We start from the raw sequence: 62,247 nt of genomic DNA, 5'->3' as shown, positions 1-62,247 counted from the left end.
CCTCGCCTTCTGAATGATAGCGGGGTGAACAGGCAGTGGCTCGGGTGGTTGTTGTCCTTAATGATCTTTATGGCCTTCCTGTGACATCGGGTGGTGTAGGTGTCCTGGAGGGCAGGTAGTTTGCCCCCAGTGATGCGTTGTGCAGACCTCTCTACCCTCTGGAGAGCCTTACGGTTGTGGGCAGAGCAGTTGCCATACCAGGCTGTGATACAGCCCAACAGGATGCTCTCGATTGTGCATCTGTAAAAGTTTGTGAGTGCTTTTGGTGACAAGCCAAATTTCTTCAGCCTCCTGAGGTTGAAGAGGCGCTGCTGCACCTTCTTCACCACGCTGTCTGTGTGGGTGGACCAATTCAGTTTTTCCGTGATGTGTACGCCGAGGAACTTAAAACTTACTACCCTCTCCACTACTGTGCTGTCGATGTGGATAGGGGTTGCTCCCTCTGCTGTTTCCTGAAGTCCATGATCAGCTCCTTTGTTTTGTTGATGTTGAGTGTGAGGTTATTTTCCTGACACCATACTCCAAGGGCCCTCACCTCCTCCCTGTAAGCCGTCTCGTCATTGTTGGTAATAAAGCCTACCACTGTAGTGTCGTCTGCAAACTTAATGATTGAGTTGGAGGCATGCATGGTCATGCAGTCGTGGGTGAACAGGGAGAACAGGAGAGGGCTCAGAATGCACCCTTGTGGGGCCCCCGTGTTGAGGATCAGCGGGGTGGAGATGTTGTTACCTACCCTCACCCAGATAACAGGGCGGGGTCGAGACCCAGGGTCTCAAGCTTTATGACGAGTTTGGAGGGTACTGTGGTGTTAAATGCTGAGCTGTAGTCGATGAACTGCATTCTCACATGGGTATTCCTCTTGTCCAGATGGGTTAGGGCAGTATGCAGTGTGGTTGCGGTTGCGTCGTCTGTGGACCTATTGGGGCGGTAAGCAAATTGGAGTGGGTCTAGGGTGTCAGGTAGGGTGGAGGTGATATCGTCCTTGACTAGTCTCTAAAAGAACTTCATGATGACGGAAGTGAGTGCTATGGGGCGGTAGTCATTTAGCTCACTTACTTTAGCTTTCTTGGGAACAGGAACAATGGTGGCCCTCTTGAAGCATGTGGGAACAGCAGACTGGGATAAGGATTGATTGAATATATCCGTAAACACAAAAGCCAGCTGGTCTGCACATGCTCCAGGCGTCTGGGGATGCTGTCTGGTCCTGCAGCCTTGCGAGGGTTAACACATTAAAACGTTTTACTCATGTCAGCTGCAGTGAATGAGAGACCGCAGGTTTTGGTAGCGGGCCGTGTCAGTGGCACTGTATTGTCCTCAAAGCGAGCAAAGAAGTTTTTTAGTCTGTCTGGGAGCAAGACACCCTGGTCCGCGACAGGGCTGGTTTTCCTTTTGTAATCCATGATTGACTGCAGACCCTGCCACATACATCTTGTGTCTGAGCCGTTGAATTGCGACTAATTTGTCTCTATACTGACGCTTAGCTTGTTTGATTGCCTTGTGGAGGGAATAGCTACACTGTTTGTATCCGGTCATGTTTCTGGTCACCTTGCCCTGGTTAAAAGCAGTGGTTCAAGCTTTCAGTTTCGTGAGAATGCTGCCATCAATCCACGGTTTCTGGTTTGGGAATGTTTTAATAGTTGCTGTGGGTATGACATCTCCGATCCACTTGCTAATAAACTCGCTCACCCAATCAGTGTATTCGTCAATGTTGTTTAATGCAATGCGGAACATATCCCAATCCATGTGATCGAAGCAATCTTTAAGCGTGGAATCTGATTGGTCGGACCAACATTGAACAGACCTGAGCGCGGGAGCTTCCTGTTTTAATCTCTGTCTATAGGCAGGAGCAACAAAATTGAGTCGTGGTCAGCTTTTCCGAAAGGAGAGCGTCGTTAGAATAAAGCTAGAATAACAATGATCTAGGGTTTTACCAGCCCTGGTTGCACAATCAATATGCTGATAGAATTTAGAGAGTCTTGTTTTCAGATTAGCCTTGTTAAAATCCCCAGCTACAATGAATGCAGCCTCAGGATATGTGGTTCCCAGTTTACATAGAGTCAAATAAAGTTTGTTCAGGGCCATCGATGTGTCTGCTGGGGGGGGGGGATATATGCGGCAGTGATTATAATTGAAGAGAATTCTCTTGGTAGATAATGCCGTCGACATTTGATTGTGAGGAATTCTAAGTCAGGTGAACAGAAGGACTTGAGTTCCTGTATGTTGTTATTGATGTCATTGACGTCTCACTGTCATTGTCACCTCTGTCAAAGATTAAAGTGATGCTGAAGCAAGACACCATGCTCTATAAAAACACATAAGAAGTTAATAAAAATATATATCTTTCTGTAAGTGGATCCCACTCCAAGGAGTGTATACATATTAGTGTACACCTCTACCCCTCCTCATTAGTCTTTAATAAGACATAATGTCTCCCACAGAGAGCGATGGGGATACGAGTAGGGTGGCAGAAGAAATAGGACAGGAGAGTAAATAACTTGGTGAACAGAGTACCTTTTAGAGATTTTCAACAGTCATCTGTAGTTTGTGACAACCTCTTTGAGGCAATGAATAATGAATCAATAAAGTAATTAGAAGCGGGGGGGGGGTCTGGTCTTTGGAGGAAACACATTAAAACTATCTGCTCACTGACTCGGAACACATGATCAAATCCCCAGAGAAGAACATGCATGAGCCTGCTCTTTAATTAGTCCTGTACTCATATAAACATTTTGATACACACATGGGGAAATAACACCTTTACATTATGTAACCCAGAGAGTGCTTCCAGGATGTGTTTAGCAAATTAAATTAAAATGTCACCTTCGCCTTTATCAATGATTCTTCAGTATTGGTTGACTTTCTTCTAAGTTTGACTATTGGTCAAAGGGCTGTGCAGTCAAAATGACACATTATTGGAGCAACACTTAATTACAAATGTACACTGTCTGGATTGCATAGTGCAGAAGAGTATTGGTGGAACAGGATGATTGTTTTGGAAAACTCTAAGTAGAACCATACAGGGTTCTTCGGTTTGTCCCCATAGGTTAACCCTTTTGGTGCTGGGTAGAACCCTTTACAGATGGTTCTATCTAGAACCCTCTGTGTAGGGTTCTTTAAAAAAAACACTGTATATGATTATTTCTAGAACCCACTATGAACGATTCCACCAGCCTTATTTGCCTTTAAAATGTTATTATCTATGGCAATACATGATATACTGTGTATCATAAGGCCTTTCTTTGAGGGCCTAGTTATACCCTAACACAGGTTTACTGGCCACATCAGGCCTGCAAGTCACATTATGCTGGCTTGCAAAGTGATATGTAATTCCTATTGGAATCCAGCCATAGTCAGGATATCCAACAAGTGAAATTGTTAATCACCCTCAACCTGCATTCAGTATGACTGCCAGGTAGGGAATATTGAATACTGAGCCTCATTCACCTAACCTGGAACAACCATCTCAGTAATGGGTGAAATAAATCCAACCGATTGGATTAGTTTAGAAAACTGTATGTTATTTATCTTTGTGCAGCAAAAAATGTATTAACCAATCAATGTAAATGCAAAAACACATATTACACTAAGAATTTTGAAAATCTCACTGCATTAGAACATGCTGGGAAATATTAAATATGCTTTTATGTAGAACCCTTCTTGCCTTCCAAAGAATCCGTATTGCCTTCTAAAGAATCATCAAAGGACCCTTTCTTCCAAAAACGGTTCTTAGGATGTTAAAGGTTCTCTGTAGAACCCTTTGCCTTACAAAGAACCCTTGTCTTCCAAAAAGGGTTCTTCTGATCAAAACGGTTCTTGGTAGAATCTTATCCCTCTGCAAAGAACCCTTTTGGAACCCTTTTTTTCTAAGAGCGTAGGTGAATAACGCAGTATTAAGAATAGAGAATAGAACATCAGAATATAAGGTTACTCTCCCATTGCTCCCAATTAGAACAGACATCTGTTATTGCTGGATAATGACCTCTGCTGCTGTGTGCCAAGGTTACATACTCCCAGGACAGGAGAGAACAGAGGAGAGCAGTGTAAGGGGCCAGCTGTGCATGTTAAAACCTCTAAATGACTTCCTAATAGCTTCATCAAGCTGCTTTTACATCAACAATAACAAAAACCTCTGCTGGGGTATGGGAACACTAAGACTGAATCTTACCCCTTGACTAGTTTTGCCAAACTATTACTTTTTTATTTATTTAATTGAAGTTCCAATAGAATATGGGCATTGATTTCTGCCATCAAAAAAATGTAGAGTTGTTCTTATTCTTGTTTACATATTATAGTGGTTCTTACATCTTTAGGAGGGGTGGGGTGAGTGTTCTAATGTTGTCCCCTAATAATCCCCACAGACTAGAACATGCTATATATTGAAATTACAGGGGCAATTAACCACAATGAATGCTCAATACTGTGTTCATGCTTCTTTATCAATAGTTGCAGGTAAGAATATGCTTCTGCAATCCTAGTCTAATAGAGAGTGCAATAAGTAACATTTGTTCACAGTTGGTGTATTCATAAATCTGTTTAACAAACTTCATTTTCTGTCTCTATTCTTCAGTGTGGTACCCAAGTTAAGTATCATGTTGGATCTCTGTGTCACCATCAAAGGGGTGTCCTTCCTGTTGCAAACAGGGTTAGGGTTCCTGGGGAACACCCTGGTGCTGCTGGCCTACACCCAGGTTGTCTACTCTGAGTACCGACTCCAGCCTGTGGACATAATTCTCTGCCACCTAGCCTTCGTTGACCTGCTGCTGCTCCTCACCCGCTGCGTCCCCCAGACTATGACTGTGTTTGGCCTGCGTGACCTGCTGAATGACCCGGGCTGCAAGGTGGTCATCTACACCTACCGCATCTCCCGGGCTCTGTCAGTGTGCATCACCTGTATGCTCAGTGTGTTCCAGGCAGTGACCATTGCCCCTGCAGGTGGACCCTGTTTGTCCAGGCTTAAGGCCCGGCTTCCCAGGCTCATCGTGCCCACCATCGCAGGGCTGTGGCTCTTCAACATGGCTATATGCTTCGCAGCTCCACTTTTCTCTATTGCCCCTCGCAACGGCACGGTGCCTGCCTTCACCCTCAACCTGGGCTTCTGCCACGTGGACTTCAGGGACAGGCTGTCCTACAAGATCAATGGAGTGGTTGTCTCTACACGGGACTTTGTCTTTGTGGGGCTCATGTTGTGGTCCAGTGGCTACATCCTTCTCCTCCTCCACCGTCACAGCCACCAGGTGAGAAGCATCCGACGATCATCCCAGGGTGGAGGAGCTGAGACTAGGGCTGCCAAGACAGTGATCACCCTGGTGGTGTTGTATGTTGTATTCTTCGGCATAGACAATATCATCTGGATTTACATGCTGACGGTAGATAAGGTGTCTCCAGTGGTAGCTGACATGAAGATCTTCTTCTCCTCCTGTTATGCCTGTCTCAGCCCCTTTTTCATCATCAGCTCCAATAAGAAGGTCAAGAGTAAGTTGGTGTGCGTGGCAGCTGACCAAGAGCAGCCATCAGTTGACACCCAGGACTCTAATGACAAGATGTAAAATGCTCCCAAAATTCTGGGCAGATATATTTTCTTTTTCTGGGGCTATTAATACCTCATGGAGGGTTTTGCTGTGATTAATTTGTGTGACTATGCCTATGTACCCTACTTGTTATAGGCATTTTATTTATTTGTGTAAATAAATTATTTACAGTTTTCAGGATTTTAGATTGAACTAGTCTGACCTGAGGTTTGAAACTATATTATCATTCATTATATTGGACAAGTAGGAGCTGTGAAGATAGACAGCAAATACAGTAGCATACAATACAACAATGTCGTCTAGCTATACTTTAAAAAAAAAATAGCTATATGAAATGCAATGGAAATTAATCAAATCAAATCTAATCAAATTTTATTTGTCACATACACATGGTTAGCAGATGTTAGTGCGAGTGTAGCGAAATGCTTGTGCTTCTAGTTCCGACAATGCAGTAATAACCAACAAGTAATCTAGCTAACAATTCCAAAACTACTACCTTATAGACACAAGTGTAAGGGGATAAAGAATATGTACATAAGATATATGAATGAGTGATGGTACAGAGCGGCATAGGCAAGATACAGTAGATGGTATTGAGTGCAGTATATACATATGAGATGAGTATGTAAACAAAGTGGCATAGTTAAAGTGGCTAGTGATACATGTATTACATAAGGATGCAGTAGATGATATAGAGTACAGTATATACGTATACATATGAAATGAATAATGTAGAGTATGTAAACATTATATTACATAATATTTACAAAATAATAATAATAAAATATGTTCTATTCTGTTCTATGTAGCTATTTATTTTTTTACTGTATTCCATACGCATATATTTTATTGTAGAGTACGCTCTAGCTGTCACAGGTTTTCCATTGGAATGTGGAGTTTCCACAGGCCACACGCGCAGCGGTTGGCTGCACAGATTTGACAGTTCTGACAGAAATGTCAACAAACAAGCAGGCTCCGATCAACCCGGAAAAAGGAAGTGCAAGAGCCTAAAAAGAGTTGTTTCGGTGTGCATTCCTGGGAATTCGACTTCAAATACAACTGATAGCAACGATTGGTGAAATCGTTTTGATAACTGCAGTATAAGATAGTTACTCATAAATCATTGAAATCCCTACAGGTGAGATGCTGCTCACGTTAACTGGATAGTTTACGTCGTCGAGCCGCGCGCCACTCCTGGGCTGAAGAAGAGCTGGCGAGATAACTCTTTGTTTAATGGTAGCTAACTTGCTAACGTTACTTCTTTCTAATCTATATAATGTAAATGTGGCACGAATCTGTTTACCTATTTTGAATGGTGGCAAGTTCAAACGTGTTTTGTACGAGTTGAAAAGTATAGCCGAGGTTACATGAATGATGGCGAAGCAGAGCTAGTTTGCAAATCACACTGCGACATCCCGCTTGATGATACTGCTCCGGGATAATGGTTTTACTGGCTGTTTTTAGAATAAATCACTAGTACAGAGTTTCACCTGAACACAGTTGAACAATTGTATCATCTATCTTCAACCACATTATCATTTGGGCTAAATTGAGATGAGTTGAATTTCTATATAGTTATTTTTTGTAATGGGGGTAACAATTGTACATGCAGCACAATGGAGTGCTACAATTAGCTAGCAGTGGTAATTTCTGGTATTGAGTGAACATGTTGTGGAAAGGCCCATTGTACTCCACAATGTCATTGTTTTTGCTTAATCTCTAATGTTCTCTCCTTTGTTTTTGTTGTTACACAAGCCTGGGTTGCAGCCAGATCTTATCTGTCCCTGTGTCCCCTCTGAAATGACCTGACACTGAGTGTTCACCACAATCATAAGACAATGGCGAGAATAGCATGGTATCAAGAGAAGGTAAGACATGCTGGACTTACTGACAATGTAATGAGGGTCTAAAATCCCTTACATGGTATAATAAAACTGAAGTGTGTCCATGTGTCAACAGATCGGTGCATATGATCAGCAGGTTTGGGAGAAGTCTCTGGAACAGGCTGAACTTAATGTAAGTTCATGATGTTTGGTCTAATATGCTCATATTTCACCAGCAATTAGATTAATGTCATATGTGATCAGTATTTGTTAGAAAGATAACTGTCTCTCACACAGGGCATGGACTGTAAACCAAAGAGGTCCGGTCATGTCAAGCCAGACCTCATTGATGTTGATTTAGTAAGAGGTGAGTATCCATTTATTACAAGGTGTATATGTATGCTCATTTGCACTATTTGCTTATTGGATGCATATGGTGCATGCAACGCTATAGATTGTCTCTCTTCTTTTTCAGGGTCTACATTCGGCAAGGCCAAGCCCAATAGTCCATGGACGGCATTGACCCGTAAGGGCCTGGTCAGGGTGCTCCTCTTCCCCTTCTTCTTCCAGTGGTGGATCCAGGTGACCTCCAGGTCCATTTCTACCTGTATCCTGTTGCTCTACTTCATGCAAGGTAAACTCACCTCTCACCTTAACGTTACTTTAGGAATGATGCAGATGTATGCTGTGGAATCCAATATACTTTTTCATAAACCTAAATGGGTCTGTAACTCTCAGTCCCCTAAATAGTATATTAATGGCTTTCTCTCTGTAGTGGCAGCAGCAATGTTGTACGTGGAGGTTCCTGCAGCCAGTGCTAGTGAGCAGTTGGGGCCTATGTGTCTTATGTTATTGCTGGGGACAGTGCACTGCCAGATAGTGTCCACAGAGTCCAACCGGAGCCCTTCAGTCAGTCCTGTCAGCAGCAGCAGCACCAGCCCTGCACGCAGGAGGAGGTATGGTTCTTATTGCCAGTAACACACACACACTGCTAACACACACACACATGCTGTTCACAAACATGCTGTTCACACACATGCTGTTCACAAACATGGTACACACCCTTTTATACACTTGTGCAAACTGCTCCCACACTGTATAACATGTTCCCTTATTTTCTCACCCTTCATTCAGGCTAAGGAAGGGTAAAGGATTGAAGAGGACAGAGGGACAGGGGAACGATGGTGACACTGAGCTGCAGCTTTGGCAGCTGGAGGAAAACCAAAGGTTGTACAGATCAGAGGAGAGAAGGGTAAGGCCAAACAAACAATCATCAGATCCTTTACCTGATCATAAAACAATGACTGTTTGAGTCAAACAGTCATTAACAGAGTTCCAGTTTTTCCTTTTTTTCAAATGTCAACATTTGTTTCCTTTGTGTTGCCTTAGCAAACTTCTATAGCGGGTTGTAAGGCTGGGTTTTTATCTGTGATTTACATTTTGGGACACTGGATTTGCTGTTTTATCCAGCTAATTCTATTTCTGTTTTTGATGTTGTTCAGACAAATCAGAGAAAGTTAGGCTTTGGGGCCTCTGATGAGCTTTCCAGTGAAGAGGAAGAGGATGATAAGGAAGCAAAACCACCCACTAGTGTAGCTGGACCAACACCTACCACTGTCCTCAGGAATAGACACCTTCACTCCTTCTCAAATCTCTCACCACCTGAGGTAAACCCTAAGACAGAGTGTCTTGCTCTTTGTAGCCTGAGTGAAAGGTGGACATTTAGTTTGACCAGTCCTATTATTTGCACAGGAGGAAAGTAGTGGAGGTGCCAAGGACACTAAGGTGAACCCTCATGAAGTGGAGCAACTGAGGATCGAGGGCTCGCGCCCGGCCTCTGACACAGATGATACAATGTGGGAGGATCTTCTTCAAGGGCCTGACTCCGCTTCCACTGGCAGCAGTGACAGTGAGGGGGAGGGACGGTACTGCCCTGGCCTGACTCTTCCCCCATCCACCACTCTCAGCAGTGATGATGAGAACCTACAGCAGGTGGGTCTACACCACCATACCCTGTCACCTAATATGTAACCTCAAAAAGGCTTAGTATATCAGCACACCAACTTTTTCTCCTCACAGGGCCAACTATCGTGGCTGCAGGCGTGCCACCCATCCAGAGACCGGGTCAGTGCCATCATCTGGGAGCAGGGGGAGTGCAAGAAAGCAGACATGTCAGTACTGGAGATCAGTGGGATCATCCTCACACGGGTACACCTCCTATGACCACTTCATTACACTCACTGATGCCATTTTGGTACAATTAACACACATTCAATACAAAGTTAATGCTGGTGTGTAATGCTTTAGGGCTGGAATGGGTTTCTTAAATAGAAACACCATACTGGCTCTGTACTCTGTGCCCCATAACTCTGTCCTCCTAACAGAGGTGATATCTTCTCTGTAGGTGAAGGTGGTGGAGCAGGGCATGGGTTACCTAGCCCTGGGGGGGTTGGTCACTGCCACACTGGTGCTGCTTCCCTTTGGCTTCCGCCTGGCACAGCGGCTGGACATGACACGCCTGAGCTCCCTGTCTCTGGCTGAGCTGGCTGTCATGGCGGTGGGGCCGCCCGACGCCAAGACCTACGCCTTCCTCTTCATCACCACTGTGGAGAGGCTCTGCCTTACAGGCCTCTTCTTCTTCATGATGTGTGTGGCAGAGAGGACCTACAAACAGGTCAGCATGTTAGTCCCGCTGTTGTAGACTCACTACAACACAATGAATACGCTGTAAATGGTGTGGCTGTTTCTCTTTCAACAGAGGCTTGTTTTCGCCAAACTCTTCAACCACATCACATCAGCACGAAAGGCCAAAAAGTCGGAAATCCCCCACTTCAGGCTGAAGAATGTGCAAAACATTAAGATGTGGCTGTCGCTCCGCTCCTTCCTCAAGGTCTGAGTTCTTCTCACTACTCAGATGCCTTTACTTCAGCGTATGGTTTTGCCACTAGGGGAGGATGAAGCCCCTGCCCTCATTGAAATGTCCCCAAATATTTTTTCCTATTAACCACAGAGACGTGGGCCCCAGCGTTCTGTTGATGTCATCGTCTCCTCCATATTCCTCCTGGCCCTTTCTATCGCCTTCATCTTGTGTACACAGGTCAGACATATCTATAAAAAGAGTATACTTTGTTTGATAAATACACAAGATTCCAGTAAACACACCAAAATTTACCATCCACATAAAAAAATACCTGTTGTAAGACCGAATGTGCATTTGTTAAGCTCCAACCTGTACAAACAGAATAGATTTAAGATAATGAGTACTCATTTCCTATATCTAACTGCCAGCTCCTAAACAGTCACCACACATTCCTGGACTCTGAGACCAACTGGGAGCTCATGGTGTGGGGTTCCTCTCTCATCCTCTTCCTGCTCCGCCTGGCCACCCTGGGCTCCGAGACCAACTGTAAATACAGCAACGTGTCAGTGCTGCTTACCGAACAGGTAAGGACCCCTGCTACACACACACACACACACACACAGGGTTCGCATTAACGTAGGATTCTGCATTTTTTACGCAGAAAGGGAAATATAGAAAAAAAGATATGCTGCATTTTATAAACACAGATTTGAAAATGCTTCTTCTTGTAAATTCTGCTCGGCTTCAGTCAGGGTTCGCTCCAAATCATGAATGGAAAAGGACTAATTTCGTGCATCAGTTGCACTTCTACACTCGGATGAAATATCTTTGGTCTTGTCATTGGATCACCAGACAGCGTTCTGACTGATGTAGGCTACTTTTCTCTGGTAGCAAGTTAAAATGCAAGATTAACTACAGGAAATGTAGGCAGCTACATTCTTTTTGTGATAAACATTAGAAATATGGCCATGCATCGTTTTTACAAAAAATACCTTGCTTTTTCATTGTAAGCTAACTTGTGTGGCTGCTAGCCAAATAGTGTTACCCTTCTGCTGTCATCTGATGAAAACAATTTTCTGCCAAATGTGTTGCACAGCCAGCTACAACTGGGTATTCCACGTGGAGAAGCTTCTAGAAACAATGGGGTAGTTCAATGCAGTAGTGAAATGCATGTGCGTGTCTCTTTGATGTTTGAGAGAACTTGATTGATGTCGTTTGTGGCCAATGAATGCATGATGTCCGTTGAGTGTTCACTACTTTAACATAGATGTGCTATTGATATTAAGCTAGCGATGTTTCAAATGTCCTCTTTGGACACGTTTACCAAAACAGTCTACTCACAACAATGTATGTTAGCTGAGACATGCACCATAGTTCACTGCCTTGGATGGAGAAACACGTTGCTAATACTAGCTACACCAAGCACCTCTGCGACCTTCATTTCTTGATCATGGATATTATATTCAATCTCCTCTGGAGGACGTGTGGGTCACACAGTTACAACGGGTAAAGTAGTTCTCCGATCACAAGAACGCAGCCAAGTAGGATTCACATCAACATCAAAGCTCTTCTCTTTCCCTCTGGACATGCACAGGTACCTTCTGGGAATAATTAAGTGCTTTGCAATAAAAGTCTTAAAGGGGTACTGTCAGTAATAATGACTCAATATAGTTTCAGAATAAAAGTATGATACAAAACTCTATGCTACAACTCTATTGAAACAAAAACTTTATTAATACATCTCCCTCTCAATTATTTTCTTATTTCAGATCAACTTGTATCTTAAGATGGAAAAGAAGCCCAACAAGAAAGAAAATTTGAACATAGTGAACAATGTTCTGAAGCTTGCAACAAAACTAATGAAAGTAAGGATGTCTCTCAACTTCAGCCCATCATGACTTTTTTGACTTTAGTCAAATCTACTGAGCTGAGAGGCCTCCCGAGTAACACAGCGGTCTAAGGAACTGCATCGCAGTGCTAGCTGCATTAATACAGATCCAGGTTTGATACCGGGCTATATCGCAGCCGGCCGCAACCGGGAGATCCATGAGGCGACGCATAATTGGCCCAGCGTCGTCCGGGTTTGGGAGGGTTTGGCCGGCCAGGATGTCCTCCCAGACGCATGCACACTGACACGGTCGCCAGGTGTACGGTCACCAGGTGTTTCCTCCGACACATTGGTGTGGCTGGCTTCCGGGTTAAGCGACATTGTGTCAAGAAGCAGTGCGGCTTGACGGGGTTGTGTTTCGGAGGACGCACGGCTCTCGATCTTCACCTCTCCCAAGTCCATACGGAAGTTTCAGCGATGGGACAAGACTGTAACTACCAATTTGGGAGAAAAAGGGGGTCAAAAAATGTATCATAATAAATAGAAAATAATCTACTGGGCTGGTAGTTGTTTATTCAGCATAACGTGCAGTGAAAGCATCTCTGACTGGGTTTTCATACCAACGCTTTTACAGGAACTTGACACCCCCTTCCGACTGCTGGGGCTGACTGTGAACCCTCTCATCTATAACATCACACGCGTGGTCATCCTGTCTGCAGTCTCCGCTGTGGTCAGCGACCTGCTCGGTTTCAACATCCGAGTGAGTGGAGACACTTCTAATCCTACAATGCTGTTGCTTAACACTAATATTTTTGCCATACAGTGAATCTTCACCTTTGTCAGAGTTGTTTTCCTCCTGGCACATATGCATTAACTTCCAAAAGTGAGTATATATGCTGTGTTTTTAAATATGCCCTCTTTGTTGTCTCTCTTACAGCTGTGGAAGATTAAGCCTTAATGTGAACTTGCTAAACCACGAACTGTTGGATACTGGAGACTCTGCCAACTCCTACCATCCACAGCTGGCAATCTGTGCAAAGTGTGCAAACCTACTGAGTGATCGCCTATGCATCTCTGTGCCTTCCCAGAAACATTGAACTTTAAATTACACAATACCATTGTGGTCATACACAAGCATGAGCTCTTTACAATCAATGATACACACATCCCTGGCTACGGAATCATTGTAGCCTGAACTGATCTGCTGCAGCAGTTCCAGTGCCAAGACCTGGATCTGGCCACTTCCTGGTTCTTACTCTGAGAAACAATAGCCAATGGGTGCCTTCTGAACACTGAGAAATTTGTTGGTCATTTGAATGTGAACCATTTGAAGACGTGGAGACAGGATGGAATAGGAAACAAGAATGAACAAACTGTTATGAAATAATTTGACATTCCAGCGTGGTTTGACATGTACTCGGCTGTTAGACAGCGTAAAATACTTTTAAGATGAAAAATGTTAATATAGATCTTCAAAATTGGTTACTGAGCTAAATTGATTAATTGCTTTGTTTTATAGGAATATTTAACTCTACTCTAAACCAATTTTGTGATATTTTAAGGGCAACGTGCTGTAGCTTTTATTGGGGCTTTATTTATTTGGGGTTTGTCATTATTTCATTTCATTACTGACATAATAGTACACATAGATTGTAACATTTGGACCGCCATCATGACCTTAGTACTGAAGACCATTATGTTCTGCTAAGCAACTATTCACAGATAGTGTAGTTTGATTTTTTTTATGTTAATAGACTATAAATTAGGTTATGTTTTATTTCCTTTGATAATAAATCTTTCACAATTAATTTTATTACTGCTGTCTGGTCAGTGCACAATTTTCTCACTTCCACTGCCTACATAATATACACAGTTATGTAATGTACTTAAGTAAAAAATACTTTAAAGAACTACAGACTTACTAAACATACATGATTCATTTGTAAATTATGTCTGAATGTTGAAGTGTGCCCCTGGCTGTCCATAAATTAACATTTAAAAAAAGTGCAATCCGTTTTAATTAATTCTACGTTTACTTTTGATACTTAAGCATATTTTAGCAATTACATTTACTTTTGAAACTTAATTATATTTAAAACCAAATACTTTTAGACTTTTACTCGAGTAGTATTTTACTGGGTGACTTATACTTGAGTAATTTTCTGTTAAGGTAAATTTACTTGAATGAATATACATTATATGCGCATCATAAATCTTAATATTATGAAGATTACGGTAAAGAAATTGTGACGCAAATGGCACACCTCATGCCTTTCTGGCTTGGAGGACATCAACCGGGCCCGCGCCACCAACCTCAGCACAAGGACAGAGTAGCACACAACAGGACTTAAAACAGTTGCGCCTCCGACTGGAGTGGGACAAAAACCTCATAGAGTCAGAGATGGCAGAACGTGCGGATTGGGCGTCAGATCAATGTTCTAATTCCCTCATCGGCTCTCATATTGCAGGTAAATTGCAATAGTTTTTGAGAGTGTACAGTAAGTAGCCTGTGCTATTTAGGTGTGAAACAACCATAGAGCCAGATAGAGGACTCTAGTGGCCAAAATGCCATTTTAGCATGGGCAGCGCCATTGAGGACATTCACCATTTTGAAGTAGTCAACTGGGTGGGACATCCTATGGGTTAAGGAAGGATCACATAATTCCATCCAGGTCATTAGGTGGGTTATACTCGGGACCAATTAATTATACTTGTGAGCAAACATTGCATAATGGCAGGTGGCAGTACATCGCCAACCTTGGCTTTATACCTGTTCAAACAACACACTCCGGGTGGCAGTATGCACCCTTTCAGTTTGTTTACCAACTAGTAGAAAATGGAGATGGCCTCAATGGTGCTGCCTATGCTCTCATAGACGCAATAATCGGACAAATAAGATGTTGCGCCCTCTAACTATCTCCATGGAAACTACCAATGCGTCTATTATCAGTGTTCCCGGCACAGACAAGTGAAACTGTCTCGAGACTGTCCGATTGGACTGCAGTAGTGTCGTCGCATAATAATATTGCCTACTGAGGTAAATGGCTTTGGCATCATTTTGTCATTCCCGGTTTTTGTGAGTGCTCTTTTGATGAGCGGATATGGCCGCACAATACATGGTGGCTGTGAGGATGAAATGGCAGTCCCTCACTTTGCTGTGTTGCAATATGCTTGAAGGCCTTTGACAGAAAACGAAGCTGTATCCAACCTAATATAAAAGTAGTCTAATTATGTTACAGCAAATGTTAAGTCATGCCATTACTTTCTAATTCATTAGAAAATTCATCAGAATCCTAATACTTAATGAAATGGGATTTTAAGTGCATTTAGTGTGGCCTATATACACAACATGACAAAAAGTATGTGGACACCTGCCCATTGAACATCTCATTGCAAAATCATGGGCATTAATATGGAGTTGGTGCCCCCTTTGCTGCTTTAACAGCCTCCACTCTTCTGGGAAGGCTTTCCACAAGATGTTGGAACATTTCTGCCGGGACTTGCTTCCATTCTACCACAAGAGCATTAGTGAAGTCGGGCACTGATTTGGGAGATTAAGCCTGGCTCGGACAAACCATTTCTGTATGGACCTCGCTTTGTGCACAGGGGCATTGTCATGCTGGAACAGGAAAGGGTCTTCCCCAAACTGTTGCCACAAATTTGGAATCACCGAATCATCTAGAATGTCATTGTATGCTGTAGCATTAAGATTTCCCTTCACTGGAACTTAGGGGCCTAGGCAAACCATGAAAAACAGCCCCAGACCATTAGTCCTCATCCACCAAACTTTACAGTTGGCAGTATGCACTGGGGCAGGTAGTGTTCTCCTGGCATCCGCCAAAACCCAGATGTGTCCGTCGGACTGCCAGATGGTGACGCGTGATTCATCACTCCAGAGAACGCATTTCCGCTGCTCCAGAGTCCAATGGCAGCGAGCTTTACACCACTCCAGCCGACACTTGGCATTGCACGTGGTGATTTCAGGCTTGTGTGTAGCTGATTGGCCATGAAAACCCATTTCATGAAGCTCCCGACTAACCATTCTTGTGCTGATGTTGCTTCCAGAGGCAGTTTGAAACTCGTAGTGAGTGTTGCAACCGAGGACAGATGATTTGTTACGCGCTACGTGCTTCAGTACTCGGCAGTAACATTCTGTGAACTTGTGTGGCCTACCACTTTGTGGCTGAGCCGTTGTTGCTCCTAGACCACTTTCCGCTTCAAATAACAGCACTTACAGTTGACTGGAGAAGCTCTAGCATAGCAGACATTTGACAAACTGACTTGTTGGAAAGATGGCACCCTATGATGTTGCCATGTTGAAAGTCACTGAGTGCTTCACTAAGGCCATTCTACTGTGAATGTTTGTCTATGGAGATTGCATGGCTGTGTGCTCGATGTTATACACCTGTCAGCAACGATTGTGTCTGAAATAGCCAAATGCACTCATTTGAAGGTGTGTCCACATACCATTGTATGTATTTTATATCAACATCAATTTACTTGAATATTTTTCAGATAGTGGATAAATGACTCATTCTTATTCAGGAAATATAAATAAAAATGTAATATTACATAGGCCTAGACCTACTGCTAGAATAAATCAACCTTGTGTTTCAGATTGTCTGGAGCCATGCCCTTCTAGACCCTTTGGGAACCTGGCACAACAAGGACACAACTCCACCATGTCCGCAACTATTCAGAGAGAGGCTAGCTCGGAGAACTCTGCTGAAGCCAAGAAAACAGAGCTCAGAGTAAATGAGAAGAAATGCTGTAAGTAGCCCAATGATAAGCCTCCCAGAGCAACATCTTCAATGCAGGAGAGCTTTGCGCAGGCAGGACCATAGGCAAGACAGCAACAATTCCGCTGCAGTCTGGATGCTTGCTTCAGTCCGTTTTGACTCTACAGGTGTTATTTTGTTTTGGCTTCATCTCCAAAAATGTTGCTAGTTATGATGTAAAGCTTTCCCTATGCATTGAAAGCACTTTTTTTGCTGAAGCACACATTAACAAGAAAATTAGTTTAAAAGAAATACAACTGTGTTTATAATATTTTGAGAGGGATTAGTCTTCTCTGAAAATTATTCCGTTGTGCATATTTTGGGCAAATTATTCATTCTCATTCCACATTATATTTTTATCATGCAGATTATGTTGAAATCTGTTTATAATGAGCCCATATTCCATACAGTATTCAGTTTATCTGCAGTCCTGTTGCGGGTGTAATTTATATGACTTTGACATATCCCTTTTCATCTAAGTATACAGTACATGGGAAATCAAGGATAAGAAATGTATCCAATGATGATTGATCATACCAACCAAAAAATTTGATAGTTAAATTGTTTTGCCTTATCTACTGTATATAATTTTGTCAGGCCTGTGTATCACTTGTAGGTATACAGTATACAGTAGTATATGAGTTAGCCTGATGCTAATGCACTATAGTATGTATGTCTGTCTGTCTTTCTGTTCAGCATGGGCATCCTACATGACAAACTCTCCCACAGTGATTGTAATGATCGGCCTACCTGCTAGGGGAAAGACCTACATGTCTAAGAAACTGACACGATACCTCAACTGGATAGGGGTGCCAACCAAAGGTGAGTGGGGGAAGACAGCCCCTACAACATCACTTATGAAAACATTAAACATGTACCTTTAAGTCTTCCATTATGACAGACTATTGATGGTGGAACACTCTGGTGTTAGAACTTTTAATAAGCATTTCAGTCAAATTTAAATCACCACTGTATTGTGTCCTACAAAGTAAATGCCTTCATTATTAGGTAAATGTCACATTTTTAATAAAAAGTGTAAAGCTCCTGAGAACTGAGATGCCCCGTGTTGAATAGGATCCTACTTTGAACCAGTTCCATTTCTATAACAGGAGACAACCCTAACTTAATAAACTATGTAGACACTAATACAAGCGAGTCATAACTCTGTTGTTGGTGCCATTTTGTTAATTTTGTAGTGTTTAACTTGGGTGTTTATCGCCGAGAGGCTGTCAAAGCTTACAAGTCCTACGACTTCTTCAGACACGACAACAAGGAAGCCATGGAAATAAGGAAGTAAGTTACGTTTGTTTTATTCATGCAGATTCCAAACTGAGAAAACATTCACAATTGCCATGCACACTGTTTTGATGGCACATTTTTCATTTTTATTTGCTTAGAACTTAAGTTCACATATGACAGACAAAGTTTTCTATCAATCGTAACATGCTAGGAAAAAACGGTAATTAAATCAAGTATTGTTTCCATCAACATGGTCAGATCTGAGTCAATCTTATTACTCCAGCAGCACACCAGGTTCTCTCATGCATGATTTCACAGGTGTACTTTGCAGCTCTGGCTGCTGCGTCAATGGCTAGTGAGTTTCTGAACCAACACACTGTCTGCTGTGCAAGCAGATATTCAGTGTACAAAAGACCCATATTATATTAATAGAATGTGTGTGTACACACACACACACACACACCTGTTGTGGGATTCAAATGGACATTTGCTTAGTTTTCATAGTAATTTGTGATGGATTACTATTTTCCAACTAGCTGAAAGTTTTCTAAGCAAGCACTAAACTTGATCCAGAATAATCACTTAATGAGACACATCTGAATTGCCCTTTATGGACCTGCAAATGGCTTTACTGCTCTTGACAACATCACAGAATGCTGATCTAAATATATTTCTGGCACGCACTCACTCTTACAAAATGTTGCATCGGTATGTTCCCTCACTGTTCTGTCAGTGTTACTATTCAGATGTCTATACAGAAGAAAGATAGGTATACAGTAACATTCTGTTCTACTGGACTGCTCACCATAGAATCAAACACAAAATGATACAGGGGCCTTTATGATTGAGTATAAAAACAATATAGATATATTATCTGAGGTTGGAATGCATACCTGCCCCCTTTTCTGCAGATCCACTGTTGAGCCCTTTGATGCAAATTAAGACTACTGTCATTGTATTTCCCTCTCCCACAGACAGTGTGCTCTGGTAGCCCTTGAGGATGTGAAAGGATATCTAACTGAAGAAGCAGGACAAATCGCTGTAAGGCATCTACTCTTTCCTTTAGATTCCTTTTTGTCTGTTCAATATATTTAACCACCCATTTTGGGATGTTTGCTTTGATTAGGTATTTGATGCAACAAACACAACAAGGGAGAGGAGAGACCTCATTCTTGATTTTGGGAAAGAGAATGCATTCAAGGTAAAAATGTGCTAAATTGTCAAGTATATTTTTGTGTTTGTATCTCCATATAACGTTACTCTGTGTAACGACACTGCATCCAGCCCTGTGGTGAGGCAGTATATTTTAGTGGCGCAGTCTGAGCTGCTTTCTTTCCAACAGGTGTTCTTTGTGGAGTCTGTGTGTGATGACCCAGAAGTCATTGCTGCTAATATTCTGGTATGTTCCGATGCCGCCATGTGGGATTGTAGTGCTTTACTATGACCCCAGGCCAGGGTCAAAACTAACCTATTTATACACTGACTATATCCTTGTCATGTCACAACTTTCTTTTTTCTTTGCACACATTCTAATGTGTCATATCTCTAAACAGGAGGTGAAGGTGTCCAGTCCAGACTACCCAGAGAGGCACAGAGAGAGAGTAATGGATGACTTTCTCAAACGCATAGAGTGCTATAAGGTTACATACCAACCTTTGGATCCCGATGAGTATGACAAGTAAGAATGACCAAAGCATATTGTCTGTCTCTGTGTTGCAATTGAATAGGACATTGCTTCAATTAGAGGCAACTGTCCATACCGATCATCATGTGTTATACCTAATAGGCATTAACATTTGTAGTTCTTGAGAATTGCTGTACATTTGCTGCAAGGTCAGATGAATGCCACCAGATGGAGACAGAATACTTACAGACAATTGTGTTACTGTGTCTCCCGTAGGGACCTATCCTTTATCAAGGTGGAGAATGTGGGCCGGCGCTTCCTGGTGAACCGGGTGCAAGACTACATCCAGAGTAGGATAGTGTACTACCTCATGAACATTCAAGTGCACTCTCACTCGCTCTACCTGTGCCGGCATGGAGAGAGCAATCATAACACGGAGGGCCGTATCGGAGGCGACTCGGAGCTCTCCCCAGGGGGAAAACGGGTATGTGTCCTGTCTGCCATGACAGTTAGGCCTAGTGCAGAGAGACCAGTCCATAGAGATAGAGGATTCACCTTTGTACCTGTGCCATTATAGCATCTTTTATAGCATCTGTGATAGCATGGGCAGCACTATTGAGGCCATCTCCATTTTGAAGTAGTCAATTTTCTTCACGATTGGCTGATCCCTTCTAATGACTCAGTTGGACGTGACTCCAACAGGGTAACCAGGAGGGATCAGCCAATGAAGTTGGAAGGCCCACCCTGTTGACTACATTAAAATGATGAAAGCCCTCAGTGTGCTAATGCTAATACGGCCTTTTGGCAAGTAGAAGCCTCTATCAATCTCTATTGAGCAGTCCGGCATAATACTGACCTTTGTCTTTGAGTCAGTGGATCCTACCGATTTCTATTTAGACCTAGTTGAACAGCTAATGGAAAAGACTAATTAAAGCTCCTGTACTTTAAATTTGAGGAAAAACTGGTAATCTGGTCATGTACTCTTAAATAGTTAATAGCATGTTTACCATGATCATGTACAGTAAGAAGTCCCCTGATAGATGGGCCTGTTATTGACACCAATCTCTCTTTGCCCTTTCTGGTCCAGTTTGCCCATGCCTTGCGCGGCTTCATCGAGGAGCACAAACTGTCGGACCTGAAGGTGTGGACAAGCCAGCTGAGACGTACCATTCAGACTGCTGAGGAGCTGATTGTGCCCTATGAACAGTGGAAGATCCTCAACGAGATAGATGCTGTCAGTACTGACTTTCCCTCTGATTTATCACTGGTCTAAAGTAATGAATAACATGATGGTTTAATTTAGGTAGACCCCATTTGTGATTAAAATGAATTTGATCTTTGATAAAGGACTTGTTATATTCATTGTTTGAATAATAAGTAATGATTGATCATTATCTGGCAACTCAACTGCCAAGGCACATTTTCCAGAGTTCTCTCTTTCCCATCTGTTAGGGTGTTTGTGAGGAGATGACGTATGATATGATCCAGAACTCCTTTCCAGAAGAGTTTGCCCTGAGGGACCAAGACAAGTACCACTACCGCTACCTAGGAGGAGAGGTAAAGTCCTACCCCCTTACCACAATATGGAGCCCTTATCTTGTTAGGGATAGCTAAAGCTCAGTGTGTCCCTTCTCCCCACCTGTAGTCCTACCAGGACCTAGTGCAGAGGTTAGAGCCTGTCATCATGGAGCTAGAGAGACAGGGCAATGTGCTGGTCATCTGTCACCAGGCTGTCATGCGCTGCCTGCTAGCCTACTTCCTGGACAAGAGTGCAGGTGGGTGAGCACACACCATACAGTACACACTTGCTGACAGTGTCACAAACACCAGAAGTCATTGATACTTTTTTTAAAACTATGTATTTCGTAGATGACCTACCCTACCTGAAATGTCCACTGCACACGGTGCTCAAGCTCAGCCCTGTTGCCTATGGTAAGACTTTGTGTTCATTAGACTTATGGCAGAATAAATTGACAATTACATTGTGTTATGTTCACATCTGATGGAATTCTTCTATCACCACTAGTAAACTCAGCAAAAAAAGAAACGTCCTCTCACTGTCAACGGCATTTATTTTCAGCAAACTTAACATGTGTAAATATTTGTATGAACATAACAAAATACTGCAACTGAGACATAAACTGAACAAGTTCCATAGACATGTGACTAACAGAAATTGAATTGTGTCCCTGAACAAAGGTGGGGGGGGTCAAAACAAAAGTAACAGTCAGTATCTGGTGTGGCCACCGACTGCATTAGGTACTGCAGTTCATCTCCTCCTCATGGACTGCACCAGATTTGCCAGATCTTGCTGTGAGATGTTACCCCACTCTTCCATCAAGGCACCTGCAAGTTCCCGGACATTTCTGGGGGGAATGGTCCTAGCCCTCACCCTCCGATCCAACAGGTCGAGATCCGGGCTCTTTGCTGGCCATGGCAAAACACTGACATTCTTGTCTTGCAGGAAATCACGCACAGAACGAGCAGTATGGCTGGTGGCATTGTCATGCTGGATGAGCCTGCAGAAAGGGTACCACATGAGGGAGGAGGATGTATTTCCTGTAATGCACAGCGTTGAGATTGCCTACAATGACAACAAGCTCAGTCCGATGATGCTGTGACACACCACCCCAGACCATAACGGATCTCCCCACCTCCAAATTGATTCCGCTCCAGAGTACAGGCATCGGTGTAACGCTCATTCCTTCGACGATAAACGCAAATCCGACCATCACCCCTGGTGAGACAAAACCGAGACTCGTCAGTGAAGAGCACTTTTTGCCAGTCCTGTCTCGTCCAGCGACGGTGGGTTTGTGCCCATAGGCAACATTGTTGCCGGTGATGTCTGGTGAGGACATGCCTTACAACAGGCTTACAAGCCCTCAGTTCAGCCTCTCGCAGACAGTTTGAGCACTGATGGAGGGATTGTACATTCCTGGTGTAAATCGGGCAGTTGTCTCCATTCTGTACCTGTCCCGCAGGTGTGATGTTCGGCTGTACCAATCCTGTGCAGGTGTTGTTTCACGTGGTCTGCCACTGCGAGGACGATCAGCTGTCCGTCCTGTCTCGCTGTAGCGCTGTCTTAGGCGTCTCATAGTACGGCCATTGCGAATTTATTGCCCTGGCCACATCTGCAGTCCTCATGCCTCCTTGCAGCATGCCTAAGGCACATTCACGCAGATGAGCAGGGACCCTGGGCATCTTTATTTTGGTGTTTTTCAGAGTCAGTAGAAAGGCCTCTTTAGTGTCCTGAGTTTTCATAACTGTGACCTTAATAGCCTACCATCTATAAGCTGTTAGTGTCTGAACGACCATTCCACAGGTCCATGTTCATTATTTGTTTATGGTTCATTGAACAAGCATGGGAAACAGTGTTTAAACCCTTTATAATGAAAATCTGTGAAGTTATTTGGATTTTTACGAATTATCTTTGAAAGACAGGGCCTTGAAAAGGGGACGTTTCTTTTTTTTGCTGAGTTTAGTTTGACAATTAGGAATAGGTAACATGAATTTATCTCTGCAACTATCCCCAGGCTGTAAAGTGGAAATGTTTTACCTTAACGTGGAGGCAGTGAACACACATCGCGACCGCCCACTTGTAAGTAACATTGCATGTTATCCTCAGTGGCAAGGCTTTGCTCCTTTTTGTCATCCCTGCTCTGTATTGCTCACATATCACATGCTTCACGGAACCTCTTTAACCAAACTAGCTCAAGCTATGTCTGGATAAATGAGTAGTTAGTGTGACTTTATATTTAACTTGTACGAAGCTATGACTGATCACCTTTCCCTGCTTGCGAACACAGACACCACTAAAACAATAAAGCTGCAAAATAAATACAAATTCTAGAGCAAGTCTTTACATATTTTTTTAGGTGTGCACTAGCTTATTAGTTAGCTAGCTAGATAACGTTAGCTTGCTAACTGACAAGGCAGTTACACACACTTCATATGAAACAAACGGGGTGGTAAGTGTAGCACAATGCACACAACACTAAATAGTTTACCAATCTGGCCACTGTAGCTAGTAAAATGATAATTAAATCACAATGCATTATTCCATGAAGCAGCTGCCTGTAGCTGGCTGCTGAGAGTCAATGCAGTGTCTTAACTTTACCTAGCGAGCACAACATCTCGCTAGCTAGCGAATAATGTTAACCATAATATTAGCCAGCTAGCAAAACATGTATCTATGGGCTGTAGTGACCATGGAGAGTGAATTAAATTGTTAATTTGTCATCTTGCTAGTGAGTTATCTAGCTGTGGCCATCTAGCTATATCAACAAGGGCTGTCTAAAACAATAGTAACATTAGCGCCACTAGCTATATAGCTAGCTAATATTGGGCCGCTTGAACTTGTCGTGACTGTAGAGTAGACCATAAAACAACATGCATTTCCAAATAACGCTACTGCCATCTTCTGTTTTGGACTAAGGCTGAATGGCTGACTTCAAGGTCTTTGCTGTGTGAACACAAAAAAGAGAGACTGCCGACACTGTTCAGAAGTGCTAAGTAGTCGGCAGGCAAACGTTTCACAATGCTTCCGGTGTGTCTGAGCTATTAGTGAGATGCCATAGACAATATTTGAGAGGAACAGAATTAAGTGGAATCGGTTTAACTATGCAGAATCAACTTTTTCATATTCCATAACAAAAGTCCTATTGTAGTGGTTGGTCAAGGAGAACGATTGTTTGATTGCTGTGTTTTGGGGAATTGTCCCAGTCACGCTGTGTGTTCCCGGGTCTCTTTCTTTAATGCACCTGGTGTTTCCCCATCTCCAACCAGGATAAGGTCTCGAGGGACCCAGCTCCCATCCGGCGGAATAGTTACACCCCCCTGTCCAGTCACGACCAGTTCAAGCGACCCAGGCTCTACAGTGCCGGCAACCGTCCCTGGCTCCCCCAACGCCCCACTCCATCGGCCCTGCAATTCCCCGAGATGCCAGAGGGGGTGCTGCAGCAAAGCCAAGTTAGTGTCAGAAATGGATGGTGCCCTCTTAATTAATCACTCATAATTCAACTCAGTCCCCTCCCTCCTTCCACCTGCCACCCAAGCCAATCCCTTCTTTATCCTTAGCATCCCATCACCCTTAAATCCCCTTGATAATTCAGACTCTGTAACAAAAACAGAGTGGACGTCTCCCTGACATGCTATGGTCTTGTTGGTGGCCTCCCCTCTTTATATTATGTCTGTCTCTCCCCCAACATCAGCTGTTTGTCTTTACATGGCCTCCCCTTTTCTTCATGGGCTGTGTCTCCATCTTGAATATGCACAGCACTATGCCTGTCCTAAATAAACTGCACCACTAACTTCTACTCATTTATATCTTATGAATAGATCACTTAAGTACCATTCCAGATGATACACAGTTCAAAAGTTTTCCAGTAACCAGGTGTTATACATTAGTCATATGGTGATCTTAGGAGAAACATGCACTGAACAACAATTAGTGTCAGAGATCAATGCTATACAAGGGTCGTAAATAGACATGTTGATGTCTTGAGATGCATATTCAATGTTGCTGTTGTGATCCGAGTGTGTTGGTTCGCTTTGCTTTGTTGTGAGTTCAGTGCTTCAGCTAGTCACCCCATTTCTATCTCTTCTGTCTCTTCCCTTTCTGTGTCGTCACAGCCTCGGATAGGAAGCTGTTGTCTGTGAGTATTTAAGAAAAAGTCCCACAGAACCCCACCAATTTTATTTCTGTTTTCACTTATTCACATGAGATGTCATCTCAATAAGAGATAGCATATTTTTTTTATATTTTTTACCCCTTTTTCCTCCCCAATTTCGTGGTATCCAATTGTTTAGTAGCCACTATCTTGTCTCATCGCTACAACTCCCGTACGGGCTCGGGAGAGACTAAGGTTGAGAGTCATGCGTCCTCCGATACACAACCCAACCAAGCCGCACTGCTTCTTAACACAGCGCTATCCAACCTCGAAGCCAGCCGCAATGTGTCGGCAACCTTGGTTAGCGCGCACTGCGCCCGGCCCGCCACAGGAGTCGCTGGTGCGCGATGAGACAAGGATTTCCCTACCGGCCAAACCCTCCCTAACCCGGACGACGCTAGGCCAATTGTGTGTTGCCCCACGGACCTCCCAGTCACGGCCGGTTACGACAGAGCCTGGTCGCGAACCCAGAGTCTTTGGTGGTACAGCTGGCACTGCAGTACAGCGCCCTTAACCACTGCCCCACCCGGGAGGCATGTATAGCATCTTAAACTGATATCATACAGTATGATGCTTCATCATAATTTCAGTGCAAGGACATACACTTCACTACTAATAGTACTAATAATTTTGTTCCCTCTTTGTTTTATAATGATGATGGTGTATCAGGAGAAAAAAATTCCCTCGCAGGGATGTTTCTTTTCATTGGTCTCTCTGAGACAAAACACTATTAGTAATGTAAGACCTGTCTTCAAGACAATAATTGGTCAGAGTGTTTGGACTCATGTTAACCATCGACTGAGAATATTAATCGTGTCTGTTTCTGTTTCAAGGACTCCCTGTGTGAAGGAATCGACTATGACAGCCCAGAAGAAACTAGTGGCTGTGTCCGCTTCTGAGTGACTATGAAGTCACCTTCAAGTTCAGCTGGTGCCTCAGTCTATCCCTGTGACACTGAAGTTCTGCTCATCCTATCCTCCATGTCCCTATGGCCTTCCACATCAGATAATAATTTCCCTGCATGCCAAATATCTGAAACCACTGGTGGCACATCTATAACACGTATTTTTACGTATGCCAATAGAGATCAAACATTATGTCTTATGTGTATCAGAGACTCTTTATGTCTTGTTGAATATATGTGGCAGCATGTTATGGTATCATGACATCCTTTCCCACTACTGCAGCATAAAGCATTTTTGCCAATAATCAGATATATCCATATTAGCCATCACATGACATGAACACAGAAAAACATAGTAGGATCATTTGATATTGTGGTCATATATGGTTTGTGTGGAACCATGTACAATAAGAATATACTGTATATATTTTAGATTAGAAGTTAGTCCAGTGCTCTTAAAAGGGAAGTTGTCACGTAAATGAATGTATTTATCTGTCAATTACTTACTCTGTCTTCAGATAACATAAAGGAGTAACAGAAATATGTAAACATGGAATAAGAAAAGTACTACGGTCCTAATTATCATAGTGTAGCTTCAATACCTTTCTTATGAAATTCTCACTGAATTGTCCCTTTGATTATATTCATGGTTGAGAAAATGTTTTACACTAGTATATTTTTAAGCAACTCAAAGCTTATTTGGGAACCTTACCTTTTAACCAATTATTACAGACATGCGACTATTAATAAATGTAGCTTGTTAGCCATTACCACTGAAACCAAAACTGTGCAAATACCCCATATTTTAACAGATGCTCTGAGATACTTGAAGGAAATATTTGACATAGTCGTGGTGTGATAAGATGTTTTTCTCATCACATTCTTAATAGGATATTTATATGTAGAATAACAGAAGACTGTACAATGGCTGTATATTAGATATTGCCATTTGTATGAATGTGTTTGGCATTCTGCTGTGTTTTGAGTTGGTTTGTGTTGAATGTTTTCATTAATAACCTGCATAAAGTAATGAGATTTCTGGCAATTTGCACCAAAAGCCACTAGTCAGTAGGGGCACACAATATCCTTTTAATTTAGATAAAAGTTATGCTATTACGCACACCCAATTATTCCAATGACTCTGAACTACAGTGTCACAATTTATGATTTTTTTTGCCTGTGCCTTTTGGGGCATGTTGAAAGCCTTACTTAAAAGTAATCTGTTCTGTGCTTAATCTGTGTATACTCATACACAAGAAGGTTCCAAAGAAATGTCAAGAGTTGTGACTATATATTTGATACGTTTTCCAAGGATAGCCTGCTCAGCTCAAGAATGTACTGTACTCAATACCCGGCTGCAGTATTATTCTCGTGAATGTTGTCATGTAAAATGTTGCCTGTTGATATGGACTTCATTGCGTCAATTAGCTCGTTTAGCATAGTTGAATTGTATTTCAGATGTAACTGTATTAAAGAGTCATTAAATATGTAAAACAGGTGTAATTTATGTCTAATTTTTCTGTGTGAGTTTTGGGGAAGGGGGGGTGGCATGTTTCAAGTTAATTTGCATACTCTCTGTACGCTCAAGAGAACCATTAAGCACTATGCACACAAGCGGCGGTTAGCCTAGCAGATAAGAGCCAGTAACCGAAAGCTCGCTGTTTCTTATCCCTGAACTGATTAGGTGAAAAATCTGCCTTGAGCAGGGCACTTAACCCTAATCGCTCTATAAATTGTTTGGATAAGTGTCTGCTACAATATAAAGTTAGCTCATGTAATTTCACTTGCATTATTAGGATGTACACTATATGAGGCTTTAATGTCACAAATTTAATTTTAAAAGAGACTGGATCCATCAATTGAGTGGATCTATCCCCTCTTCGAGCCAAAAGGAAACAAAGCTTGTGTATACGTCATGTGTGTGGCAACGACGTTACGAATAATAACACACTCACATTTGTGACGTTCTACACATCAGAGACTGTCGGTTGATATTTATTGTCCGAGGCAGGGGTACAATTTTCATCAGGTAAGCAAATAAATAATGGTTCAATTACTAATTAAATAGGTAAATTACGTAGATAGTTATGTAAAGTGAGGCTGCAATCTCGTTAGTATAAAGTACCATAACAGTTTAGCCAGCTAACGTTAGCCCTTTGCTAGCAGAACACTTGGCTAGCTAGCTAACCTAGTTGTCAAACTAGCTAACACTCAACATCAATTAACGTTAATCAATCACATTGCTCATTTGCTTGTGTTTTGCTAGACAGTTTCACTGAAACCAGCTCGTATTGTAGATAGCAGAAGAGGAAAGTGACAACATGCTAAACGCTAGCACAGAAATGCTATGTTATTTGTTTTTAAACATTTATTTAACTAGGCAAGTCATTTAAGAACAAATTATTATTTACAATGACTGCCTACTTGTAAAGTCCTCTCCCCCGGCGAAACCCTCCCCTAAACAGGTGTTGTGCCGAAAAGCCCCCCCCTAAAAAAGACAAATAACAAACAAATATTGGAAAGCTGCAACCGCTCGACTGAACATTTAGTCCACTTTTTATGAAACGTTTTCCAGGTGATACCGTCGCCTGGAACTCAAGCCTAACCTAGTCCTGACAGGCAGCTCAGACATAATCCGACAATGATGAGATGGTTTTCATACAGGACTGGTGGAACCATCGTGGGCACAACCAATCTGAAATTTATGATGAAAAATGTTAAATATATTTAAAACATTAAATACAATTATTTAATTTATTATCAGACAAAGCAGATGATGCTACCTCTAGAAATGTTCAATTCCAAAGCCACATTTTTAGGAGTAAGAATTTGTATAAGTACTAATAAGCAATTACCAAGTTAGTGTCTTCCTCATTATTGTCCACCTCCCCACAGAAGTGGCTCGGGTTATCTAGCAAAACATAATGTCAAGTCGTCTATAAATCTTGAGCAAACCGGGAACAAGGGAATTGTTAGAGTTATGTGTTTTTTTAAAACTTTGATCCAACTTCTGGCCATCTAGTCAGAAGTTGGATCAAAGTTAACCTTGAAAGATCCATATCCATTTTTTTTATTAAATTAGAAATTGAACATACCAGTGTTTGAGGAGTGACAGCTATTTCTTCTCTCGTGATGTTAACATCTTTGTCCGTATTTGAAAGGACAAATCGTCTCCTCCTTCAGAACACCGCAAACTGGGGAAAACAATTGGACATTTCAGTTGTTTTCCTCAACAAAATTGTTACACTTAAGATTCTAACACTTAAGATTTTAAGTATACAACACAGCTATAATATAATTTGACAGTTCTGTTTAGCCTTTTAGTCAGTATTCTTTCAGTAGGTTCATTGTACATTGCCTTGAAAGTAAGTATGAGAGTATAAGTAAAGACCCCACAAGAAGTAACATCTTTTTGGCATGGGTGAGGAAGGGTACCACACGCCCATCTGGATATATTACACCCCTTCTCAGGTGCGATCTGAACATAATATGTTAATAAAAGTACAGCATTTTGAAACACTTTTTATTGATTACAATATAGAGATTAATAACAGAGGGGAATCTGAGAATGCAGGGATTCCAGCAGGATGTGAGTTGAAGTAGTCAAATCTGGAGTAGTCAAATCTGGGTCATCGCTGGATGGTGTGGAGGAAGATGCAGAACGTTCAGGTTAGGGCTGGAATGTAAATGAAGTGATCATCTCGGATTATCTAACATCTGAGAATGGGCAGGCAGTCCCTCGGATGAAGAGCATCTCCGTTTTGCTGATTATGTGCTGTCATCCTGGTGGAAATGTCACCTGCATATCTGATGTAGGAAAAGAGATAAGTTGAGTGTCCTGTGAATATGTTTATGTAGTGAGTGAGTGAGAGATATAGATATATATATATTTTTTTTTCAGTTATTATTATCATTATTGTGTTTTGGGGTGGGGGGAGGTTGATGGGGATGGTGAAGGTGCTGGGGCTGTCCTATTGAGGGCGAAGGGACCTATTGGGGAGGGGATTCTTCATGGAGGCACATTCAGTCTTAGTTTTGTTTATTATATTATACATAGTTTTTTTCTATTATTATAACAGTTTACTGTGATTATGGATATGCACTCATGTTGACTTTTATATTTGAACTTTTATTTTGCCCAGAGTACACTTAAAAAAAAAATATTACTACTGTACCTACATTCTTAACTAAAACAGAAAACGTGGGGGAAAGAATGTAGAAAAGCACAAAGGGATGGGTATAGAGAACAGTAGAGGGCTCTGAAAACTAGTATTGCTGAAATAACCACTTCTTTTTGTGACTAGAGTCTAATACTTCCTGTGGCACACATCAGACAGGATAGGATCAAAATTATTCTGAAAAGTGCCAGGCCTTGCAGTCCCAAGATAGATTGGGGGGGATTTCGACAGGCAAGAAAATGGCCTTGCTGACCCCCCCCCCCCCCCCCTTCTAATTTCCTAAACAGAGAACGGAGTAAAATGTAGGCAAGCAATAACATTTCAGACCAACTACTAGTGGAATAAGACATGGGAGAGATGACGAATTTTGGCAAATATTTTTTTCTCTAGACTAATACACTTGAAACAAATAGCCAAACCCGAAAACTGCAGACATTACTAGTGCCTTCCCTGCGATCAAACCACCATGAAAAATAAAGGGAAACGCAGCCTAACGTGATCAAAAATCTCAACTAGCAAGCAAGTTGCAGCAATGACGTGTGTGTGCACGTTCACGTGAGGGAGGGGGAGGGTTCTGGCAGGGAGGAGCTTCTCGGCACAACACCGGACGATGCTGGGCCAGTTGTGCGCTGTCCTATGGGACTCCCGATCACGTCCTGTTGTGATCCAGGCCGGGATCGAACCTGGGTCTGTAGTGACCCCGTAGCACTGCAATTCAGCGCCACTCGGGAGGTGAAAAAGATCTTGGAGTTGCAGAACAAATAAATAGTTGCAGTCAGTTGTTTTGCTTGCACTGCTGTGATTGGCAGATTAGCCCCATCAAAGTGTCATCAGCATGCTGACTTCAAACATATTACTTTTCCTTTAGAAATTAAAGTAATGTCTTGCTACAAGGTTCCTTGGCCTGAATAAACTAGCATTCACTTCTTAAGTTGTATGTAGCCTACACGCCTGTGATGTTCCTTTGTTGAATGGTGTTTTATTCCCACAGGTTAAGGACCCCAGGATGTTGCGTCTGCGTTGCAAAACCAAAAATGGGAGCCACATTATGCAGGGCCTGACCCATCAGTCCTGTGTGCAGGAGCTGAAGAGCAAGGTAGAGGAGCTGACTGGTATCCCCTGTGATGTACAGAAGATCATGGTTGGTTACCCTCCCTCTAGCTTGGACCTCCGAAACGGAGATGCTCACCTCAAGGACTACCCCATCAAATCAGGTAGGCTATGTTGTCTGTCTCTTCTCACTTGAATCAATCACTTGTGACTTTTACACAGCTGGATACACTTCACCATGCAGTGTCATGGCTGTATTTGATTAAGAAAATGACTGTGTTGCAGGAGACACTCTCATTGTTGAGGAGGAAGAGAAGAACAAGATGAAGACCCAGACAACCAATTCAGCTGTAACCAAGGGACCCCGCCTGGAGTCTCCCCCTGTGCTGGCCAGAAGGGTCGTTCCAGCAGACAACTCCTGTCTGTTCACCAGTGTCTCCTATGTGGTGGAGGGCGGGGTATACGACCCAGCGTGTGCCCCCGAGATGCGAGGCCTCATCGCCCAGATCGTGTCGAGTGACCCAACGGCTTACTCTGAGGCGGTTTTGGGAAAGACCAACGAGGAGTACTGCACCTGGATCCGACGTGACGACACCTGGGGCGGAGCTATAGAGGTGTCCATCCTGTCCAAATTCTACCAGTGTGAGATCTGTGTAGTGGACACGCAGACAGTGCGTGTGGATAGATTTGGTGAGGACGCTGGCTACCACAAACGCGTGCTGCTCATCTACGACGGCATCCATTACGACCCACTGCAGAAAGAAACGCCTAGTTCCGACACTCCGCCCCAGACCATCTTCTCCACCACAGATGACATCATCCTGGCCCAGGCCCTGGAGCTAGCGGATGAGGCGCGAAGGAAGCGGCAGTTTACGGACATCAACCGCTTTGCCTTGCGCTGCATGGTGTGTCAGACAGGCCTAGTAGGACAGAAGGAGGCCCGGGAACATGCCAAGGAGACGGGCCACACCAACTTTGGAGAGGTGTAAGTCAGAGCACTCTTCCTCCTCTCACCCCCCCCTTACCTCACAACCACCACTCCCATGCCGTCACATCTGTGTCTGTACGATCCTCTACCTCACTTGGTCCAGCGAGATTCTGCAGACCTGGGGTTCGGTCTTACCCGTTCAGTATTACGACTACAGCTGTCAGCTCACTGGCTAATCTACTGTAATGTTCTGATCTCATACAAAATATCCTCTACAATTGTTTTAGGGACATTTTTAAGCTCAGTTTTGAGTCTTCACACTTAACTCAAAACACAGTGGGTGATTGTTTGTTGAAGTCTTGTTGCTCAGTAATGTAGCATTTGTTCAGTTTGTTGACACTAATGGAGCAGAACGTTCTTAAAACCAAAGTTGGAGATGCCTGGAAATGCCTTGCTTTTTCAGTTCTGACTTGTGGCACAATCGGCATGGCTAGATAGTACTACAACAGAAATCTTTTTCCAGGGCCATTGTGCCAAGATACATGTTTGATTTCACACATCAATGACAATATTAATTAAAATGTTTTTGTTTGTGCCTCACTAGTACTTGGAAAAACAGTGACAACTGTTGCAAAATATCAAATATAAACCCAGTCAGTCACTTGGTAGAGAAGCTGTTATTTTATTATTTTGCATTGGCAATGTATTTAATATTTGTAATAGCAGAGTTTAGCTAGATTCCTTAAAGGTCAATACAACCCTAAATGATTCAACAATGGTGCTGTGACAACTGTATAAGTTATTGTGTAAGCTATTACTGAATTGATTTTGTTATTTTCTGCGTTGTGGGTTGTCAGGTGTTTGGATTGAAATATAGCTCTTGGTGTGGAACATTAACATTTCATGCAATTCTTATCATACCATGGCACTCTAGCATCAAAAGGCCATGGCATTACCCACAGTGGGATTGTTTTTTTATTATATTTATTTGTGTCTGTTTTATGTGTCATTTGAATTATGGTATTTTGTATTCCAGAGAATCGATAAGAATGCTACATGCTTATTTTATTTCCATTTTAATCTTGGAGTTATTAGACTGAATGATATAGATTGTAAGTCTGTGATGAATCATATATTTGTAGTTCAGGTACTGTACACAATGTGCTTTGCTATTCAACATTCTCTTCATGATAGTGTTTCCTTTTTCATTTCCCATTAGCCTCTCACTCACACCCTGGAGGTCTTGTTGGACTAATGTGAGGACCACCAAGGGATGTCATAGTTGTAATGTTGATCTATAACCACGTTTCCATCCAGTTTTTATGCAAGATAAGTCATACCATATTTTAATAAAACAGCTGTGATGGAAACAGGAATCTTCGGTACAGTTTTATAAATGCCGACAGATCATTTGTTTGTTCGACATGGTGGGATCTTTTTGTCTTTAATTATGCGAAAAATGGTGGAAACGCCTTTATGCGCAGATATTGATAGAATAACCATCATATTGACGTAAACTTGGAGTCACGCAATTATATGGTGTGTGTGGTTCTTCCACTACGACTCTGGAAACCATGTAGTTTATTAGGCTGCAGATGAAATAAATGATGAACTTCACAGGCTGGTAAAAGTGCACAATGTTGAGCTTGATGCTCCTTTCCAATAAATAATCTGGTGACATGATGATTGATGCTTGACTGCAGTTTGACCAACAAATATTCTCGCCTTTATCCGTAATAATCATATCATATAGACTAGCCTATTCGCACTGTATCTGCAAGCTGTTGGCTAGAGCGCACTTGCCAAGACTAGAGTAGGTACATCTTGCTATTGAACTCAACAGTTTTTGTGACAACTATCAGTGGAGTTGAAAATGTGATGCAAACACATTGAACTTTAGATTTTATTTGGAACATGAAAACTTTTGTGGAAAAAAATACATTGTGTGCACTACGTCATCATGCACTGATTTTGATCCGCAACAAGTCAGTTTGGTGGGAAAAGCGCATAAAATCTGTCTCCAATTGGATGGAAACCTAGCAACTCTGGTCAATCTAAATGCATGTGAGAGGAAGACTGCCGCTGTTCTACTCTCACAGATGACAGCCACCATGATCTCATGCCTTGCTCTTGAAGCAGCAGAGCCATTGAGATGGTTGAACCATATAATTCTCACACATGAAAATATGTGAATTCTGACAGTTTTCAAGAGGTTGATACTGTTGTTACTGGCAAAAATAATCATACACTGCTCAAAAAAATAAAGGGAACACTTAAACAACACAATGTAACTCCAAGTCAATCACACTTCTGTGAAATCAAACTGTCCACTTAGGAAGCAACACTGATTGACAATACATTTCACATGCTGTTGTGCAAATGGAATAGACAACAGGTGGAAATTATAGGCAATTAGCAAGACCCCCCCAATAAAGGAGTGGTTCTGCAGGTGATAACCACAGACCACTTCTCAGTTCCTATGCTTCCTGGCTGATGTTTTGGTCACTTTTGAATGCTGGCGGTGCTTTCACTCTAGTGGTAGCATGAGACGGAGTCTACAACTCACACAAGTGGCTCAGGTAGTGCAGCTCATCCAGGATGGCACATCAATGCGAGCTGTGGCAAGAAGGTTTGCTGGGTCTGTCAGCGTAGTGTCCAGAGCATGCAGGCGCTACCAGGAGAAAGGCCAGTAAATCAGGAGACGTGGAGGAGGGCAACAACCCAGCAGCAGGACCGCTACCTCCACCTTTGTGCAAGGAGGAGCACTGCCAGAGCCCTGCAAAATGACCTCCAGCAGGCCACAAATGTGCATGTGTCTGCTCAAACGGTCAGAAACAGACTCCATGAGGGTGGTATGAGGGCCCGACGTCCACAGGTGGGGGTTGTGCTTACAGCCCAACTACGCACGATTGGCATTTGCCAGAGAACACCAAGATTGGGAAATTTGCCACAAGCGCCCTGTGCTCTTCACAGATGAAAGCATGTTCACACTGAGCACATGTCACAGACGTGACAGTCTGGAGATGCCGTGGAGAACGTTCTGCTGCCTGCAACATTCTCCAGCATGACCAGTTTGGCGATGGGTCAGTCATGGTGTGGGGTGGCATTTCTTTGGGGGGCCGCACAGCCCCCCATGTGCTTGCCAGAGGTAGCTTGACTGCCATTAGGTACCGAGATGAGATCCTTAGACCCCTTGTGAGACTATATGCTGGTGCGGTTGGCCCTGGGTTCCTCCTAATGCAAGACAATGCTAGACCTCATGTGGCTGGAGTGTGTCAGCAGTTCCTGCAAGAGGAAGGCATTGATACTATGGACTGGCCCGCCCATTCCCCAGACCTGAATCCAATTGAGCACATCTGGAACATCATGTCTCGCTCCATCCACAGACTGTCCAGGAGTTGGTGGATGCTTTAGTCCAGGTCTGGGAGGAGATCCCTCAGGAGACCATCCGCCACCTCATCAGGAGCATGCCCAGGCGTTGTAGGGAGGTCATACAGGCACGTGGATGCCACACACACTACTGAGCCTCATTTTGACTTGTTTTAAGGACATTACATCAAAGTTGGATCAGCCTGTAGTGTGGTTTTCCACTTTTATTTTGAGTGTGACCCAAATCCAGACCTCCATGGGTTGATAAATTTGATTTCCATTGATAATTTTTGTGTGATTTTGTTGTCAGCACATACAACTATGTAAAGAAAAAAGTATTTCATAAGATTATTTCATTCATTCAGATCTAGGATGTGTTATTTTAGTGTTCCCTTTATTTTTTGGAGCAGTGTATAATGTTTGGTTGTTAGCAGAGATGAACGGCTGGTGATTTAAAAAAAAAATCCCCTATCTAACTATTAATCCAGTCTAAAAGCTCTCGCACATCATTTCTCAAAACAAAATATATATTTTAGCTTTTGTCAGCTGGTTGTAAACAGACTCCAAAGTGTCCCCTATACAATTCAGAAAACTCTTTTGACTTGTTATTTATAGAAGATGGACAGCATGTATGAACATTATGAAAGCTTGTCTTACAATGACATACTCTGGATCAGGGCAGGCTTTGTGTGGAATATGTTTCCCTGTTCTTGCTTGGACTTTTCAAAGACTTGTGTGTGAGAGGTCTGGGGCATGGTTCTAGTGGGTGTTGATTTGACTCAAATAAGACTTCTCCAACAACCCATTACATGGATGTTCAAGGAAATGTTCAATGAATGTTGCACTCAAAGCACTACAGAGAAACTGGGTTTACTTGATTTTTCCAATATTGTGTCACAATAAAATAAATCATTTAGGATATTATTTGAGTGAATGTGTTTTTGTATTCGGTTTAAGATTCTATTGTGCTTTAAGCCCTACATATTGATACTGTATTTTCAACCAATGAAAGATCTCTCAGCAATAGTATGGCTGCCATTGACTGTTACCCTACTGAAATGTAGGCTACTCTGTTCTAACAGTGTACAAGGGTCTCACTGTTGGATTCCACTTTAATTCTATGTTGTGAAGCATCTCTCTGATGAGGGAATGAAATGTGGAGCTCTATGACAGTAAGCCTAGACACCATCAGTAAGGGGTTGATTAAGACTTAGGAAATGTACGCCTATCCTATGCACTTTTCAGTATTTTCACGCTCAGAATAAATTTAATTCAACTCCTGAAAATCCTCACACTTGCTGGCCAACAGATTTTTTTGTGGAGTTTTAATTCAATAGGGTTTCATTACATTTATCTTAAGCCATCCCTTTAAAGACAGTGTACCTTTTAGTTAGAATTCTCTAGACAGACACTATAATATATCAAGAGAACGGCTTCAGAATATTAGGGATAAATGAAAGGAAGCCATCTAAATATATGCATGTTCTTCTCTGTTTCAGCACCAATTGGTAGATTAAAAAAAAATATTTAGGTTTAGGAAAGTATTTATGAATCATAATAAAAATGGTTTGAAAATTGCTACATTCAGTTCTTCAACCAATGGTAATGTTAGAAGTTTAGTGTACAGTTGAAGTCAGAGGTTTACATACACCTTAGCCAAATACATTTAAACTCAGTTTCACAATTCTTGACATTTATTCAGAGTAAAAATTCCCTGCCTTAGGTCAGTTAGGATAACCACTTTATTTTAAGAATGTGAAAAGTCAGAATAATAGTAGAGAGAATGATTTATTTCAGCTTTTGTTTCCTTCATCACATTCCCAGTGGGTCAGAAGTTTACATACACTCAATTAGTATTTGGTAGCATTACCTTTAAATTGTTTAACTTGGGTCAAATGTTTCTGGTAGCCTTCCACAAGTTTCCCACAATAAGTTGGGTGAATTTTGGCCCATTCCTCCTGACAGAGCTGGTGTAACTGAGTCAGGTTTGTAGGCCTCCTTGCTCGCACACACTTTTTCAGTTCTGCCCACATATTTTCTATGGGATTGAAGTCAAGGCTTTTTTTTATTTAATAAGAATATTTCATTCACTCAGATCTAGGATGTGTTATTTTAGTGTTCCCTTTATTTTTTGAGCAGTGTATATAAATACACACACACAATTCAATTCAAATGTATTTATATAGCCCTTCGTACATCAGCTGATATCTCAAAGTGCTGTACAGAAACCCAGCCTAAAACCACAAACAGCAAGCAATGCAGGTGTAGAAGCACGATGGGTAGGAAAAACTCCCTAGAAAGGCCAAAACCTAGGAAGAAACTTAGAGAGGAACCAGGCTATGTGGGGTGGCCAGTCCTCTTCTGGCTGTGCCGGGTGGAGATCATAACAGAACATGGCCAAGATGTTCAAATGTTCATAAATGACCAGCATGGTCCAATAATAATAAGGCAGAACAGTTGAAACTGGAGCAGCAGCACGGCCAGGTGGACTGGGGACAGCAAGGAGTCATCATGTCAGGTAGTCCTGAGGCATGGTCCTAGGGCTCAGGTCCTCCGAGAGAGAGAAAGAAAGAGAGAAAGAGAGAATTAGAGAGAGCACACTTAAATTCACACATGACACCGAATAGGACAGGAGAGGTACTCCAGATATAACAAAATGACCCTAGCCCCCCGACACATAAACTACTGCAGCGTAAATACTGGAGGCTGAGACAGGAGTGGTCAGGAGACACTGTGGCCCCATCCGAGGACACCCTCGCACAGGGCCAAACAGGAAGGATATAACCCCACCCACTTTGCCAAATCACAGCCCCCACACCACTAGAGGGATATCGTCAACCACCAACTTACCATCCTGAGACAAGGCCAAGTATAGCCCACAAAGATCTCCGCCACGGCACAACCCAAGGGGGGTCGCCAACCCAGACAGGAAGATCACATCAGTGACTCAACCCACTTAAGTGACACAGCCCTCCTAGGGACGGTATGAAAGAGCCCCAGTGACTCAGCCCCTGTAATAGGGTTAGAGGCAGAGAATCCCAGTGGAAAGAGGGGAACCGGCCAGGCAGAGATAGCAAGGGCGGTTCGTTGCTCCAGAGCCTTTCGGTTCACCTTCCCACTCCTGGGCCAGACTACACTCAATCATATGACCCACTGAAGAGATGAGTCTTCTTCAGTAAAGACTTAAAGGTTGAGACCGAGTTTGCGTCTCTTACATGGGTAGGCAGACCATTCCATAAAAATGGAGCTCTATAGGAGAAAGCTATGCCTCCAGCTGTTTGCTTAGATATTCTAGGGACAATTAGGCGGCCTGCACACACACACACATCTGTAATAATGACAATTACAACAATACTGAATGAACACTTATTTTAACATAATTTAATACATAAATAAAATCTATTTAATCTCAAATAAATAATGAAACATGTTCAATATGGTTTAAATAATGCAAATACACAGTGTTGGAGAAGAAAGTAAAAGTGCAATATGTGCCATGTAAAAAGAGCTAACGTTTAAGTTCCTTGCACAGAACATGAGAACATATGAAAGCTGGTGGTTCCTTTTAACACGAGTCTTCAAAATTCAAGGTTAAGAAGTTTTAGATTCTAGTTATTATAGGAATTGTAGGACTATTTCTCTCTATACCATTTGTATTTCATATACCTTTAAATATTGGATGTTCTTATAGGCACTATAGTATTGCCAGCCTAATCTCGGGAGTTGATAGGCTTGAAGTCATAAGCAGCGCTGTGCTTCAAGCATTGCGAAGAGCTGCTGGCGAACGCAGGAAAGTGCTGTTTGAATGAATGCTTACGAGCCTGCTGCTGCCGACCACCACTCAGTCAGACTGCTCTGTCAAATCATAGAATTAATTATAATAAACACACAGAAATACGAGCCTTAGGTCATTAATTTGGTCAAATCTGTAAACTATAATTTAGAAAACAAAACATTTATTATTTCAGTGAAATACAGAACCTTTCCATATTTTATCAAACGGGTGGCATCCATGTCTAAATATTGCTGTTACATTGCACAAACTTCAATGTTAAGTCATAATTATGGAAAATTAATTACGGTCTTTGTTAGGAAGAAATAGTCTTCACACAGTTTGCAACGAGCCAGGCAGCCCAAACTGCTGCATATACCCTTACTCTGCTTGCACAGAACGGAAGAGAAGTGACACAATTTCCCTAGTTAATATTGACTGCTAACATGAATTTCTTTTAACTAAATATGCAGGTTTTAAAAATATATACTTCTGTGTATTGATTTTAAGAAAGGCATTGATGTTTATGGTTAGATACATTGAGGCAACAACAGTGCTTTTTTCACAAATGTGCTTGTTAAATCACCACCCGTTTAGCGAAGTAGGCTGTGATTCGATGATAAATTAACAGGCACCGCATTGATTATTTGCCACGCAGGACAAGCTAGTTAAACTAGTAATATCATCAACCATGTGTATTTAACTAGTGATTATGTTAAGATTGATTGTTTTTTAAAAGATAAGTTTAATGCTAGCAAGCAACTTACCTTGGATCCTTGCTGTACTTGCGTAACAGGTGGTCAGCCTGCCACGCAGTCTCCTCACGGAGTGCAATCTAATCCGTGTCCAAAAATGCTGATTACCGATTGTTATAAAAACTTGAAATCTTCCCTACTTAATCGGCCATGCCGATTAATCGGTCGACCTGTATCAGTCACTTCTCCCTTGCTGAGCGGCCTTTCAGGTTATGTCGATATAGGACTAGTTTTACTGTGGATTTGGATACTTTTGTGTCCATTTCCTCCAGCATCTTCACAAAGTCTTGCTGTTGTTCAGGGATTGATTTGCAAACAAACCTGCTTCAAGTGGGAAAAGCATCTACCTTATTGTTATGCAGGTGAATGAGGACCCAAAAGCGACTTGGCGAAAACAGAGTCTTTATTCCAGTAAAGGATATAGCCAATACTCCAGGACAGTCAGAGCAGAAAACAAAACATAAAAAACTTAATTCCACTCGTAGTGACGAGGACAGACTGGAGACTCGACCATTAACTGTAGGTTGCCTCGGGAAGGCACCGACCGTAGCAGACTCAGACACCTGCTCACACGCAGCATCTGAGGGAAACAAGACACGACAGGGCGAGACAAAGACACAGCACGGCGAACATAATACAAGGATCCGACAGGACAGAAACGGAAAACAAGGGGAGAAATAGGGACTCAAATCAGAGGGCAAGATAGGGAACAGGTGTGAAAAGACTAGATGATTGAGTAGGAGAATAGGAACAGCTGGGAGCAGGAACGGAACGATAGAGAGAGGAGAGAGAGGGAGGGAGAGAGAAAAAGGGAACGAACCTAATAAGACCAGCAGGGGGAAACGAACAGAAGGGAAAGCATAATGACAAGACAATATAAGACAAAACATGACAGTACCCCCCCACTCACCGAGCGCCTCCTGGCGCACTCGAGGAGGAACACTGGCGGCAACGGAGGAAATCATAGATCACAAACGGTCCAGCACGTCCCGAGAAAGAACCCAACTCCTCTCCTCAGGACCGTAACGGAAAACGATAAAAAGGGAAACTAGGGTACTACTCTAAAAAAAAAAAATGAGACACGGGTAGAGAACTGAAAGCTTTAGAGCAAACAGGACCAAACAGGCCAGGAGAGTAACAACTAGGGACAGACTGAGACACAGCAAGGGCAGGAACAAGAACAGGAGAGATGCGGTGGCAGGGAACAGACTGAGACCCAGCAAGACCAGGAGCAGAAGCAGAAAAAAATTACCAGACTTATTCTGCGCGCAGTCCGAACACGCAGCCACGAAACGGCGCGTGTCACGCTCCTGAGTAGGCCACCAAAACCGCTGGCGTACCCCGAACGCCGGGGTGGCCAGCTAACTTGGCAGAGTGCGCCCACTGAAGAACGGCCAGACGAGTAGAGACAGGAACGAAAAGAAGGTTACTAGGACAAGCGTGCGGCGACGGAGTGTGAGTGAGTGCTTGCTTAACCTGTCTCTCAATTCCCCAGACAGTCAACCCGACAACATGCCCAACAGGAAGGATCCCCTCGGGATCGGTAGAAGCCACAGAAGAACTAAAGAGACGGGATAAAGCATGAGGCTTGGTGTTCTTAGTACCCGGGCAATAAGAAATAACGAACTCGAAACGAGCGAAAAACAACGCCCAACGAGCATGACGCGCATTCAGTCGTTTGGCAGAACGGATGTACTCAAGGTTCCTTTGGTCAGTCCAAACGACAAAAGGAACGGTCGTGTCATGTTTTGTCATTTATTATCTTGTCTTGTCCCTGTGCTTCCCATTCTATTCGTTTCCCTCTGCTGGTCTTATTAGGTTCTTTCCCTCTTTCTATCCCTCTCTCTCCCCCTCCCTCTCTCACTCTCTCGCTCTCTCTTCTCTCTATCGTTCCGTTCCTGCTCCCAGCTGTTCCTATTCCCCTAATCAATCATTTAGTCTTCCCACACCTGTTCCCGATCCTTTCCCCTGATTAGAGTCCCTATTTCTTCCTTTGTGTTCCGTTCCTGTCCTGTCGGTTCCTTGTCTAGAATTCACCGTGCTGTGTTTGTGTATCGCCCTGTCGTGTCGTGTTTTCCTCAGATGCTGCGTGGTGAGCAGGTGTCTGAGTCTGTCTGGTTCAAGTGCCTTCCCGAGGCAACCTGCTGTTCACCTGCTGTTCAAGATCGAGTCTCCAGTTTGTCCTCGTCATTTCGAGTGAAAGTTGTGTTTTTTGTTTGTATTAACTTTACTGGATTAAAGACTCTGTTTTCGCCAAGTCGCTTTTGGGTCCTCTTTCACCTGCATGACAGAAGGAACCGACCAAGGAATGGACCCAGCGACTTCAGACGCTCGTTACACTGCCGTCGAGATCCAAGGAGCCATGCTCGGCAGACACGAGCAGGAATTGTCTGCTGCTCGCCATGCCGTGGAGAACCTGGCCGCTCAGGTTTCCGACCTCTCTGGACAGTTCCAGAGTCTACGTCTCGTGCCACCTGTTACTTCCTGGCCTGCCGAGCCTCCAGAACCTAGGGTTAATAACCCACCTTGCTACTCCGGGCAGCCCACTGAGTGCCGCTCCTTTCTCACGCAGTGTGAGATTGTGTTCTCTCTCCAACCCAACACATACTCTAGAGAGAGAGCTCGGGTTGCTTACGTCATTTCACTCCTTACTGGCCGGGCTCGAGAATGGGGCACAGCTATCTGGGAGGCAAGGGCTGATTGCTCTAACAAGTTCCAGAACTTTAAAGAGGAGGTGATTCGGGTTTTTGACCGTTCAGTTTTTGGTGGGGAGGCTTCTAGGGCCCTGGCTTCCTTATGCCAAGGTGAACGGTCCATAACGGATTATTCTATTGAGTTTCGCACTCTTGCTGCCTCTAGTGAGTGGAACGAGCCGGCGCTGCTCGCTCGTTTTCTGGAGGGACTCCACGCAGTGGTTAAGGATGAGATTCTCTCCCGGGAGGTTCCTTCAGATGTGGACTCTTTGATTGCTCTCGCCATCCGCATAGAACGACGGGTAGATCTTCGTCACCGGGCTCGTGGAAGAGAGCTCGCATCAACGGTGTTTCCCTGCTCCGCATCGCAACCATCTCCTCCTCTGGCTCAGAGTCTGAGCCCATGCAGCTGGGAGGGATTCGCATCTCGACTAAGGAGAGGGAACGGAGGATCACCAACCGCCTGTGCCTCTATTGCGGAGTTGCTGGACATTTTGTTAATTCATGTCCAGTAAAAGCCAGAGCTCATCTGTAAGCGGAGGGCTACAGGTGAGCGCAACTACTCAAGTCTCTCCATCAAGATCCTGTACTATTTTGTCGGTCCATCTACGCTGGACCGGTTCGGGTGCTACATGTAGTGCCTTGATAGACTCTGGGGCTGAGGGTTGTTTCATGGACGAAGCATGGGTTCGGAAACATGACATTCCTTTCAGAGAGTTAGAGAAGCCTACGCCCATGTTCGCCTTAGATGGTAGTCATCTTCCCAGTATCAGATTTGAGACACTACCTTTAACCCTCACAGTATCTGGTAACCACAGTGAGACTATTTCTTTTTTGATTTTTCGTTCACCGTTTACACCTGTTGTTTTGGGTCATCCCTGGCTAGTATGTCATAATCCTTCTATTAATTGGTCTAGTAATTCTATCCTATCCTGGAACGTTTCTTGTCATGTGAAGTGTTTAATGTCTGCCATCCCTCCCGTTTCTTCTGTCCCTACTTCTCAGGAGGAACCTGGCGATTTGACAGGAGTGCCGGAGGAATATCATGATCTGCGCACGGTCTTCAGTCGGTCCCGAGCCAACTCCCTTCCTCCTCACCGGTCGTATGATTGTAGTATTGATCTCCTTCCGGGGACCACTCCTCCTCGGGGTAGACTATACTCTCTGTCGGCTCCCGAACGTAAGGCTCTCGAGGATTATTTGTCTGTGTCTCTTGACGCCGGTACCATAGTGCCTTCTTCCTCTCCGGCCGGGGCGGGGTTCTTTTTTGTTAAGAAGAAGGATGGTACTCTGCGCCCCTGCGTGGATTATCGAGGGCTGAATGACATAACGGTTAAGAATCGTTATCCGCTTCCCCTTATGTCATCAGCCTTCGAGATTCTGCAGGGAGCCAGGTGCTTTACTAAGTTGGACCTTCGTAACGCTTACCATCTCGTGCGCATCAGAGAGGGGGACGAGTGGAAAACGGCGTTTAACACTCCGTTAGGGCATTTTGAGTACCGGGTTCTGCCGTTTGGTCTCGCCAATGCGCCAGCTGTTTTTCAGGCATTAGTTAATGATGTTCTGAGAGACATGCTGAACATCTTTGTTTTTGTCTATCTTGACGATATCCTGATTTTTTCTCCGTCACTCGAGATTCATGTTCAGCACGTTCGACGTGTTCTACAGCGCCTTTTAGAGAATTGTCTCTACGTAAAGTCTGAGAAGTGCTCTTTTCATGTCTCCTCCGTTACTTTTCTCAGTTCCGTTATTTCCGCTGAAGGCATTCAGATGGATTCCGCTAAGGTCCAAGCTGTCAGTGATTGGCCCGTTCCAAGGTCACGTGTCGAGTTGCAGCGCTTTTTAGGTTTCGCTAATTTCTATCGGCGTTTCATTCGTAATTTCGGTCAAGTTGCTGCCCTCTCACAGCTCTTACTTCTGTCAAGACGTGTTTTAAGTGGTCCGGTTCCGCCCAGGGAGCTTTTGATCTTCTAAAAGAACGTTTTACGTCCGCTCCTATCCTCGTTACTCCTGACGTCACTAGACAATTCATTGTCGAGGTTGACGCTTCAGAGGTAGGCGTGGGAGCCATTCTATCCCAGCGCTTCCAGTCTGACGATAAGGTTCATCCTTGCGCTTATTTTTCTCATCGCCTGTCGCCATCTGAGCGCAACTATGATGTGGGTAACCGTGAACTGCTCGCCATCCGCTTAGCCCTAGGCGAATGGCGACAGTGGTTGGAGGGGGCGACCGTTCCTTTGTCGTTTGGACAGACCATAAGAACCTTGAGTACATCCGTTCTGCCAAACGACTTAATGCCCGTCAAGCTCGTTGGGCGTTGTTTTTCGCTCGTTTCGAGTTTGTGATTTCTTACCGTCCGGGTAGCAAGAACACCAAGCCTGATGCCTTATCCCGTCTGTTTAGTTCTTCTGTGGCTTCTACTGATCCCGAGGGGATTCTTCCTTATGGGCGTGTTGTCGGGTTAACAGTCTGGGGAATTGAAAGACAGGTTAAGCAAGCACTCACGCACACTGCGTCGCCGCGCGCTTGTCCTAGTAACCTCCTTTTCGTTCCTGTTTCCACTCGTCTGGCTGTTCTTCAGTGGGCTCACTCTGCCAAGTTAGCTGGTCATCCCGGTGTTCGAGGCACTCTTGCGTCTATTCGCCAGCGCTTTTGGTGGCCGACTCAGGAGCGTGACACGCGCCGTTTCGTGGCTGCTTGTTCGGACTGCGCGCAGACTAAGTCGGGTAACTCTCCTCCTGCCGGTCGTCTCAGACCGCTCCCCATTCCTTCTCGACCATGGTCTCACATCGCCCTAGACTTCATTACCGGTCTGCCTTTGTCTGCGGGGAAGACTGTGATTCTTACGGTTGTCGATAGGTTCTCTAAGGCGGCACATTTCATTCCCCTCGCTAAACTTCCTTCCGCTAAGGAGACGGCACAAATCATTATCGAGAATGTATTCAGAATTCATGGCCTCCCGTTAGACGCCGTTTCAGACAGAGGCCCGCAATTCACGTCACAGTTTTGGAGGGAGTTCTGTCGTTTGATTGGTGCGTCCGTCAGTCTCTCTTCCGGGTTTCATCCCCAGTCTAACGGTCAAGCAGAGAGGGCCAATCAGACGATTGGTCGCATACTACGCAGCCTTTCTTTCAGAAACCCTGCGTCTTGGGCAGAACAGCTCCCCTGGGCAGAATACGCTCACAATTCGCTTCCTTCGTCTGCTACCGGGTTATCTCCGTTTCAGAGTAGTCTGGGTTACCAGCCTCCTCTGTTCTCATCCCAGCTTGCCGAGTCCAGCGTTCCTCCGCTCAAGCGTTTGTCCAACGTTGTGAGCGCACCTGGAGGAGGGTGAGGTCTGCACTTTGCCGTTACAGGGCACAGACTGTGAGAGCCGCCAATAAACGCAGGATTAAGAGTCCAAGGTATTGTTGCGGCCAGAGAGTGTGGCTTTCCACTCGCAACCTTCCTCTTACGACAGCTTCTCGTAAGTTGACTCCGCGGTTCATTGGTCCGTTCCGTGTCTCCCAGGTCGTCAATCCTGTCGCTGTGCGACTGCTTCTTCCGCGACATCTTCGTCGCGTCCATCCTGTCTTCCATGTCTCCTGTGTTAAGCCCTTTCTTCGCACCCCGTTCGTCTTCCCTCCCCCTCCCGTCCTTGTCGAGAGCGCACCTATTTACAAGGTACATAAGATCATGGACATGCGTTCTCGGGACGGGGTCACCAATACTTAGTGGATTGGGAGGGTTACGGTCCTGAGGAGAGGAGTTGGGTTCCGTCTCGGGACGTGCTGGACCGTTCACTCATTGATGATTTCCTCCGTTGCCGCCAGGATTCCTCCTCGAGTGCGCCAGGAGGCGCTCGGTGAGTGGGGGGTACTGTCATGTTTTGTCATTTATTATCTTGTCTTGTCCCTGTGCTTCCCATTCTATTCGTTTCCCTCTGCTGGTCTTATTAGGTTCTTTCCCTCTTTCTATCCCTCTCTCTCCCCCTCCCTCTCTCACTCTCTCGCTCTCTCTTCTCTCTATCGTTCCGTTCCTGCTCCCAGCTGTTCCTATTCCCCTAATCAATCATTTAGTCTTCCCACACCTGTTCCCGATCCTTTCCCCTGATTAGAGTCCCTATTTCTTCCTTTGTGTTCCGTTCCTGTCCTGTCGGTTCCTTGTCTAGAATTCACCGTGCTGTGTTTGTGTATCGCCCTGTCGTGTCGTGTTTTCCTCAGATGCTGCGTGGTGAGCAGGTGTCTGAGTCTGTCTGGTTCAAGTGCCTTCCCGAGGCAACCTGCTGTTCACCTGCTGTTCAAGATCGAGTCTCCAGTTTGTCCTCGTCATTTCGAGTGAAAGTTGTGTTTTTTGTTTGTATTAACTTTACTGGATTAAAGACTCTGTTTTCGCCAAGTCGCTTTTGGGTCCTCTTTCACCTGCATGACAGGTCGCCCCCTCCAACCACTGTCGCCATTTGCCTAGGGCTAAACGGATGGCGAGCAGTTCACGGTTAGCCACATCATAGTTACGTTCCGACGGTGACAGGCGATGAGAAAAATACGCGCAAGGGTGGACCCCATCGTCAGTATCGGAGCGCTGGGACAGAATGGCTCCCACGCCCACCCCCGACGCGTCAACCTCGACAATAAACTGTTTAGTGACGTCAGGTGCAACAAGGATAGGAGCGGATGCAAAACGCTTCTTGAGGAGATCAGAACAACAATCATACGACCGGTGAGGAGGAAGGGAGTTGGTTCTGGACCGACTGAAGACCGTGCGCAGACCATGATATTCCTCCGGCACTCCTGTCAAATCACCAGATTCCTCCTGTGAAGAGGGAGCAGAACAAACAGGAGGAATAGCAGACATTAAACACTTCACATGACAAGAAACGTTCCAGGAAAGGATAGAATTACTAGACCAATCAAAAGAAGGATTATGACACACTAGCCAGGGATGACCCAAAACAACAGGTGTAAAAGGTGAACAAAAAATCAAAAAAGAAATGGTCTCACTATGGTTACCAGATACAGTGAGGGTTAAAGGTAGGGTTTCACATAATATACTGGGGAGAGGACTACCATCCAAGGCGAACATGACCGTGGGCTCCCCTAACTGTCTGATAGGAATGTCATGTTCCCGAGCCCAGGCTTCGTCCATAAAACAGCCCTCCGCCCCCAGAGTCTATTAATGCACTGCAGGAAGCTGCCGATCCGGTCCAGCGTAGATGGACCGGTAAGGTAGTACAGGTACTTGACGGAGAGGACCGTCTAGTAGCGCTTATCAGTCGCCCTCCGCTTACTGATGAGCTCTGGCCTTTAACTGGACATGAAATGACAAAATGACCAGCGGAACCGCAATAGAGACAGAGGCGGTTGGTGATTCTCCGTTCCCTCTCCTTAGTCGAAATGCGAATACCCCCAGCTGCATGGGCTCAACACCTGAGTCAGTGGGGAAAGATGGTAGTGTCGGAGAGAGGGGAGACACAGTTAATGCGAGCTCTCTTCTATGAGCTCGGTGACGAAGATCTACCCGTCGTTCAATGCGAATAGCGAGTTCAATCAAAGAATCCACGCTGGATGGAACCTCCCGAGAGAGAATCTCATCCTTAACCTTAGCGTGGAGTCCCTCCAGAAAACGAGCGAGCAACGCCTGCTCGTTCCAGTTACTGGAGGCAGCAAGAGTGCGAAACTCTATAGAGTAATCCGTTATGGATCGATTACCTTGACATAGGGAAGACAGGGACCAGGAAGCTTCTTTCCCAAAAACTGAACGATCAAAAACCCTTATCATCTCCTCTTTAAAGTTCAGATAATCGTTAGTACACTCAGCGCTTGCCTCCCAGATAGCTGTGCCCCACTGCCGAGCCCGACCAGTAAGGAGTGATATGACGTAGGCAATCCGAGCTCTCTCTCTGAGTATGTGTTGGGTTGGAGAGAGAACACTATATCACACTGGGTGAGAAAGGAGCGGCACTCAGTGGGCTGCCCAGAGTAACATGGTGGGTTATTAACCCTAGGTTCCGGAGACTCGGAAGACCAGGAAGTAGCTGGTGGCACGAGACGAAGACTCTGATACTGTCCTGAGAGGTCGGAGACCTGAGCGGCCAGGGTCTCAACGGCATGCCGAGCAGCAGACAATTCCTGCTCGTGTCTGCCGAGCATCGCTCCCTGGAACTCGAGAGTAGAGTAGAGAGAATCCATAGTCGCTGGGTCCATTCTTGGTCGGATCCTTTTGTTATGCAGGTGAATGAGGACCCAAAAGCGACTTGGCGAAAACAGAGTCTTTATTCCAGTAAAGGATATAGGCAATACTCCAGGACAGTCAGAGCAGAAAACAAAACATAAAAAACTTAATTCCACTCGTAGTGACGAGGACAGACTGGAGACTCGACCATTAACTGTAGGTTGCCTCGGGAAGGCACCGACCGTAGCAGACTCAGACACCTGCTCACACGCAGCATCTGAGGGAAACAAGACACGACAGGGCGAGACAAAGACACAGCACGGCGAACATAATACAAGGATCCGACAGGACAGAAACGGAAAACAAGGGGAGAAATAGGGACTCAAATCAGAGGGCAAGATAGGGAACAGGTGTGAAAAGACTAGATGATTGAGTAGGAGAATAGGAACAGCTGGGAGCAGGAACGGAACGATAGAGAGAGGAGAGAGAGGGAGGGAGAGAGAAAAAGGGAACGAACCTAATAAGACCAGCAGGGGGAAACGAACAGAAGGGAAAGCATAATGACAAGACAATATAAGACAAAACATGACACTTATTTTTCCGATATAAATTACATTATTCTCCATGCATTGTAATTTACAACTTGATGAGAAATAAGAGCTAGGTAAATGAGTAATCAGTTTTGTAAAAGGGAATTGTAAATATAAATGACATTTATTTTAGATCTATTTGACCTTTATTTTACAAATGTGAAACCAGTCATATGGCAGCAAACTGGAGCATATCAACATGTCAATTTTCCCACGGTAAAGTTTATGAAATGCTGTGCCATTATGCAGAATTTAAATTGTACAGCTTTTTAACTTGGAGGGATGGGCATTCGAATGTCTTAATTCTAGGCTACCCTGGATTTCTGTTTCTATCATTTTAAACATTAACCACTATCCGTATCGACCATCAATAGGCCTGATAAATCTTGTTAGGGATAGCCCCCTTTTTTTCCCAATTTTCACCTAAAATTGTCATGTTTGTCATTTATTATCATGTCTTGTCCCTGTGCTCCCCATTCTATTCGTTTCCCTCTGCTGGTCTTATTAGGTTCTTTCCCTCTTTCTATCCCTCTCTCTCCCCCTCCCTCTCTCACTCTCTCGCTCTCTCTTCTCTCTATCGTTCCGTTCCTGCTCCCAGCTGTTCCTATTCCCCTAATCATCATTTAGTCTTCCCACACCTGTTCCCGATCCTTTCCCCTGATTAGAGTCCCTATTTCTTCCTTTGTGTTCCGTTCCTGTCCTGTCGGTTCCTTGTTTAGAATTCACCGTGCTGTGATTGTGTATCGCCCTGTCCTGTCGTGTTTTTGCCTTCATCAGATGCTGCGTGTGAGCAGGTGTCTCTGTCAGCTACGGCCTGCGCCTACCCGAAGCGACCTGCAGTCTGTGGCCGCTTCTCCTGTTATTCCCTCTACAGACTAGAGGATTTCTGTTATTCCCTGTTTGGACATTTCCTGTTAAGGATTCAGGATTTGTCGTTTTCTGTTTGGACTTGAATAAACTCTGTTTCTGTTAAGTCGCTTTTGGGTCCTCTTTCACCTGCATGACAGAAGGAACCGACCAAGGAATGGACCCAGCGACTTCAGACGCTCGTTACACTGCCGTCGAGATCCAAGGAGCCATGCTCGGCAGACACGAGCAGGAATTGTCTGCTGCTCGCCATGCCGTGGAGAACCTGGCCGCTCAGGTTTCCGACCTCTCTGGACAGTTCCAGAGTCTACGTCTCGTGCCACCTGTTACTTCCTGGCCTGCCGAGCCTCCAGAACCTAGGGTTAATAACCCACCTTGCTACTCCGGGCAGCCCACTGAGTGCCGCTCCTTTCTCACGCAGTGTGAGATTGTGTTCTCTCTCCAACCTAACACATACTCTAGAGAGAGAGCTCGGGTTGCTTACGTCATTTCACTCCTTACTGGCCGGGCTCGAGAATGGGGCACAGCTATCTGGGAGGCAAGGGCTGATTGCTCTAACAAGTTCCAGAACTTTAAAGAGGAGATGATTCGGGTTTTTGACCGTTCAGTTTTTGGTAGGGAGGCTTCTAGGGCCCTGGCTTCCTTATGCCAAGGTGAATGGTCCATAACGGATTATTCTATTGAGTTTCGCACTCTTGCTGCCTCTAGTGAGTGGAACGAGCCGGCGCTGCTCGCTCGTTTTCTGGAGGGACTCCACGCAGTGGTTAAGGATGAGATTCTCTCCCGGGAGGTTCCTTCAGATGTGGACTCTTTGATTGCTCTCGCCATCCGCATAGAACGACGGGTAGATCTTCGTCACCGGGCTCGTGGAAGAGAGCTCGCATCAACGGTGTTTCCCTGCTCCGCATCGCAACCATCTCCCTCCTCTGGCTTTGAGACTGAGCCCATGCAGCTGGGAGGGATTCACATCTCGACTAAGGAGAGGGAACGGAGGATCACCAACCGCCTGTGCCTCTATTGCGGAGTTGCTGGACATTTTGTTAATTCATGTCCAGTAAAAAGCCAGAGCTCATCTGTAAGCGGAGGGCTACAGGTGAGCGCAACTACTCAAGTCTCTCCATCAAAATCCTGTACTACTTTGTCGGTCCATCTACGCTGGACCGGTTCGGTGCTACATGTAGTGCCTTGATAGACTCTGGGGCTGAGGGTTGTTTCATGGACGAAGCATGGGTTCGGAAACATGACATTCCTTTCAGAGAGTTAGAGAAGCCTACGCCCATGTTCGCCTTAGATGGTAGTCATCTTCCCAGTATCAGATTTGAGACACTACCTTTAACCCTCACAGTATCTGGTAACCACAGTGAGACTATTTCTTTTTGATTTTCCGTTCACCGTTTACACCTGTTGTTTTGGGTCATCCCTGGCTAGTATGTCATAATCCTTCTATTAATTGGTCTAGTAATTCTATCCTATCCTGGAACGTTTCTTGTCATGTGAAGTGTTTAATGTCTGCCATCCCTCCCGTTTCTTCTGTCCCTACTTCTCAGGAGGAACCTGGCGATTTGACAGGAGTGCCGGAGGAATATCATGATCTGCGCACGGTCTTCAGTCGGTCCCGAGCCAACTCCCTTCCTCCTCACCGGTCGTATGATTGTAGTATTGATCTCCTTCCGGGGACCACTCCTCCTCGAGGTAGACTATACTCTCTGTCGGCTCCCGAACGTAAGGCTCTCGAGGATTATTTGTCTGTGTCTCTTGACGCCGGTACCATAGTGCCTTCTTCCTCTCCGGCCGGGGCGGGGTTCTTTTTGTTAAGAAGAAGGACGGTACTCTGCGCCCCTGCGTGGATTATCGAGGCTGAATGACATAACGGTTAAGAATCGTTATCCGCTTCCCCTTATGTCATCAGCCTTCGAGATTCTGCAGGGAGCCAGGTGCTTTACTAAGTTGGACCTTCGTAACGCTTACCATCTCGTGCGCATCAGAGAGGGGGACGAGTGGAAAACGGCGTTTAACACTCCGTTAGGGCATTTTGAGTACCGGGTTCTGCCGTTCGGTCTCGCCAATGCGCCAGCTGTTTTTCAGGCATTAGTTAATGATGTTCTGAGAGACATGCTGAACATCTTTGTTTTTGTCTATCTTGACGATATCCTGATTTTTTCTCCGTCACTCGAGATTCATGTTCAGCACGTTCGACGTGTTCTACAGCGCCTTTTAGAGAATTGTCTCTACGTAAAGGCTGAGAAGTGCTCTTTCATGTCTCCTCCGTTACTTTTCTCGGTTCCGTTATTTCCGCTGAAGGCATTCAGATGGATTCCGCTAAGGTCCAAGCTGTCAGTGATTGGCCCGTTCCAAGGTCACGTGTCGAGTTGCAGCGCTTTTTAGGTTTCGCTAATTTCTATCGGCGTTTCATTCGTAATTTCGGTCAAGTTGCTGCCCCTCTCACAGCTCTTACTTCTGTCAAGACGTGTTTTAAGTGGTCCGGTTCCGCCCAGGGAGCTTTTGATCTTCTAAAAGAACGTTTTACGTCCGCTCCTATCCTCGTTACTCCTGACGTCACTAGACAATTCATTGTCGAGGTTGACGCTTCAGAGGTAGGCGTGGGAGCCATTCTATCCCAGCGCTTCCAGTCTGACGATAAGGTTCATCCTTGCGCTTATTTTTCTCATCGCCTGTCGCCATCTGAGCGCAACTATGATGTGGGTAACCGTGAACTGCTCGCCATCCGCTTAGCCCTAGGCGAATGGCGACAGTGGTTGGAGGGGGCGACCGTTCCTTTTGTCGTTTGGACAGACCATAAGAACCTTGAGTACATCCGTTCTGCCAAACGACTTAATGCCCGTCAAGCTCGTTGGGCGTTGTTTTTCGCTCGTTTCGAGTTTGTGATTTCTTACCGTCCGGGTAGCAAGAACACCAAGCCTGATGCCTTATCCCGTCTGTTTCGTTCTTCTGTGGCTTCTACTGATCCCGAGGGGATTCTTCCTTATGGGCGTGTTGTCGGGTTAACAGTCTGGGGAATTGAAAGACAGGTTAAGCAAGCACTCACGCACACTGCGTCGCCGCGCGCTTGTCCTAGTAACCTCCTTTTCGTTCCTGTTTCCACTCGCTGGCTGTTCTTCAGTGGGCTCACTCTGCCAAGTTAGCTGGTCATCCCGGTGTTCGAGGCACTCTTGCGTCTAGCCAGCGCTTTTGGTGGCCGACTCAGGAGCGTGACACGCGCCGTTTCGTGGCTGCTTGTTCGGACTGCGCGCAGACTAAGTCGGGTAACTCTCCTCCTGCCGGTCGTCTCAGACCGCTCCCCATTCCTTCTCGACCATGGTCTCACATCGCCTTAGACTTCATTACCGGTCTGCCTTTGTCTGCGGGGAAGACTGTGATTCTTACGGTTGTCGATAGGTTCTCTAAGGCGGCACATTTCATTCCCCTCGCTAAACTTCCTTCCGCTAAGGAGACGGCACAAATCATTATTGAGAATGTATTCAGAATTCATGGCCTCCCGTTAGACGCCGTTTCAGACAGAGGCCCGCAATTCACGTCACAGTTTTGGAGGGAGTTCTGTCGCTTGATTGGTGCGTCCGTCAGTCTCTCTTCCGGGTTTCATCCCCAGTCTAACGGTCAAGCAGAGAGGGCCAATCAGACGATTGGTCGCATACTACGCAGCCTTTCTTTCAGAAACCCTGCGTCTTGGGCAGAACAGCTCCCCTGGGCAGAATACGCTCACAATTCGCTTCCTTCGTCTGCTACCGGGTTATCTCCGTTTCAGAGTAGTCTGGGTTACCAGCCTCCTCTGTTCTCATCCCAGCTTGCCGAGTCCAGCGTTCCCTCCGCTCAAGCGTTTGTCCAACGTTGTGAGCGCACCTGGAGGAGGGTGAGGTCTGCACTTTGCCGTTACAGGGCACAGACGGTGAGAGCCGCCAATAAACGCAGGATTAAGAGTCCAAGGTATTGTTGCGGCCAGAGAGTGTGGCTTTCCACTCGCAACCTTCCTCTTACGACAGCTTCTCGTAAGTTGACTCCGCGGTTCATTGGTCCGTTCCGTGTCTCCCAGGTCGTCAATCCTGTCGCTGTGCGACTGCTTCTTCCGCGACATCTTCGTCGCGTCCATCCTGTCTTCCATGTCTCCTGTGTTAAGCCCTTTCTTCGCACCCCCGTTCGTCTTCCCTCCCCCCTCCCGTCCTTGTCGAGAGCGCACCTATTTACAAGGTACATAAGATCATGGACATGCGTTCTCGGGGACGGGGTCACCAATACTTAGTGGATTGGGAGGGTTACGGTCCTGAGGAGAGGAGTTGGGTTCCGTCTCGGGACGTGCTGGACCGTTCACTCATCGATGATTTCCTCCGTTGCCGCCAGGATTCCTCCTCGAGTGCGCCAGGAGGCGCTCGGTGAGTGGGGGGTACTGTCATGTTTGTCATTTATTATCATGTCTTGTCCCTGTGCTCCCCATTCTATTCGTTTCCCTCTGCTGGTCTTATTAGGTTCTTTCCCTCTTTCTATCCCTCTCTCTCCCCTCCCTCTCTCACTCTCTCGCTCTCTCTTCTCTCTATCGTTCCGTTCCTGCTCCCAGCTGTTCCTATTCCCCTAATCATCATTTAGTCTTCCCACACCTGTTCCCGATCCTTTCCCCTGATTAGAGTCCCTATTTCTTCCTTTGTGTTCCGTTCCTGTCCTGTCGGTTCCTTGTTTAGAATTCACCGTGCTGTGATTGTGTATCGCCCTGTCCTGTCGTGTTTTTGCCTTCATCAGATGCTGCGTGTGAGCAGGTGTCTCTGTCAGCTACGGCCTGCGCCTACCCGAAGCGACCTGCAGTCTGTGGCCGCTTCTCCTGTTATTCCCCTCTACAGACTAGAGGATTTCTGTTATTCCCTGTTTGGACATTTCCTGTTAAGGATTCAGGATTTGTCGTTTTCTGTTTGGACTTGAATAAACTCTGTTTCTGTTAAGTCGCTTTTGGGTCCTCTTTCACCTGCATGACAAAAATGACATACACAAATCTAACTGCCTGTAGATCAGGCCCTGAAGCAAGGATATGCATATTTGTGGTACCATTTGAAAGGAAACACTTTGAAGTTGGTGGAAATGTGAATTGAATGTAGGAGATTATAACACAATATATCTGGTAGAAGAAAATATAAAGAAAAAAACAACTGTTGTTTTGTATTCTTTTCTACCATCATCTTTGAAATGCACCAGAAAGGTCCCAAATCTATCCATCACTCTGGTTGTGAATTCCAATGATGTCCACAAGAAGGCAGTAGTGTATGTGCAAAGTTTCAGACTGATAACTTGAAATATGTGCAAGCTACATGACATTTAGTGTGAAATAAACAGGTATCCTTCACGATTTGCCCAAATGTATATTTACATTAAAGAATTCTGCAAGAATATCGTCAAATCTGTGTATTTGGACAGTTCTGGGCGACTTTAACCTCCCCACGTCTACCTTTGACTCATTCCTCTCTGCCTCCTTCTTTCCACTCCTCTCCTCTTTTGACCTCACCCTCTCACCTTCCCCCCCTACTCACAAGGCAGGCAATACGCTCGACCTCATCTTTACTAGATGCTGTTCTTCCACTAACCTCATTGCAACTCCCCTCCAAGTCTCCGACCACTACCTTGTATCCTTTTACCTCTCGCTCTCATCCAACACCTCCCACACTGCCCCTACTCGGATGGTATCGCGCCGTCCCAACCTTCGCTCTCTCTCCCCCGCTACTCTCTCCTCTTCCATCCTATCATCTCTTCCCTCCGCTTAAACCTTCTCCAACCTATCTCCTGATTCTGCCTCCTCAACCCTCCTCTCCTCCCTCTCTGCATCCTTTGACTCTCTATGTCCCCTATCCTCCAGGCCGGCTCGGTCCTCCCCTCCCGCTCCGTGGCTCGATGACTCATTGCGAGTTCACAGAACAGGGCTCCGGGCAGCCGAGCGGAAATGGAGGAAAACTCGCCTCCCTGCGGACCTGGCATCCTTTCACTCCCTCCTCTCTACATTTTCCTCCTCTGTCTCTGCTGCTAAAGCCACTTTCTACCACTCTAAATTCCAAGCATCTGCCTCTAACCCTAGGAAGCTCTTTGCCACCTTCTCCTCCCTCCTGAATCCTCCTCCCCCTCCCCCCCTCCTCCCTCTCTGCAGATGACTTCGTCAACCATTTTGAAAAGAAGGTCGACGACATCCGATCATCCCTGACCACTGGCTACGTCCCTTCCGTCTTCAAGAGAGCGAGAGTTGCACCCCTTCTGAAAAAACCTACACTCGATCCCTCCGATGTCCACAATTACAGACCAGTATCCCTTCTTTCTTTTCTCTCCAAAACTCTTGAACGTGCCGTCCTTGGCCAGCTCTCCCGCTATCTCTCTCTGAATGACCTTCTTGATCCAAATCAGTCAAGTTTCAAGACTAGTCATTCAACTGAGACTGCTCTCCTCTGTATCACGGAGGCGCTCCGCACTGCTAAAGCTAACTCTCTCTCCTCTGCTCTCATCCTTCTAGATCTATCGGCTGCCTTCGATACTGTGAACCATCAGATCCTCCTCTCCACCCTCTCCGAGTTGGGCATCTCCGGCGCGGCCCACGCTTGGATTGCGTACTACCTGACAGGTCGCTCCTACCAGGTGGCGTGGCGAGAATCTGTCTCCTCACCACACGCTCTCACCACTGGTGTCCCCCAGGGCTCTCTTCTAGGCCCTCTCCTATTCTCGCTATACACCAAGTCACTTGGCTCTGTCATAACCTCACATGGTCTCTCCTATCATTGCTATGCAGACGACACACAACTAATCTTCTCCTTTCCCCTTCTGATGACCAGGTGGCGAATCGCATCTCTGCATGTCTGGCAGACATATCAGTGTGGATGACGGATCACCACCTCAAGCTGAACCTCGGCAAGACGGAGCTGCTCTTCCTCCCGGGGAAGGACTGCCCGTTCCATGATCTCGCCATCACGGTTGACAACTCCATTGTGTCCTCCTCCCAGAGCGCTAAGAACCTTGGTGTGATCCTGGACAACACCCTGTCGTTCTCAACCAACATCAAGGCGGTGGCCCGTTCCTGTAGGTTCATGCTCTACAACATCCGCAGAGTACGACCCTGCCTCACACAGGAAGCGGCGCAGGTCCTAATCCAGGCACTTGTCATCTCCCGTCTGGATTACTGCAACTCGCTGTTGGCTGGGCTCCCTGCCTGTGCCATTAAACCCTTCAACTCATCCAGAACACCGCAGCCCGTCTGGTGTTCAACCTTCCCAAGTTCTCTCACGTCACCCCGCTCCTCCGTTCTCTCCACTGGCTTCCAGTTGAAGCTCGCATCCACTACAAGACCATGGTGCTTGCCTACGGAGCTGTGAGGGGAACGGCACCTCAGTACCTCCAGGCTCTGATCAGGCCCTACACCCAAACAAGGGCACTGCGTTCATCCACCTCTGGCCTGCTCGCCTCCCTACCACTGAGGAAGTACAGCTCCCGCTCAGCCCAGTCAAAACTGTTCGCTGCTCTGGCCCCCCAATGGTGGAACAAACCCCCTCACGACGCCAGGACAGCGGAGTCAATCACCACCTTCCGGAGACACCTGAAACCCCACCTCTTTAAGGAATACCTAGGATAGGATAAGTAATCCCTCTCACCCCCCCCCCTTTAAGATTTAGATGCACTATTGTAAAGTGACTGTTCCACTGGATGTCATAAGGTGAATGCACCAATTTGTAAGTCGCTCTGGATAAGAGCGTCTGCTAAATGACTTAAATGTAAATGTAAATGATTTAGCTCTTCCAGTATTAGTAGCCATATCGTAAGTTCAATATTTGAAAAACACCCAGTTTTCATAACTTCATAACTCTCTATATTCTTGCAATTTCTGTCCAAAAGAAAAGGCTTGCTGTTGCGACAGATGCTTGGTATACTTCCGCATACTCCCGTAAAGCCCAGCTCATTTACTATCTAGTTAGCTTTGTTTGACCCCGATTGGTGCTTATTTGACAAAGTCAATCAAGTGAAGACCGCCCGTGTCATCGGCGCACCATGAAGGTGTCGCTCTCTGACCAAATTTGGTGTCCTATAGGATATACTACACTCCTAATGATAGAGTGAAGTCTGGTTATGTTCTATGATCTCTGAGGAATAAATACAAACGTAATTTGACTGGTTGAAACAACGTTTAGGGTTATATTTTCACCGATTCCTTTCTTTGCAAATACAAAATCGATTGTGCTATTGTATCTAACAAAACAACACTTCATGTTATCTCTGGAACGATAAATCAGAGCAATATTTCAGAATATAAGTACACATTTCACCTTCAGAGTTGAATTTATCAAACCTGTCGCGGTGATAAGTGTTTTGTTGTTTTGAGCTCTCCTCAAACAATAGCATGGAATTTTTTTTTCGCAGTAAGAGCTACTATAAATTGGACAGTGCAGTTATATTAACAAGAATTTAAGATTTCAGCAAATATAAGACACATATATATACCGACATTTGTTGTTTCCCTAAAATCTGCGATCAAGATACAACACTAGATGATTTACAACTGTCCCGTTGATGGGATGCCTATCCCTAACAGGCTGAAGCTTATAACCACACATTGGTGGTACAGACTACATTATCATTACATTTAATACATTTTTTATCTTCATTTGCTTCCTCTGTAAACTCCATCAGGCCGTGTGGTTGTTGCTGGGGATCATTAGTAACAGCTGATCATAAAGAAAAAACATGTAGGCTACTTTAATCATCAGACCAAGTCGTAACGGATTGAACCTGATGCATGGCGCAATACTTGCCCTTGTCATCACTCAGTTCCATAGTTAGTGCAGGCAATAGACGAGGGTATAGCTTACTATTGTACACTTTTCTCCCTATTATAATTATATGTACAGTTGAAGTGGGAAGTTAACGTACCTCTTAGAGATACCCCTCTATACTGCCCCCGTTGGAGAAAGTGCGTACCCATAGTAAACTGAAAATATTTTTTCCCAAAATTGCTAATATATGCATATAAAAATTATTATTGAATAGAAAACACTCTAAGGTTTTTAAAACGGTTTAAATTATGTCTGTATGTAAAGCAGAACTATCATGGCAGCCTTTCTCCCAAATTCTCTCTTGTGAAGAGAAAAGTTGGGTCAACTTTGACGTCATGGTCCCCACCCTTCCCAGGCAGCTACGGATCCAGGAACAGTCTCCATCTGTTCAGCGCGATGTCAGCTTTCAAATGGCACGTTCATTGTGAGAATCCCACGAGCCCTGCACGTTTGGCGGGCGAAATTGCTCGTGTCCCTCTGAAAAACAGGCACTCTTTTGCGCGCGGCCGATTTGGAGGACATCTTTTTCCATGATGCAGCATTTCAAGCCGGATTGTCTGTTAGCGTTGCTCTTTGTTCTACATGCTAAAAACATCATAAAGCTCGATTTTACACATTGTTTGACCAGTTTAGTGGACATATAATATGTAAATTGGAAGTTTTGATGCGCAAGAGTGCTGGACCAGAAGTCATTTTGGATGCATTTCAGCCGAAGCTGTTAACATGTGCTAATACAGAGATACACAACGTGAAACCAAACGATGTATTGGGTAAGTATGACTCCTTCTACGTCTTCTGATCGAAGAACATCAAAGGTAAGGGAATATTTATGTGGTTATTTGGTGTTTCTGTGGACTCCAAACGTAGAGGAGACATACTGCTAATATCTGAGCGCTGACTCATAGTATAGCCCAGTGAACAATGTCTGTAACGTTAAAAATAAATGTAATACAGCGGTTGCATTAAGAAGAAGTGTATCTTTGTAAATATATGTAGAACATGTATATTTAGTCATGTTTATTGCTTGTTATCTGACGTTATCTGTCGGAGCTATCATCATTTCTCCTGACATTTGAGTAGCATTTTTTTGAAATGTCATCATTGTAAACAGAGATTTATGGATATAAATGGCATATTATTGAAAACAAATTAAATGTACTGTGTAACATGTAATATTACTGTCATCTGATGAAGATTTTCAAAAGGTTAGTGAATTATTTATTTTTTAATCCTACTTTTAAATTTTGTTTTTTTCTGGGACAAAATGGCCGCCGCTTGCCTTTTGTTTCGGTGGTGATCTAATATAAATATGTGCTATGTTTTCGTCGTAAAACATTTTAGAAATCTGACTTGCTGGGTAGATAAACAAGGTGATTATCTTTCATTTGAGCCATTGGACTTGTTAATGTGTGGAGGTTAAATATTTTTAGGAATATTTTTGCGTTCCATGCGCCACCTTCCAGCTGAACGTGGGGGGGGGGGAGTTCCCAAATTGGAACCCTAGTCCCCTTCTAGTTAACCTACACTAGTTATTAAAACTAGTTTTTCAACCACTTCACAAATGTCTTGCCTAACAAACTATGGTTTTGGCAAGTTGTTTAGGACATCTACTTTGTGCATGACTCAAGTCCTTTTTCCAACAGTTGTTTACAGACAGATTATTTCACTTGTAATTCACTGTATCACAATTCCAGTGGGTCAGAAGTTTACATAGACTAAATTGACTGTGCTTTTAAACAGCTTGAAAATTCCAGAAAATTATGTCATGGCTTTAGAAGCCTCTGATAGGCTAATTGACATCATTTGAGTCAATTGGAGGTGTGCCTGGATGTATTTCAAGGCCTACCTTCAAACTCAGTACCTCTTTGCTTGACATGATGGGAAAATCAAAGAATTCTAGACCCCCACAAGTCTGGTTTATCTTTGGGAGCAATTTTCAAACACCTGAAGGTACCACGTTCATCTGTACAAACAATAGTATGCAAGTATATACACCATGGGACCACACAGTAGTCATACCGCTCAGGAAGAAGACACATTCTGTCTCCTAGAGATGAATGTACTTCGGTGCTGAAAGTGCAAATCAATCCCAGAACAACAGCCAGATACACAGTAAAACTAGAGCTATATCGACATAACCTGAAAGGCTGCCCCGCAAGGAAGAAGCCACTGTTCCAGGACGATTAATGGCCGATTAATTAGGGCCAATTTCAAGTTTTCATAACAATCGGTAATCAGCATTTTTGGACTTATCTTTTAAAAAACGTATCTTTTAAAAAACCATCAATCTTAACATAATCACTAGTTAACTGCACATGGTTGACGATATTACTAGTTTAACTAGCTTGTCCTGCGTGGCAGATAATCAATGCGGTGCCTGTTAATTTATCATCGAATCACAGCCTACTTTGCCAAATGGGTGGTGATTTAACAAGCACATTTGCGAAAAAAGCACTGTTGTTGCACCAATGTATCTAACCATAAACGTCAATGCCTTTCTTAAAATCTATACACAGAAGTGTATTGTTTTTAAAACCTGCATATTTAGTTCAAAGAAATTCATGTTAGCAGTCAATATTAACTAGAGAAATTGTCACTTCTCTTGCGTTCTGTGCAAGCAGAGTCAGGGTATATGCAGCAGTTTGGGCTGCCTGGCTCGTTGCAAACTGTGTGAAGACTATTTCTTCCTAACAAAGACCGTAATTAATTTGCCAGAATTTGACATAATTATGATTTAACATTGAAGGTTGCGGTGGTCAGCAGCAGCAGGCTCGTAAGCATTCATTCAAACAGCACTTTCCTGCATTTGCTAGCAGCTCTTCGCAATGCTTTGAAGCACAGCGCTGT

General features: G+C 44.5%; 4 protein-coding genes across 8 annotated transcripts; all 4 read left to right on the top strand.

The window, feature by feature from the left end:
• The first annotated feature begins 4,589 nt into the window (after positions 1-4,589).
• On the top strand, positions 4,590-5,926 carry LOC124002450 (olfactory receptor class A-like protein 1). The gene has a single exon (XM_046309841.1). It carries the CDS (start codon positions 4,590-4,592, stop codon positions 5,544-5,546), a length of 957 nt encoding a protein of 318 aa, XP_046165797.1. The 3' UTR covers positions 5,547-5,926.
• Positions 5,927-6,474: 548 nt separating this feature from the next.
• Positions 6,475-13,852, top strand: LOC124003448 (protein PHTF2-like). 2 transcript variants are annotated; one of them, XM_046311717.1, is made up of 17 exons: positions 6,476-6,764; positions 7,284-7,396; positions 7,488-7,544; positions 7,649-7,718; positions 7,827-7,985; positions 8,127-8,307; positions 8,486-8,603; positions 8,854-9,018; positions 9,104-9,343; positions 9,431-9,559; positions 9,756-10,025; positions 10,110-10,241; positions 10,362-10,448; positions 10,640-10,795; positions 11,981-12,076; positions 12,674-12,799; positions 12,977-13,852. In XM_046311717.1, exons 2-17 carry the CDS (start codon positions 7,367-7,369, stop codon positions 12,995-12,997), a joined length of 2,037 nt encoding a protein of 678 aa, XP_046167673.1. In that variant the 5' UTR covers positions 6,476-6,764; positions 7,284-7,366; the 3' UTR covers positions 12,998-13,852. The 2 variants fall into 2 exon arrangements, 1 of the variants encoding a protein (XP_046167673.1); XR_006833223.1 differs by lacking the exons at positions 12,674-12,799; positions 12,977-13,852 and having other exon boundaries at positions 6,475-6,764; positions 10,651-10,795.
• Positions 13,853-14,309: 457 nt separating this feature from the next.
• LOC124003661 (6-phosphofructo-2-kinase/fructose-2,6-bisphosphatase 2-like) lies at positions 14,310-27,745 on the top strand. Of its 4 annotated transcripts, none has more exons than XM_046312159.1 (17): positions 14,310-14,507; positions 16,657-16,809; positions 17,547-17,639; positions 18,014-18,110; positions 19,031-19,097; positions 19,183-19,257; positions 19,399-19,455; positions 19,610-19,734; positions 19,957-20,164; positions 20,768-20,914; positions 21,133-21,237; positions 21,326-21,455; positions 21,550-21,612; positions 23,214-23,278; positions 24,466-24,648; positions 25,312-25,334; positions 26,183-27,745. In XM_046312159.1, exons 1-17 carry the CDS (start codon positions 14,441-14,443, stop codon positions 26,250-26,252), a joined length of 1,728 nt encoding a protein of 575 aa, XP_046168115.1. In that variant the 5' UTR covers positions 14,310-14,440; the 3' UTR covers positions 26,253-27,745. The 4 variants fall into 4 exon arrangements, with proteins under 4 accessions (XP_046168115.1, XP_046168113.1, XP_046168112.1 ...); XM_046312157.1 differs by having other exon boundaries at positions 17,514-17,639; positions 24,472-24,648; XM_046312156.1 differs by having other exon boundaries at positions 17,514-17,639.
• A 138-nt stretch (positions 27,746-27,883) lies between these two features.
• Positions 27,884-34,330, top strand: LOC124003279 (ubiquitin thioesterase OTU1). The gene is made up of 3 exons (XM_046311390.1): positions 27,884-28,282; positions 31,423-31,645; positions 31,767-34,330. The coding sequence occupies exons 2-3, from the start codon at positions 31,438-31,440 to the stop codon at positions 32,468-32,470; spliced, it is 912 nt and encodes a 303-aa protein (XP_046167346.1). The 5' UTR covers positions 27,884-28,282; positions 31,423-31,437; the 3' UTR covers positions 32,471-34,330.
• The last annotated feature ends 27,917 nt before the right edge of the window (positions 34,331-62,247 follow it).

This window comes from Oncorhynchus gorbuscha, linkage group LG18 (genome assembly GCF_021184085.1).
Source record: "Oncorhynchus gorbuscha isolate QuinsamMale2020 ecotype Even-year linkage group LG18, OgorEven_v1.0, whole genome shotgun sequence".
Taxonomy (NCBI): Eukaryota; Metazoa; Chordata; class Actinopteri; order Salmoniformes; family Salmonidae; genus Oncorhynchus; species Oncorhynchus gorbuscha.
Note: the sequence above shows the minus strand (reverse complement) of the source record. Positions and strands in the feature narration are given on the sequence as shown.

Bases quoted from the DNA above. Each gene is read 5' to 3' on its own strand.
- LOC124002450 (XM_046309841.1), top strand. From the start codon at position 4,590: ATGTTGGATCTCTGTGTCACCATCAAAGGGGTGTCCTTCCTGTTGCAA.
- LOC124003661 (XM_046312156.1), top strand. From the start codon at position 14,441: ATGGCAGAACGTGCGGATTGGGCGTCAGATCAATGTTCTAATTCCCTC. The intron at 19,098-19,182 runs GTAAGGCATCTA...TGCTTTGATTAG, and splicing joins AAGAAGCAGGACAAATCGCT to GTATTTGATGCAACAAACAC. The intron at 21,238-21,325 runs GTAAAGTCCTAC...CCCCACCTGTAG, and splicing joins ACCGCTACCTAGGAGGAGAG to TCCTACCAGGACCTAGTGCA.
- LOC124003448 (XM_046311717.1), top strand. From the start codon at position 7,367: ATGGCGAGAATAGCATGGTATCAAGAGAAG. The intron at 7,397-7,487 runs GTAAGACATGCT...ATGTGTCAACAG, and splicing joins TAGCATGGTATCAAGAGAAG to ATCGGTGCATATGATCAGCA. The intron at 7,719-7,826 runs GTGAGTATCCAT...CTTCTTTTTCAG, and splicing joins TGATGTTGATTTAGTAAGAG to GGTCTACATTCGGCAAGGCC.
- LOC124003279 (XM_046311390.1), top strand. From the start codon at position 31,438: ATGTTGCGTCTGCGTTGCAAAACCAAAAATGGGAGCCACATTATGCAG. The intron at 31,646-31,766 runs GTAGGCTATGTT...ACTGTGTTGCAG, and splicing joins GGACTACCCCATCAAATCAG to GAGACACTCTCATTGTTGAG.